We start from the raw sequence: 72,089 nt of genomic DNA, 5'->3' as shown, positions 1-72,089 counted from the left end.
AAGTAATAGAGGTATGTACAATTGGCCACACTCATCTAAATTATGCCCTATGGGAGCTAACAAATATAGTTTAGGAGAAGGATGTGATATCAGGATCCAGCTAGGGTTAGAGTAACCCAAAATGGTGAATGGATTGTTAGTATTAGTTGACATTTCTGAAAGATATTGCAAACGCTCGTAATAGTTCTCCTTCTGAGACACCCAGATGGTGTACTATAGAATAGTACAATTAGATATGAATACTAGCATGTTCATAAAATTTAGAAAATAGGTACTGGAATCCTAGAAGGGATAAATATTTATCTTAGTATGGCTCACATCACTAGTAAAGAGAGAATGTTAGGCGACCCGAAGAGCCAGTGGAGCCAAAAGTAAAAGTATGTTTCGTTGAAGTTATTAGAATAAGGTAATAGACGAAAATATTAGCAGGAGAATAAGAAGAGAATAAATGAACTATTATGAGTAAGATGTAAGAAATGGGTGATGACGGTAAATAAAAATATGACAGGATGATAGAGTCTATAGTCAAGTGAAGGAAAAGACAAGAGGTGAATGGTCTTGAAACAATAAAGAGTATAAGCCATAAAGTCAGATCCGTATTTCGAGAAATGAGTTGGTATGTCCAACGTAATTACCGGAAGGAAAACTTAGAACCCCAAAGTAATAGAAATCAACATGGGCTAGTGAACAAGATACACTAAACATGAATTGGGATATGAAGATTTGATAATAGTCGACATCATGAGAATTTCAGAGATCGTGTTCCGATAATAATAGAATGGGACAACAGAAGAATTACCTTTAAAGGTAATTCAGGAAAATGCTTCCCTAAAGTAAGCATTGTAAGCAAAATTAAGCATAAGAGACTAAGTGTGCGTGTTACACTATGTCACGACCCCAAACCGGACCAGGTCGTGATGACGTCTCTCGTGAAGAGAAGGCCAACCGACACAATTCCCAAATTTTATTTTTAACAATTTTAATAATTCAATTTAAGTCATTGATAAGAAATAAATCCCAAAAATAAGCGAAATAGAACAAGTGCGGAAATGGATACAGCTCGACATCAGGGTGTCACAAGTCACGAGCATCTACTAAGGTCTAAATACAACGAAAAGTCTGAAAAATGTACTTAATACAGTCTAATGAAATCAAGAGGGAGAAAAGCACTGCTGCGAATGTCGGGCATCTACCTTGCTAGACTCCGATGACTCTGCCTCTGAGCAACCAACACCCGTTATCGGGTTCAGAAATACCTGAATCTGCACAGAAGGTGCAGGGAGTAATGTGAGTACTCCGACTCAGTGAGTAATAACAATAAATAAAGATTGAGCGATAAGAAATCATGTACAAGCACATCAACATGCTATAAAGAAGCAGTATAAAACTAGTAAAAGCAGTGAAATAGTGAAAACATATAAAAACACCTTAGTTCAGAATAAACTTCATTAAAACACCTTTTTAACAGTTAAATAATTAAATGAAAAGCAGCTAGAACAAATAAACACATAAAAATCCGCCCCTCGGGCACAATGTCAACAGAATCCGCCCCTCGGGCAACATCATAGAACAACACCAGCCCCTCAGCCTATATCACATATCACAATGGGTACCTACAGTCACTGGGGGTGTATAGACTCCGGGAGGAGCCCCTTCGGCCCAAGCGCAATATCAAGCCATTTCGTGGCATAATCAATAGGCTCTCAGCCTCATATCAACAAGCCACTTTGAGGCGTACAATCTTAGGCCCTCGGCCTCATAATCATAAATCAATGTATCACTGTTGCGGCATGTAGCCCGACCCAAAGTATCCTTACAACAAAGGCCCTCGGCCTTACTCAGTCAGAATCTCATAAGCCACTCGGACAACGGCAAAACATGATGCTCAGCTAAAATTATCATTTAGAATATCATTTAATGTGTTAAAAAAAAGTAAACATGGATGAGTTATGAAAATAATAGAATATAACATGACTGAGTACAAGTATGAAGTCAAAACACTGAGTAAATATCAGTAAAAATTCCCTAAGGGTCCAAATAGTTGGCACAAGGCCCAAATATGCCATTCAGCCCAAAACATGATGATAGAAATAGTTTTCAATCAAATACGCGGTAAACAGTCATTTGGGATGGACTAAGTCACAATCCCCAATGGTTCACGACCTCACTCTCGTCATCTAGCATGTGCATCACCTCAATATAGCACAATGATGTGAAATCCGGTGTTTCATACCCTCAAGACAACATTTACAATCATTACTCTCCGCGATCCAGTCCAAACTCTAGCCCGCAATGCCTTTTCCCTCTCGAATCGACCTCCGGATGCTCTAACTCTAACAAAAATCAGTACATAACCATTAAAATATGATAACGGAGCAAAGCCCACTCGAAAATGTCCAATTTACATCAAAAATCCCGAAATTGCTCAAACCCGGCCCTCGGGCCCACGTCTCGGAATCCGATAAAAATCACTTCAATAGAATCCTCATCCACCCACAAGTCTCTACATACCAAGAACATCAAAATCGAACCTCAAATTCCCAATTTACACTCTCCAAATTCAAGTCCTAATTCCCCAATTTTTGCTTTAATTTTCACATATTTCATGTTTGAACAAGTAAGAATCAACATAGGATCGAGTATTGAGTTCAAAAATCTTACCTCCAAGTGTTATCCCTTGAATCCCTCTTCAAATCCTCTCAAAAAGCTTCAAAACCATTCAAAAATGGTGAGAAATGGGCTAAAATAAGATGGATTTTTATACATTCTTCCCTGACATCCTCTTTCGCGAACGCGGGATAACCATCGCGTTCACGATGAACAAAAACAAAAGCCATCAAGAATTTCTCTATGCGTTCGCGGAACCAGCCTCGTGAACGCGATACACACTGGAAATAGAACTACGTGAACGCGATGAAGAAAGGTCCTCTAGCCCAGCTCCTAGCTCGACTCTATGCGAACGTGATATCCCATACGCGAATGATAAGAAGTCCTCCCCTAACACTATGCGAACGCGGGACATACTTCGCAATCACAAAGAGAAAGTTGCCACTACCATAAGAATACACTAAGCGTTCACGACACTTGCCTCGCGAACGCGATGAAGAACTGAGACACCAGATACCAGCAGAATACAACAGTGAAACATGAAGGAAAAATAGCCCCGAATCAATCTGAAAACGTGTCCGAGCCCCTCGGGACCACAACCAAACATGCCAACATATCCCATAACCTCATTCAAAGTTGTTCCAACCTTCGGAAAACTCAAAACAACATCAAAACACCAAAATTCCATCGGATTCAAGCCTAATAATTTCAAGAACTTCCAAATTCCGCTTTTGATCAAAAAGTCTACCAAACCTTGTTCGAATGACCTTAAACTTTGCACACATGTCAAAAATGACACAACAGATGTAATCCAACTTCCGGAATTCCACTCCGTCCCCTATATCAAAATCTCACCAAACCGGAATACGAAAAAATTCCAATTTTGCCAATTCAAGCCTAATCCTTCCACAGACATCCAAAACAAATTCTGACCATGCTCCTAAGTCCCAAATCACCTAACGGAGCTAATCAAATCATAAAAATTCCAATACGAGTTCATCTACTAACAAGTCAAATCTTGGTCAAACCCTTCGAATTTTTAAGCTTCAAACTGAGAACCGCTCTTCCAAATTCATTCTGATTACCTTGAAAACCAAAACCGACGATTTACATAAGTAATAATACATCACATGGGGCTAGTCATGCCCGAGAACTGGTGAGCAAAGTGCAAAAGCTCAAAACGACCGGTCGGATCGTGACACACTAGGTGTTACCCTCATGCGTAAAAAGACACTAAAGATGATGCGGTAACTATTGAATAGTAAATGAAGAATACGGTGAAAAGGATAAAGGAATGAGATTGCATTATTTAGATCCCACAAATATGTTACAACTCCATAACATTGTGCAAGCATGACTCTAGGGAGAGAATGTAAGGGTTCCCGTCCGGGATGTTATTGATAAATAAATGTGAATAAGCATTTGATACATAAGGAGCCAATGCGAGAGGTAAGTTAAGACAAAGGAAATAAACCATGAGAGATTACACGAAATATTTGATATGAGAATGGACCAACGAATAGTTAGTTTTTAATTTAGGAAGAGTCTAGTTATGGCTAGACAAGAGGACACCGATAAATCAATAGATCATTCAAGATAAACGCAGTGAACCCCAACATAGGGATATCAATCTCGCAGATACGAGATCGCAATCCTTGAAAAGATTTTAGATAGGATTTGGGTAGTTAAAGGTACCGTTTAAGTTTTACAAAAAATAAGAGAGAGTGACACTAATGAGACAATCAAAATTTCAGTTAAGAAGCAACCCTACAACATAAGGTTGTGGAGGTAAGTAACTAAGCATAATTATAGGCGAGTAATAAGATCAAAAATTCGTTCGGGTATATAATGTAATAAGCTCGCAGCTTTACAGGAGTCAGAGGATCTCCATTATGTACTACCCCAAAAGACTAGCTGAGGAAATAAGGAAGAAGGCTTTAACCAAAGCATAGTAACCTAAAGAAGAAATGGTCTTGTAACAACAGTCTCACGATAACATTGTATGCACTCCATAAGAAAGCGACATCTATCGTAGCTAATGAACCAGAAGAAAAGAGAATTCAAAGTGATATTTGAGATCATATGGGTTCAATGGAAAACTGAGAATCTTATATAGAACCCTAGTGTGAGAACTCTGGCAATCAGGCAACTACGACGACCTTCGAAGCTTTTGCGAGACATTCATGGCCTCTCTGGCCACTGGCTAGTCTCCTCTTGAGGCTGGTCAGACGTCTTCACCACTCTCATTGCCCAAAACAACCTTTAGCAACCCTAATCCAATTCAACACTATGCTAAATTACTACAACCTACTTCATTAAATGCGCCCATAATCAAGTGTAAGAAATAAGAAGTGAAACAATCAATCGTGCAACAAGGCCTTCAACTGGCAGTTCTTGCAAAATTCTCTTATGGGAAGCCTGTTATTAGTGAATTACATAAGGTTATTCCCTTTTAGTGTGCGATTAAAGGAGCATGCTTAATAGTTTTAATTGAAGATAATCATGTGCTGATAAGGTTGTCTTTTAATGGAGGATTATGTTCATCTTCTTTCTACGCCTCCTTTATATTTGAAAGCTCAAGGTGAGATGTGGCAGATGAGGTGTACGAAGTGGAATCCATGGTGGAAGCCTGATGAAGAAACACCAATTGCTATAGCATGGAATAGTTTTCCTGAACTACCACCTAATATCTTTGGTAAGGAATTTGTTTTTTCATTAGCTAGTGCAGTAGGTAATCCTTGGCATGTTGATCTTGCAAATCAAAATAGTACGAGACCTAGTTGTGCAAAGGTCAATGTTGAGGTTAAATTGTTGTTAAGGTTCCCCCCCAAAGAATTAAAATTGTAGAGGCAGAAGGTGAGGCTGGGCCTGAGGAATTCAAGTGGATCAAGATTAAGTATGACTACATGCCAAAGTATTGTAAGACTTTTAAGAAGCAAGGTCACAATGAGCTTGATTGTTGAGTAATTCATCCTGAGATACATAAAAGATATGATGAAGTTGTAGAGGATCAAGGTACTGAGAAGGAGATAGTTGGCCCAACAGCTGCCTCATCTAAGGTTCTCTCGAGTGGTAAGGTACTAGGAAAGCCAATTTCAAATCCTGCCAAACAGGAGTGGCTGCAAAGAAGAAAGAACAAGTACCAACGAGATAATAGAGGCCATATTATTGAAACAACAAAGAAGTAGGAAGTTGACAATGTGAAGGGAAAAAACAAGGTTGAGGCATTATCTATAAAAAACAAAATTGATGCACTTGAAGTGGAGGAAATTGATCCACCAATTCCACAAATTACGAGTGGCAAAGAAGATGGTTCAATTAAGGAGAAGGAGAATCAGAAAAAATTAAATGCATCCAATAAGGAGAAGGAGAAGAGGCAACTGGAGAATTCACAAAAATCTCAGTTCAAATCTTAAATGACGAATGTTCCAATGGGGGGAATAATGTTACATCCCATATTTTCGTACGTGAGAGTACGTCTTAAGATTATTAATGTAAGCTCAGAAATGAGATTATATTTTAAAGTACATAAAGTAATTTAATCATGTTACCTTGTAGGTTACAAATATTTAATATCATGAATAACAAGTAGCAAGAGAGTTGGAAAGCTTAGAAGATAAATGAATTGAAGAAAATAAGTTTCGTCGAAAGTCGATAAGTTTGGAATGTTATAACATGTACTTTTGGGGTAAGACTAGTGTGATTAACATGATAAGAAGGTTATATTATTAATTATTTTATTCATATTGTAGTCGTGTATTACGTTTTGAAGTCAAGGGAGTTGTAGAACAAACGTTGGCAAAGGTCATCACAAGTTACATTCATAATGTGCTGAAAATTAGGTCAAATGTAGATGATCATGGATCCCAATATACTTGGAATTATGGGATGATACACATACCAAAATTTATGTTCTACAAGTCTAGTTTCCAACGCATTAAACTTTTCATCGATATGACGTCAGAGTAGAGAGATATTCATAGTTTCGTGAGACTACCCAAGCAGCTCTCATGGGACCCACTTAGGCGGTGGGTGATTCTCCAACCTCTAAAGATCGGGGAAAGGCTCATTATGGGTCACTTTTCGACAAAAATAGACCCTATACTCTCTCAAAACATTCTCAAATCAGTCTCCATGATTCTAGAGAGAAAATCAAAGATAAAAACATGAATCCAATGCTAGAAATGTCGTGGTGCTTCCTAGATCATAGTTTTTCTTCTTGTGACTATTTTGGAGGATCATTCAAAGTGATGTAACCTAAGATTTCATGTTGTTCTTGTTGATTAAGGTAAGAATCAGTCCCTACCTCATATATATTGGATTTTCAAGGAGAAATATAAGTGTCTGTACACCAACTTGAACAGAAAAGTTGATTCAAGAAGAGAATACAACTCCTATAGTGTTGTGGTGTGATTGAGGATTGTTGTGAGCTGCACCAGTTGGGATTTCAAGTTGTATCTATTTCCTAAGATATTTAAATCATGTTCTTGGTTGTGCTTAATGTTAATCATGTCACGACCCAAACTGATGGGCCATGACGGTTGCCCGAGTCCTACCCGTTGAACACCCTTAAGCATGCGTGTAAGATATAAACATAAATAACATATGTCAATAACCTGCTGAACTAAGAGAATAATATACGTGAAGGAAACCTGTCCAAAAGACATATATACATATACACAAATGACTCTATTTATAGAAGTACTAGGGGTGTCTATGTTCTTGATTCCCCATATGACATATTATTATATCTTCTATTCACGAGTCTTAGAAAAATATGTAGTTGATAAAGTTTATCCTAAAGGTACATTAATCTTATTAACATATTTTTTATGCATTTCATCCATTTATACATGCACATTGACCCATGACCAGATGATATTATATACGAGTATATTATATGTATATGGGATATTGGAAAAGGTTACGATGTTATATACGCACCACCACCTGATCAGCTGGTATATGTTGATGATTTTGCCCACAGTGACCGACATCATATGATGGGATGCCCTTAGAGGCTTGATGATGTTATGTAAACCTATAGCTATGCATGATACGACATTAATACACACGTGCATGGCATTATAAATGTACATGATTTACAAATTTATTTAGACTTACAGGAATGATTCTTTATTCCATGTTTCATCTATATCTGTTATGTACTAATTTTCATGCCTTACATACTCAGTACATTATTCATACTGATGCACTATTTCCCGGGGTCTGTGTTTCATGCCCATAGGTGCAGGTAGACAAGTTGATGGTCCCCCTTCTTAGGATCCTTGATCAGCGAGAGTTGGTGTGCTCCATTTGATCCGGAGCTGCTTTGAGTTTTGGTATGATGTGTTTGTATACATATATGGGTATGACGGGGCCCAGTCCCATCCTTGTACACTTGTATATTCTATTAGAGGTCTGTAGAGAGTTATATATAGTTGGATAGTATGTGGCCTTGTCGGCTTTCATTTTTGGATATATAGTTATCTATAGCAGCCTTGTCGGCTCGCCCTACCGTATTCCATATCTATATGTATATATTCCTTTTGGATAGGTTTCCCTCACATATGTTATTCTCATAGTTTAGTAGGTTATTGACATATGTTTTTCATGTTTATATCTTAGACGCATGCTTACGGTTGTTCGATAGGTAGGACTCGGGCACCCGTCCCGGCCCATCGATTTGTGTCGTGATAAAAGGAAAGAAGGGAAAGCCTTAACATACCTGAGTCGATTCTGTTGAAAATCCCTCTAACACATGTTAATTGCGACAAAACATGTGAGGGTAAGATCGGAGTAGGGAAAAATTCTTATGATATTCTTGAGAAAGATTGTGATGTGCATCATTATAATTGCAAAATCTCATGTTGCTTAAGATGCTATGAAATCTTATTTGAATTGTTGAAGATGCTATGAAATATAACGTTACTTAACATTTGATATATGCACCTCTCTTTAAATTAGAGAGGTCTTATATTTTGGATGGGTGTGGGCCCCACTTCATGTGGTGGCTTAATCACATAACCCTTTAAATTTCCACCTTACCCTATTGAATTAAGAGTCATTCATTTTGTGGTGATTTGCTGCCACGTTGGGGGGAGGGGTTAGTCTTATCCAAAGTCTTTAATTAATCACCCAACAATTCCTTAACTAGTTAATCTCCCATTAACCAATAATTAATCAATTACCCACACAATTAAGAATCATCTCAAATTACTTAAAATACTACTCACGTTTAACATACCATATACATCTTACTATCGTGACCGTATGGTGCCTTGCATGACACTAGTATATAAATAAAGGGTATTATAGCTCGGACCATATTTTATTCCAAATCGACAACCTTCAACGAAACTCATTTTCTTTGATTCGTTTACCCTTTAACCTTCACGGCACTTACTTATCACCTATTATAAATAGCATAAATGCTTATAACCTCAAAAATAATCTCAACCCGAGTCTACGTCGATTAACTTACGGTGAAAACTTTACGTACGAAATGCGGGATATAACAAATCATGTGTTTGTTGAGTTGTTTGAGTGAAAATATACAAGATAGTAATTGACATGTTATAAGGAATCGTTATCTTTTTTTTGTGGGTTGTGTTGATGCTATATAAATAGTTTGTTATGGCTGGAAGTTGTTATAAATAATTTTATTATGTTGTGGTTGTTGTTGTTAAGTTTATCCATGTGCTAATTCAGTTGATTGAACAAGATAACATGAAAAACAAGAGGTTAACGATAACAGTTATGGTGCTAGGCGTGTGGACTATTTTTGAAGATTATTCTTATGATGTTTTGGGATGAAAATGACATGTTAAGAATAAGTATGATGTTATAGATTTTGTAGGCAGATTCATGAAAAATAATTTGGATTAAATTATATTTTTTTAATTATAAATCGAGCTTGCCGCTCAAAATGGTTGTTAAATTAATCAGAGGGCTTATTGTGAATTATATTATTATTTTTTGGCTGTTTTGTGACTTTTAGTAACTTATGGGATGTTGTAAAAACATGAGAGTTGCTGTCCATTTTATTGTAGAATATTGGTTTTTAAAGTAGTTATAACACTTATATGATGACGACGAAGTCGGTTTACTTATTGTAGATGTAAGAAGATCATATTGACCTTGGTTGACGATTAGAGAGAAGATTGCAAAGGCATGTTAAGACACTCCCTTCTTTATTTTGGTATGATCTAAAGTGAAATGTACATAAACGATACGCTATTTAATAACGTATATACTCCTAGAAACTAAGGCTATCCATGTTGTTCTTTCCTTATAAAGTTATTCTAAGCATGTATATATGATGCTTGAATTCTATTGAGGATCATATTGATGGTATGATGTCCATAATATTAATCGAAAGTGTAACGACCCTATGTCACTCTAAAAGGTTTAGAACGTGATTCCATGAGTCCAACATGCATTATATATATATCTATTTTACTCTACCGAGCAACGCTATAGTTGGCCGGGTATGGCACCTAACCACTGATCAGTTGGGTTTTACTAAGCTCCATGTGGTCGGATACAATTCTACTGAGCCTTATGATGGCGGGTACGTTTTTACTGAGCCTATTACGACCAGGTACGATTTGATGGTGATGATTCCCACAGAGGCGTATGTTTTACAAAGTTTATATATATATATATATATATGTGTGTGTGTGTGTGTGTGTGTGTGTATGTGTGTGTGTGTGTGTGTATCATGCATTTCATATTAGAAGCCATCAGAGGCACTCATATGTTATAGGTTGTATCTTCTCTATATCTCTCGTTGCATTACTATTCTTATTTATGCTTTCCTTCCTTACTTACTCGACACTTTATTCATACTGACATCCCTTTTTCTTGGGAATGCTGCATTTCATGCCTGCAAGTCCGGATTGGCAGGTTGACAGTCCTCCTAGTAGGCTATCAACTCAGCAGAAGGTGTTGGTGCACTCCACTTGCTCCGGATTTGCCTATTTGGTCAATATGATTTGGACATGTATTTATTGGTATGGCGGGGCCCTGTCCCAACCTTTATGATATTTATGGACTCTTAGGAGTTTGTAGATAGATGTCATGTGCATGGATACTTTTTATGGCTTTGTCGTCCTATGGTTTGAGTGTACAAATAATCATGTCGACCTTCTAGGCCGCATGTCACATGTATAAGCTTGTCTATCATGTTGAGTCATCCTATTTCGAGTATTCCCTCATGTTTTATTCCGATAATCTCATGACGACCCTTTTGGCCCATTTACCTATGATGGTGTGATAAGAAAAATATGTTACATTGGTATTCTATTGAGTAAAGCGCCGAGTGCTCATCGCGTCCCTTCAGTTTGGGTCATGACATAATAGAAAGCGATGAAATGAATGACAATAAAGCAGTTCAATAATGTAAGCTAACAATGGAATTTAAAGCAATACGGGCAACACCGAGTGAAGACATGATAAGAACAACAAGAAATCAATAAGGACAAATACAAGTAAGGCAAATGAAGAGATAACAAATTTGTTCAACCAACCAGCCTCTTTACGTAGAATGTATAACAAGTATCACAACTGAGGTACCATACCTCGTACTCACATTTCACAATCTCAGTCACAATCTTTCCTTATATCGTCGAGTGAGCCTTACATCTAGATATTTTGAAAAATAGTTTTCCCGAAATAGCCACACTCGTTTTAGCCCCCTTATATTGCCGCGTGGCTTCAAGTAATTCCCTTACTATCAACAGGCACATAAATCCCACCTTATATCGTTGCATGCACATCAACCCCTACCTTTATATTTCCACATGTGCATCAACATCACAACACAAACATAACTCGCACCACATGTGTCGATATGCCATAATTTACAAAAAATCAACAATATCAATTTTGCCATAACATATAGCCCACAACTCAACCACAATGTAGGCAAAAATCTCAATAATAACAAATGAATTGAGAAATACTCAACAAGGAAAGATACCTCAATAATAAACATCTTTAACCTCAGTGTGATGATCGCTTTCACACCTTCAACATCAATAACTGAACAAGAAGATATTCCCAAAAATAACTACTTCAAGCAAGAGTAATTCTACAATAATAGAGGTAACAAGACAATAAGAGAGGCAACAACTATAGCTATGGCATGTAGGAGCAAACATAACAACAAAATATAGAACAAGGGATAAAAATGTCAAATAGAGCATGTGAGACTAAATTTAACAAAGAAAGATATAACATGTTATGATAATTTCAATCAAATGCATAGAAGAAGTTTAAAAGTCTAAACCGATAAAAATACCACATATAGCCCATGTACACACTCCTCACCTAGAGTACACGTCTTCAACATAGTACTAATAACACAAACAACCCACATCTTAAGGGGTAGTTTCCCCCACATAAAATTAGATAAGATACTTACTTCAACTAGGCCAAATCAACCCTCGAAAATAGTTTCCCCCCTAAAATTTGCCTTTACATGGCTCAAATCTAACCAAAATGACTTAATATCATCAAACAATGCAAGGGGAAACCAATTAAGATAGATAAAGCTATGATCTTTACACAATTCCCCAAAAGTCAACAAAAGCCAACCCCGGGCCTGCCCGATAGAAACCTAGTCCAAGGGTAGATTCTGGCAACTCATAACCCCACGAGTCCATATATGTATTTTTTTTTAAATCCAAGTCCAAATCAACCCTCAAAATCAAAATTTTATTTTTCAAAACTTTGACAAAAAATCCATAATTTCCTTTTTGATTCTCATAAATTTGATGTTAAATCTATGATATAATCATGAAATATTATTGGAAATTGAATAGAATCACTTACCCAATGATTGTAAAAAAAAATACCCTTTCCAAATCGCCTCCTACCGAGTCTAGGGTTTTAAAATGAGAGAAAATAAGATGCAATCCTGACTCCCAGCCTTTTCGTTCAGTTTCAGATGTCGTAATTGCGACGCTGTGTTCGCAATTGCAAACCCGCATAATTGTGAAGAAAATCTCTCAAATACGTCTACTGACAGCCTAAGGGATAAGTCATAAATGCGACAATTTTTGCAATTGCAAACCCTTCTCCCATCGCAAATGCGACAAAATATGTCGCAAATGCAATCCTACCCGGCCTAGCTTATATTCGCAATTGCTAGTGAGGCATCACAATTGTGATACCTGGCCCTCACGTGTTCACTTTGCAATTGCGAGTCTTGTGCTTGCAATTGTGACAGTAGAGACACCATCACACCAACAACCTGTATCAGTCCAAAAGTATTCTGAAACATATCCGAGCCCTCGGAGCTCCAAAGGAAACATCCACACAAGTCTAACAACATCATACAAACGCGTTCGTGCAATTGAAACACGAAAATAACATATAGAAATATGAATCAGACATCAAAATACATAAATTTCAAAAATAGGTTCAAGAACCTCTAAAATTGCAACCAAGCGTCTGAATCCTATCAAATCAACTACAAATAACACAAATTTTTTCAGACACATTCCAAATAGAAAAATGGACCTATTCCAAGTACCAAAACAAAATTCCGAACCCGGTAGCTAAAAATTTAACCTAATGTCAAACTTGGGAAAAAACATCTAAACCTCATATTTGCAACATTCGGCAAAACAACACAAATCAACATACGGACCTGCGAATTCAATTCCGGGCATACACCTAAGTCCCAAATCATGATATGATCAACATTTCTAACTTAGGCTTCTAAGACAAGAACCAATGGGTCCAAATCAACCCAAAACCTTCGTGAAACGAAACTAACAAACCGAGCAAGTCGTAAAGCTGCAAATACACATGTATAAAGCATCAAAAGGGAAAACGAGGTACAAATACACAAAATGACTTGGTCGAGTGGACTGCCAATAGGGTGGGTGGCAATGCAAGTTGGTAGGCAACCTCACCAATGGTGTCAAGGATTTCAAAAGGTCCAATATACCTAGGGCTCAACTTGCCTTTCTTTCCGAACCTCATCACGCCCTTCATGGGTGAAACTCGCAGCAAAATGCTCTCTCTTACCATAAATGCTATATCACACGCCCTTCGATCAGCTTAACTCTTCTATGTAGACTATGATGTGCGAAGCCAATTCTGAATTAACTTAACTTTCTTCAAGGCATCCAGAACCAAATTAGGGCCTAACAACATAGCCTCTCCCGACTCAATCCAACCAACAGAAGAACGACACCTCCTCCCATATAGGGCATCATAAGGAGCCATCTAAATACTCGATTGGTAGCTGTTGTTGTAGGCGGACTCAGAAAGCGGTAAGAAATGATCCCATGAACCACCGAAACCCATAACACATGCCTTCAAGATGAATGGTGCACTCAGACTACCTATCCCTCCAGGGGTGAAATATTGTACTCAACTCAGCCCATGTTCCTAACTTACACAACATGCCTCTCTAGAAAAGCGATGTGAACTGCGTGCCTTGGTCAGAGATGATGGACATCGGCATACCATAGAAACAAACAATCTCATAGATATATAGATATGAGCCAACTTCTCTAAATAATAGGTAGTCACCACGGAATGAAATGTGCCGACTTGTTTAGCCTATCCATAATAACCCAAACTATGTCGAATTTCTTCAAAATCCGTGGGAGCCCAACAATGAAATCCATGGTAATACGCTCCCACTTCCACTCAGGAATCTCATGTATCTGAAGAAAATCGCCCGACCTCTGATGCTCGTACTTCACCTGCTGACAGTTCAAGCACCAAGCTAAAAACTCCACTATATCTTTCTTCATTCTTCCTACCAATAAAGCTCCCTCAAATCCTAATACATCTTAGTGGCACCCGAATGAATAGAATACCGTGAGTTGTGGGCCTCCTCATGAATCAAATTATTCAACCCATCCACATTAGGCACACATATCCGGCCCGGCATCTGCAACACCAAATCATCTCCAATAGAACCTCCTTGGCATCGTTGTGCTGCACCATGTCATTAAGTATAAGTAAATGGGGGACGTCATACTGACACTCTCTATTGTGCTTATACAAAGAAGACAGAGAAACCACACAAGCAAGAACCCGACTGGGCTCTAAAATATCCAATCTCACGAATTGATTTGCCAAGGCCTGAACATCCATGGCTAGTGGCGTCTCTGCTACCAATAGGTATGCAAAACTACCCATACTCTCTGCCTTCCTACTTAAGGTATTGGCCACCACATTGGCCTTCCCAGGATGATACAAAATAGTGATACATAGTCTTTCAGCAACTCTAACCATCTCCACTGCTGCAAGTTAAGTTCCTTCTGCTTGAACAGATGCTGGAGACTCCGGTGGTTGGTGTAGACCTCACATAGAACACCATACAGATAGTACCTCCAAATTTTCAATGCATGAGTAATAGCTGTCAACTCTAAGTCGTGAACCTAGTAGTTCTTCTCATGAACCTTCAATTTCCGAGATGCGTAGTCATTAGGTAATCACCCTACCTTCTTGCATCAACACTACGCCAAGCCCAATATGCAACGCATCACAGTACGCAGTATAAAATCCTAAGACTGTACGTAAAACCAGCACTGGGGCTGTAGTCAATGCAATCTTGAGCTTTTGAAAGCTCGCCAAACACTCATGATACCATCTTAAAGGAGTACCTTTCTGGGTCATTCTAGTCAAAGGTGCAATAATAGGTGAGATACCCTCCACGAAACAGCGATAATACCTAGCCAACCCAAGAAAACTCCGGATTTCAGTAGCCGAAGACAGTCTGATCCAACTCTGAACTACCTCAATCTTCTTCGGATCTACCTTGATACCTTTAATAGACACCATATGACTCAAAAATGTCACCGAATCAAGCCAGAACTCATACATGGAGAATGTTTCATATAACTTCTTTTCCCTCAAGGTTTGGAGCATGATCCTCCCGGCTGCGAGAATATACCAAGATGTCGTCAATAAACACGATGATGAATATGTCAAGATATGACTTGAATACACTGTTCATTATGTGTATAAATGCTACTAGGGCATTGGTCCGCCTAAATGACATCACAAAAAAACTCGTAGTGACCATACCGAGTCCTGAAAGCAGCCTTAAGAACATTTGAATGCCAAATCTTCACCTAATAATACCCTTACCTCAAATCAATCTTCAAGAAGACTCTGACACCTTGAAGCTGGTCAAATAAGTCATCAATGCGCGGTAATATGTACTTATTCTTCACTGTTACCTTGTTCGACTATCTATAATAAATACATATCCACATAGTACCATCCTTCTTCTTCACAAACAGAATCGGAGCACCCAAAGGTGAAACACTCGGCCAGATGAAACCCGAAACCCCTGAAGTTGTTCCTTTAACTTCTTCAACTCCACTGGTGCCATACGATATGGTGGAATGAAAATGGGCTGAGTGACCGACACTTGGTCATCACCAAAATCAATATCTCTATCGGGTGGCATGCTTGGAAGGTCTGCTGGGAATAGTTATGGGAAATTTCTAACTACCGGAACTAACTCGACGGTAAGAGTATAAGCACTGACATCTCTCACAAAGGCTAGATATGATTCACACCCCGTCTCAACCATCTGTTGTGCCTTAAGGAAGGACACAACTTTTCTAGGAATATAATCCAATGTACCCCTCTACTCCAACCACAACAAATCTGGCATAACTAGTGTCACAGTCTTGGCATGACAATCCAGAATAGTGTGATGGGGTGACAAACAATCCATGCCCAAGATCACGTTAAAGTATACCATACTAAACAACAATAGATCAACTCTGGCCTCATAACCACCAATAACGACCAAACACGACTGATACACATGGTCCACGATTGTAGAATCTCCCACAGGCATGAACACATATATAGGAGCATTCAAAGAATCATGAGATATATCAAAATATAGAGTAAAGTAAGATGACAAATATGAATAAGTGGAACATGGATCAAATAAGACTGAAGCATCCATATGAAAAATCAGAACAATACCTATGATGATAATAACAAATAAAATTACCACCGTCCTCCCAATAAAAGCATAGAAACAAGCCTAGACTCCCCCACTAGGGCAAACTATACCCGCCTGACCTCCACCCCTACCTAACAGTGCAGGTGGAGCAGAAACTAGAGCAGCAAGTAAAGTTTATGGACCCTATTTAATCTGTAGAGCTTGTGCAGTCTGTGGAGCTGCGTCCCTCCTGAGTCCAAGGCAGTCTATCACCATACGTCTAGTATCACCACACTCAAAACAAGATATCGATGGGCGTGGCTACTAAAATTGACTCTGGCTTGGTCGGCTAGATTGATGGCTGAAGGCACCCCGTGCAGGAGGTGCACTACAAAGTGGGTGAACAAAATGGAAACTTGAGACCTTGGAGTAGTCAGAGCATTGCTAGAAGCTAGAAGTGCTGAATGAGCTAGTTGGCTCATATATCCCCTTCCATGACAACCTAAAATTGTAGGGTGGCCACAACTAAATCCTGTACCTCGAGGCCTCTTGGCCTCCCTGTCTTCACTCTCTCGGCCCCATATACCTTCCTGTCCCTGATCGATCTTTACTATCTTCTCAAATGGAGTTTTTGCTTCCAACTCTCGAGCCATATTGAATATAAGACCATAATTGAGCCCCTTGATGAATTGTCGTACTCGCTCTTTGACTGTAGAAAGCATGTTGAGACAATTCACTAAATTTGATAGAATACTCTGACACCGACATAGTCCCCTAATGCAGCTGCTCAAACTCAATGCGCGATGCATCATAAAGGGTCTGGGGAACAAACTCTCTCAAGAACATCTCTGAAAATTGATCTCAAGTGAGTGGGGCTGCATTAGCTAGCCTACCCTCCTTATAAGCCTTCCATCACCGATACACTGCTCTTGACAACTAAAATGAAGTAAAACCAACTCTGCTCAACTCCACAATATCGATGGCGCAAAGAATATGATGGCACTTCTTTAGAAAATCCTGTGTATCCTCGGTAGTTGTGCCGCTAAAAGTAGGAGGATCATACTTCTTGAATCTCTCAAGTATCCTCTACTCCTCCTCAGATGCCTCTAAACTGACCTCAAGCTGAACTGAAATAATGGGGTGTGCTGGCATAACACCCGGATCTTGATCAATGTGAATCCCCTGCTCGGGTGTATGGGCCGCGGGAGTTTGAACTCCTCCCCCAGCCTGAGATGTAGCTGGTGTAAGGGGAATCAATCCTGCTTGAGCTAGAGTGTGCTTAAGAACAGAGCTAGGGTCTCCCAAAGTACAGGGGCAATAACAGGCGGCTCTGGTGCCTATCCCCCAATTGGAGCTACGGTGGCTCCTCAATCGCTGCTCGGGCAGGTGTACTAGCTATATGACATGACCTTCCTCTCCCTCTATCCCGGTTTCGGCCTCGTGCAACTCTAGCAGGGGGCGCGAGTGTGAGATCATAGGATCTAGTAGTGCGTGTCCTCACCATCCGTGAGAGAATAGAAAGGCAAGGACTCAAATTTCAAAATCAACAATTCGCACCATAAGCAATTAAGGAAGTGGAATTTTCTAACCGTTTTGTGGTATTTCGAATATAAGTATAGACGTCTCCGAACCAATCTGCAAGACTCTTAAACTTGTTTATGAATCGTAACACCTATGAACCTACAGCTTTCGTACCAACCTGTCACGAACCCAATTTCCTACCTTAGGATGTTGTGATGACGTCTAAAAGCCTAAATTTCAGTGATAGCTTAACATATATAACAAAAATAAGATAATAAAATAAACCGATAACACTCATAATAACTCCAAAATGAAACACCAACAACATTATCCCCAAAATTGATGGAACTGAGTCATAGGCTCTACAAAAAGGTACAAAAATCTCTAAGACAACACTGTCTAATAACATGAATAACAATAATAAGAAAATAGTAGAATGTGACTCCGAGGCCTACAAACATCGAGCGGGTATACTTTGAAGTCTTTGAAAATATCTAAACGATCACTGGTTTCTGACACGAGCAGATGTACTCGGATTTGCACATAAACATATAGAAATGTAGCATGAGTATACCATAACAGTATCTAGTAAGTATCGAGCCTATCCTTCATAGAGTAATGACAAGGCTAGTTCAAGACACCTACTAGGACTAGTAAATTGAACAAAACATGTTATAGTCAAATAATATTGTAACGACCTAGCTGGTGGTTTCATGTATTGTAACCATGTTCCCCTGTTTATTGATCCTTATATGTTCAATTGTGGTTATGTCACTTGACAGGGTAGTTGGCATGGTTCTGAGAATGATTCGGAGTGAACTGGAACACTTAGTTATAAAGCTGGAAGCTTAAGTTGAAAGAGTTGATCAGAGTTTTACTTTTGTGTAGACGACTACAAAATAGAGTTTTGATGGTTCCAATAGCTTCATATGGTTATTTTTTGACTTAGAAATATTTCTGGATATTTATTTAGAGGTTTGTAGGTTGTTTTGGCTTAAATTTGTAAAAGTTGAAGATTTGGAACGTTGAGAGGATTGACTCTGTTGACAATGGGCTCGAATTTTTGTTCCAAGAGTTGGAATAGGTCCGTTGTGTTATTTGTGACTTGTTTGCAAAATTTGAGATCAATCGAAGTTAGTTTGATATTATTCGACATTAGTTTTAGAAGTTGGAAGTTCATTAGTTTCATTAGGCTTGAATTGGGGTGTGATTCATGATTTTGATAATGTTTGATGTGAATTTAGGTTTTGACTAAGTTATCGTGTTTTAGGATGTGTTGTTATGTTTGGATGGGGCCGCGGGGGCTCGGGTGTGATTCAAATTGAAATCGTATTGAGGTTATACTAAGAGAAATGATGTTGGCTTCAATTCTAGTATAACCGCACTTGTGAGGTTTTGGATGTAGGTACGGAGCCACAGAAGTGGCCATGTATGCCCAAATATGTGATTTTGAGAGAGAGGGGAAGATAAACATATGCGAGGACTTATCGCACATGTGAGGCCGCAGATGCTTACATGTGACCGTAGGTGCGGAGGATGAGTTGGGCATGGTAGTCCGAAGAAGTGGACGTAGGTGCACAGAAGCGCATCTGTAGATACGAGGAATGGTCCATAGAATCAAAGGGCAACTAGGTGAGCAGGAGCCACATATGCAGAGAATTTTTGCAGGTGCAATCCCGTAGGTGCATGTGTTGGACCGTAGATGTGGTGGCACAGAGTTTAAGTGGAAAGGGTAGATGTGCAATTTTGACCACAAAAGTGGGAAAAAGGAGCGCAGGTGTGAATGAATGGCAGTGTCATGTAATTGAAGGGTTTTGCATTATTCTCATTTGGACTTGTGGAGCTTGGCTAGGGATGATTTTTGAGAGGGTTTTGGATATAATTGAAGATCTAAGTGAACATTCATCACTTTTATTGATAAATATTGTGTACCCATTGATTTTTACATCTAGAGTATGTGTGTTTGAGGTAAAGTTTTGGAATTTTTGGACTTTGTATTGGAGAGTGAGATTAGGGGATCTAAGGGTCGGTTTGTGGTTGGAATTGGATAATTTGGGTTGACTTTTTTTATTTTGGGTAAAGACCTTAGCTTTATCTTTGGAATTTTTTCCTATAGCTATTACTGATCGAATTAAGTTTCTTTGGCTAGATTCGAGTCGCTCGGAGGCTGATTTGCATGGAAAGGGTTTGTTGGAGCATTGAGTTGCGCTCTTTGAGGTACGTAACATTTCTAAACTTTGAATTGAGGGCATATATTCCTGCAAAGTGTGTTATTTGTGTCGTGTTGGGGGTGAGACATATGCTAGGTGACGGGCGTGTGGGCGTGCACCTTAGTAATCATGGTGCGTGTTCATTTTGAACTATATTGCTATTAAGTCTTGTTTTATCCATATAATCCCTACTTGTTAGAGTAGTTGAGCTGTAATTCATGTTAGAAAATCATATTTAGGCTATGTGCTTATTAGGTTGAGACCTAATGAGGTTATTTCTGTTGCTTTGCATTATCTGCTTTAACTGTAGTTATATACTCATTAATGATTCTCAATTTGCATTTCATATCTCAGTCTCTATTATCATTCACTGTTACACCACTTGTTATTATTTTTCAGGCTGAGTGGTATGAGATTGTAAGCCCTTGAGACTTGAGAGATTAATGACTGAGGTGGGCCTGGGAGCCGAGTTGTGAGTGTTATTATGGATCGGGCTGCACGCCGCAGCAGAACATATTGGCTTTATGATTTTTATGTGGATCGAGCTGCACACCGCATTAGACCTTATAGGCTTTATATTAGCTCTTGTGTAGGATCCGCACCTCTGGAATATGACATACTAGCAATGAGTGCAAGCACAGTGATATATATATATATATATATATACACACACATACATACATGTTCATTGGATGAGGGGCATTGATGCCAGGCACCCGTATAATGCTAAGTGATTATGTATAGTTTGGGTGGGCATTTGGTAGACAGATTGAGTATTTCTGAGAAGGTGAGTAATTGGGGATATTACCGTAAAATCATTCATTTGACATACGTATCCGACATGTAGGAATAAAGATGTACCATTCTTCATGCTAGGTGTAATTGACATGTTCCTATTAGTATTGGGCTTTAATTGTTAAACTTGAAATCATGTCTAAATTTTCATAACATGAACGAGTATGATTGCCTTCTTCTAAGCTTGTCACTACTTTCAGCCCAAGGTTAGTTCTATTACTTATTAAGTATATGGGGTCGGTTGTACTCATACTACTTCTGCATTTCGTGTACAGATCCAGGTACATCTGGATATGGTGATTGCTAGATCTATTCCGTACCTGCTCGGAGACTTCGAGGTAGCTGCTACGACGTCCACATACCTTGATTATTTTCCCTTTTATTTTCTTCAGTACTGTTCTATTACTCAGACACATGTACTAGAGACTTGTATTATGTTGATACGTAGTAGTGCTCATTTACTCATTGACACTAGATATTGGGGTGGTCGTAGTAGTATTTCAGTTATTTCTATCAAATATTTATGAGATTTCTGTTGTTGAGTTTTATTATAACATGTTTATTCAAATGTTTAGTTGTTATGTGATTGTTTGCATGCCTAGCAAGTGTTTTAGGCACCCATATGATAGGTTGGTATCAGAGCACTAGGTTTCTATGGACTCACGAGTCATGAGCAGCAGGTTTAGTATAGTCTTGAAAATTGGTACAAAGATGTTTGTAGTTTTTTTCAGGAGGCTACCGAACCGTTAGCAAACTTCACTTTCTTGCATTCTTGCCGTGTGGATTTGTAATTCTAGGATATGAACTTATACTCTTCTATTTTCTCACAGATAGTAAGGAGATGTACAAAAAAATCTGGAAGACAACCACTAGTACCACAAGCTAGGGCCACGAGAGGCCAAGGCCATGGTAGAGGCTGAGGTGCATCTTGTACTACAGTGAGAGCATCACTTGTGAAGCCACCAGTTGCTCCAATTGAGGATTAGATACCTGATGTTGTTGAGATGGTGGGACTAGCTCAGGCACCAACAGTGCCCATTATGATCCCACATCTTTAGGAGGCATTGGCCCAAATTTTAAATGCATGCATGAGCCTTGGTCAGGCAGTTTCAGTTCTAATTACACTAACCACTTCGTAGGTTGGGAGAGGTGACTAGACTCCCACTGCCCGTACTCCAGTGCAGATAGCTCTAGGACTCCAGATACCGGGCGTACTACTAGCCTAGTCGGTTACGACGGGTTGGGCCGAGGTTGGCCCACCTATGAGTGATGAGGATCAAAAGAGACTAGAGCGATATAAGAGGCTTAAGCCTCAAGAGTTCAATGGGGAAGAGTTAGAGGATGCTCATGACTTTATGAACAAGTGTCAGTGGATCCTTCGCACCGCGAGTATCTTGGAGACCAATTGGGTGTCATTCACTACATTTCAGCTGACAGGGCAACCTACATATAGTGGTAGGCTTATGAGTTGAGCAGGATAGTCGACGCAACACCACTTACGTGGCATGAGTTCTCAGTTCTCTTCTTCGAGAAGTTTGTTCCATCAACTTGCAGAGAGGAGTTACATTGGCAGTTTGAGCAGCTACGCCATGATGGTATGACAATGACTTAGTATGAGATGAGATTCACAGATCTGACCCGTCAAGTAGTGTGGTTGGTTCCTACACACACACACATAGAGAGAGAGAGAGAGAAAGGATCAGGAGGTTCATTGATGGCCTCAACTATGGCTTAAGCTTCGGTTTGGCCCGAGAGGCCGAGATAGATGTTAGGTTTGAAAATTTGGTCAAGATTGTTATGTGCTTAGAGTTGGTTCATAGGCTTGAGCGTGAGTAGCAGGAGGGCAAGAGTCCCCATATTTCAGGTAGTTTTAGTGCTACCTCATTTGGAGGTTAGTCACATCATAGTAGGGGTCGTCCTTATAGGCCCACTCAGATGGCTCGTCCAATTCATTATGGTGCATCAACTAGTCATGGTTCATATAGTGCTTGTCTGAGTCACTCATCTTTTAGTGCCCTCCTAGCTTAGAGTTCATCCCATGCTCTATCAGTTCAAGGTTCATTTGTACTAGGTTCTTCTAGTGGCTATTCTAGTTCTTGGGGTCCGGTTCAGTCCCCTCTACCAACTTTGGATCGAGGTTGCTTCATGTGTGGAGAGTTGATACATGTGAGGAGGTATTCCCCCCTCTTATTGGAGGTCCAGTTCAGTAGAGAGGTCAGGCTATGACTTCTGCACCAGTTACTTCACCACCCGCTCAACTAGCTCGATTTGGAAGGTAGGCTATTTGAGGTTGCCTTGAGGGGTAGGTCAATCTGGTGGTGGTCATGCTCGATGTTATGCTTTTCCCTCCATGCGAGAGGTAGTTTCTTCATACGCAATGATCAGTGGTATTATTTCTGTATGACACATGTATGCTTTAGTATTATTTGACCCTGGTTCCACTTATTCATATGTATCATCGTACTTTTCTTGTTATTTGAATATGCCTCATGATTCCTTAGTTATGCCTATTCATGTATCTGCGCTCGTGGGTGAGTCTATTATCGTGCTCCGTATGTATCGGTCGTTTGTGGTGACTATTGGGGGATTGGAGACAAGAGTTTATCTTTTACTCCTTAGCATGATTGATTTTGACATGATCATAGGCATGGATTAGTTGTCACCGTATCATGTTATTCTAGATTTTCACGCTAAGACCGTGACATTGGTGATGCCGAGATTGCAATGGTTCGAGTGAAGAGGTTCCCTAGATTATGCTCCCAATAGAGTGATTTCATACTTGAAGGCTCAATTGATATTTGGGAAGGGATGTTTGACATATTTGTCCTTTGTGAGGGATGTTGGTGCTGATACTCCTATCATGGATTCCATTTCGTTAGTGTGAGACTTTTCAGATGTGTTTCCTGCAGACTTGTTAGGCATACCCCCCAACAAGGACATTGATTTTGTTATTGACCTGGTGCCAGGAACTCAGCCCATCTTTATTCCTCCATATCACATGGCACCAATAGAGTTGAAGGAATTGAAACAATAACTTTAGGAGCTACTGGATAAGGGATTCATTAGGCCCAGTGTGTCACTTTGGGGTGCACTCATTCTGTTTGTGATGAAGAAGGAAAGTACTATGCGCATGTACATTGATTACAAGCAGTTGAACAAAGTTACAATTAATAACAAGTACTCACTATTGCACATTGATGACTTATTTGACCAGCTTTATAGAGCTAGAGTCTTTCAAAGATTGATTTGAGGTCTGGGTATCATCAGCTGAATATTCGGGATTCTGATATTCTGAAGATGGCATTCAGGAGCCGCTATGTGTTTCTTGTGATGTCTTTTGGGCTGACCAATACCCCAATGGAATTTATGCAACTGATGAAAAGTATATTTCAATCATATCTTGTCATCGTGTACATTGACAACATCTTTGTCACGACTGAAAACGATGGGCCGCGACGGGCACCCGGTACCTTACTCAATCGAGTACCAACATAACGTATCTTTTCATGTCATACTATCATAGATAACTAAGCCGAAGAGGCTGCCGTTAAATAGGTAGAATACAACAGGTAATGCTAACTCATACATAAGACATTTGAGCCTCTAAGACCAAAATAACCACTTGAACACTAAACATAGGCCGACAAGGTCATACAATCTTTTACGTACAAGATATCTGTCTACAAGTCTCTAGAATACATAATTTTCATAAAGGTCGAGATAGAGTCCCGCCATACCAAACAATACACATCTAACTCATACTAACCAAACAAGCAACTCCGAAGCAAATGGAGCGCACCAACATCTTCCACTGAGCTGATAGCCAAGTTGGAGGGATCTCGACCTGTCTATCGGGACCAACGGGCGTGAAACGCAACAACCCCAGGAAAAAAGGGACGTTAGTACGAATAATGTACTGAGTATGTACGGTACATAAATGAGTGCATAATAGACATGGAGGAAATATAGAGTAAATTACTCCACTTGTAAGTTTGAATAACTTTGTAAATCATGAAATAATTATAGTATCATGTATATTCATATGAATGTCATGTCGTGCATAGGTACATGTTTCATAACATCATCAGCCTCTGAGGGCATCCCATCATATCATCTTGGCCACGGTGGGCAAAATCATCAATGTATACCAGCTGATCAGGTGGTGGTGCGTATATAATGTCGTAACCTTTTCCCATATCCCATATATATACATATATATGCGTATATAACGTCGTCTGAGTCATGGATCAATGTACATGTATAAATACATGAAATGCATAAGAAATACGTTAATATGATTTTCTCAGAATGCCATAAAACTCAATATGCCTTTCAGATAAACTTTATCAAATACGTATTTTTCTAAGACCCATAAATAGACGATAGAATAATAATACACATGGAGAATCAAGAATATAAGCATCTCTAGCATTTCTATAAATTGAGTCATTTACAGAGTTGTGCATTTGCACGTTTCGTTTGCATCGTATGGATCATGCCAAAAGAAAGAAGGGATAGGCTTAACATACCTGAGTCGATTCTCTTGACAATCCCTCTAATACCCGTTAATTGTGACAAAACATGTAACACTGAGATTGAAATAGGGAACAATCCCTATGAAATGCTCAAAGAAATAACATTGCTATTGCAAAATCCTCTCTGTTGAAACTCTTTCTCAAGTGATTTAGTATTAACGTTGCTATTCAATGGAAAGCTTGGCTAAAATGTTTCTTAAGAGGTTAGAACTCACGTTACTATGTATTTGAAGCTTGGTTGAACTCTCTTAATACTTTCTAAAGTGTGTTTGTAATGGGAAGGATATTATAAAGTTAACCACTTGAACACCTAAGACCAAATGAAGCAAAGATGAAAATCTTCTAAATTGCTTTACACTAATAAAGAATGTAGTCACCTTGTGTTTATCACTTAGTTGCCACCTTTCAATTTGATGTATAAGTCACTAGTTTGAATAGTGGGCTGCCACGTAGTCAAATTTTAAACCTTATCCAATAATTCCTTAATTAATTAGGTAATATCCCACTATCCAATAATTAATCAATATTGCCCACATAATTAAGAATTATCTCAAATTACTTAAAATTCTACTTATTTTTAATACAAATTATATATCCCACTATCATGGTCATATGGTACTAGTCCGTAAATAATGGGTACTAACGCTAGGCTCGTATTTTATTCCAACATGCCAAACTTGGACAAAAACTCATCTTCTTTGACTGGCTTCTCCTCTCACCTTCACGAATATACTCATCACTTGTTTAAAATAGCATAATCCTTATAATCTTCAAATAATCTTTTCCTTGAACTGATGCAATTACCTTACGAAAAATTCAATGTACAATACTACAGGGTGCAACATCGTCATAATTTAATACTGCGAAGCGTAACATCATCGTAATATAATACTGCAGGATGTAATATCGACGTAATATTGCAGGGCATAACATCAGTCCCCCCTTTGGAACATTCGTCCTCAAATGTTGGTTGATGCACTTATCATTCTCATAACCCACAGCTCTTGCGAATACTTTACTCTTCTCCTTTCTATTTAGGCAACTGTTCTTTGAATAAATCCAACGGCCAGGGCATTCCCCCTTTAGGCCTCTTTCCCACGCGATGACTCGTGATCAAATTCCTTCCAATCTCGCAACTGTTTCTACCTCCTAACATGCAACTTGTACAACTTTAACCTTGTAAGTACGCCTATGTGATCTTCTCTCTTTTTTTCACCAGCTTTTAGCCATCCTCTAGGTCTCACTTTGTGAATATATACAGATCTTGGTAAGATGTCCCTCTGGGCATCTATAAGTATACTGAAGTTCTTCGCTCGGTACTTTGTCGGTTATCCATTCATACGACTTTAATGCACCTAGGTAGGTCATACTATTCCATAACTCGGTTATCCATTCGTATGACTTTAATGCACATAGGTAGGTCATACTATACCATAACTCTTACTTTGATTTATTGTCACTAAGGTCTGCTATCAAACTCCAGGTTACTCTTGTTGCTTATTCTATATGTATAAATCTAAGTCCTTTAATCATTAATTGTTCATCTTAAGAATGGCAACCTAATCTCACCTCATACTTTGTAACTTGTGTCCATCCATTGTTGATTCGCCTCAATATTGATTTATCATCTGCCACTGCTAACTTAATCTCTTATGTAACGCTGCCACTAGGGCTTGTGTCTCATTAGAGACATATGGAGGAATTAGATTGATCCAACTAGGGGCGATACTATGCTTCCATAACCGTACTTCATAGTATCCCAATTGGATTCACCTTACGTGGGTATTTTATTCCCGTACAATTCATGAAATCCTCTTCAAGACATTACTCAATCGAAGGCCCAACCGTCATCCTTTATCCATCACAATTACACCCTCATTCTACTACCAGGGCAGCATTTCATTTGTTCTAAATGCCATTAGTCTTTGTCTCGACCCAAATCCCGGTCGTGATGGCGCACATCACACTACTAGGCAAGCCCGACCATTATTCAACACTTAACCCAATTTATCAAAAATAGCGGAAAGAAATATCAATTAAACAAGATTAAAGTACTGAAGATTTTAACAAAATACACAATATAATCTCACTAGGACCCGGTGTCATGAATCTGAGCCTCTAGAATACAGAATATCATCCTAATACACGGTATATCCAAAGTCCGATAATGCGGAAATAAAGAGATAGGATAGGAGGGAGAAGATCAGTGGCTGCGAATGCTGTGCAGCAACCTCGATACTCCCAGAGGCTGGATCTGCTGATCAACTAGATCTACTGAGCCTGAGACTGCCCTGGATCTGCACACAAGGTGCAGGGAGTAAAGTGAGTACTCCGACCCAGTGAGTAATAAAAGTAACTACAGTCCGAAGATAAGAAAATCCAGTAAATACACAAAGTAAGCTACAATCCGAATATACAGCAACATATGGAACTGACCAGCTAAACACCAATATAAATACAAATACATGAATGCAATGCAATGCGTATGATGGTACATTCCAGTACCCACTGCGGCGTGCAGCCCGAGCCATCCATATTTATTTATCGTCGACGGCGCTCACTGGGGGTGTGTACAGACTCCGGAGGGGCTCCTACAGCCCAAGCGCAATATCTTGGTCAGTCATTGTTACCTGACCGGTCAGCCATTGTTACCTGACCAATTTATATCATACAGTGCCATTGTTACCACTGTTCAAGTATATCATCCAGTGTCATTGTTACCACTATTTCAAGTATATCACACAGTGTCATTGTTACCACTGTTTCAAGTATATCACACAGTGTCATTGTTACCACTGTTTCAAGTATATCACACAGTGTCATTGTTACCACTGTTTCAAGTCACTTTATAATCAGTCCAAAAAATAATATAATAAGCCCCTTGGGCATTTACAAAACAGAAGTTCCCAGCCCGGAATACATTTAAAAAGATCATTTAAGTTTTCAACACTTAGAATTATGGTTGAGTTTGTAAAACAACATTTAAAAGTTTGGACTGAAATTAAATGATATGTAAATCATGCTAAGCACTAATATCAATCCTCGAAGGATTTTACAAATCGGCACAAGGCCCCAAACATGGCATCAAGCCTAGTAATATCAATGAAGTATGTGTATCAATCACCAGTATAGTATAAACATCACACCGGATGGACCAAGTCACAATCTCCAATAGTATCCGACCCCGCACTCCCCATGGAGTGCGTGTCATGCCTCAATATAGCGTTACGATGTGAAAGTCCGGGGTTTCAAACCCTCAGAACAACATTTACATCTATTACTCACCTCAAGATGGCCAAAATTCTACTATGCGATGCCCTTTCCTTTCGAATCGACCTCCTCGCGCGTCGAATCTTGCCAAAACCACAAGGAATATATTACAATAGGATAAGGGAATATAACCCAATCGAAAAGACTCGAAAAATATCGAAAATCACGAAATTTCTAAAACCCGAGCCCCGAGCCCACTTCTCGAAAAATTACGAAAGTCACATCACCGGATTTCTCGTCTCGCCACGAGTCCGTACATATAAAATTTACCAAAATCGGAGTTTATTTGACCCCTCAAATCATCAAATCTTATTTTCAAATCCCTAGGTCTAAATCCTCAATTTTTCTACAATTTTCATGCTCAAATCCATACATAATTGATGTACTTAACTCAAAATAGGTGGGGATAACTTACCTTCACATTGATGATGAAAATCCCCTCTTGAAGCTCCCCAAAAATCGTCCATACTTTGAAGAAATGAAGAAAAGTGAGCTAAATCCGTGTATAAAAGAATCTGCCTGTGCTTCGTCGAGTTATACCTTGCACTTGTGCTATACAAGTTGTACATCATATTAAAATTGTTCCTTGTCGGACACCTTCTGTTTAAACAGCCATAACGTCTTGTATAAATATCTAAATGACAAACGGTTTGAAGATTCAGAAACTAGACTCAAAGATCTTTAATTTGATAGGTTGTACACCATATAACTCTTTTTATATCCCGAGATATGAGCTTCTAAAGTGCATTGTAAATTCTGCCGAAATTGCTCCAGCAGCCCTTTTTGATCCATCGTAACGTTCTGAGATGATATCCAAATCGCGAATAGTTTAACTTTACGAAAACTACAATGTATGGGCTACAATTTTCGTGTTTTGTACTTTTTCTGATTTCTTATAGATTACAAGATATGAGCTTCCAAACTGGACTACTCGCATCTAAATTTTTCTGGGCACAACAGAATTTTCTGCATTTTTTCCTAAGTCCGAAATCACTATGAGACACCTCCGAAACACTCCTGAGCCCTCGGGGCTCCAAACCAAATATGAACACTGACTCTAAAACATCACACGAACTTGATCGAGCGATTAAATTGCGAAAATAACATCAAAATCAATGATTTGAGCGTTAAATCCAAGAATTCTTTCAAATTTCATAAACTTTCAAATTTTCCAATTTAAGGCCGAAACCCATCAAACAACGTCCGTTTGTAACCAAACTTTACAGGAAGCACTTAACCAACATATATGACCTGTACCGGGCGTCGGAACTAAAATACGAGCCCGATACCATTAATTTCTTATCAAATTTCTTTTTCATTTTCCTTAAACATTTTCAGAAAACAATTTCACGAAAAAATTCATTTCTCGGGCCTGGGACCTCGGAATTCGATTCCGGAAACACGTTCAACTCCCATATTTTTCTATGGACCTTTCGAGACCAAAAAATCACGGGTCCAGGTCCGTTTACCAAAAATGTTGACCAAAGTCAACTTTAACAATATTAAATATCAAAACTTTTCAAAATTTTCCCATAATTCATATATTTCAACACAAAGATATTCCGGACACACTCCTAAGTCCCAAATAACCTAACGAAGCTATCCAAACCATAAAATTTGCATTTCGAATCCGATATCAAAATTTCCACTTCCGGCCAAATTTTCTCAAAAACCTTCAATTTTCCATCTTTAGCCGAACGGCTCCAAAATGACCTACGGACCTCCGAATTCACTTCCGATCGCGCTCCCAAATCCAGAATCACCATACAGAGCTACTCCCAGTCTCGGAATCCCAAACGGACATCAATAACACTGAAATGCTTTTTAAACCAAACTGATGCTATTTCTTCTAAAATGCTATCTTCCACAATAGGCGCCAAAACGCTCCCGGGTTATCCAAAATCAGATCCGGGCATACGCCCAAGTCCGAAATCATCATATGAACCTGCTGGAACCTTCGAACCCCAATTCCGAGGTGGTTTACTCAAAATTCCAATCCTAGTTCATTTCTTCAATTTTAAGCTTTCAAAATGAGAATTTCCATTTAGATTTGACTCCAAACTTCCTGAATTTTAATTCTGACCATACACACAAGTCAATATACCTGAGATGAAGCCGCTCATGGCCTCAAACTGCTGAATGACGCGCCGGAGCTCAAAACGACCGGTCGGGTCGTTACAATCTCCCCCACTTAAACATACGTTCGTCCTCGAACGTGCTGAGAACTACACTGAAGTAGTCTGAAATCACTTGTTTAACACATCATGCACCTTCCCATGCTACCACTACTCCGTTGAGCACATTAGCTCGATAATTCTGTAGATATACTTATTTATTCAAGCAAATAAGCCATTAGGCCCAATTCCAACATCCTGAATTTCCCTGCCAAGCCTGTTTCCATCATACGACCACCATATCAATCTCCACACGTTGTACCCAAACATGACTGCATAACTTTGCTGAATTAACACTTTGCATCACTTTACTCATAGAACCACAATAACATTTTTTAAACATAATAGTTGAAATTCCACGAATCTGATGCTCCCATTGCATCTCATGATCTACACAGGACTTGCTCTATTTTTTTTTTCCAACACCGATACGACTGAAGAGATGTGCCGAAATTCACAACCAACTGCTGAATCAACAATTCATTGGATCTACACTCCTGACAAGTTCCATTACCTTGTCCCAAACCAAAGAATGATCTTTGCTCTATAATATACTTCATATAATCAGTTTGCACTGACCCCAAATCTAGTAACCTCGTCTCACCCAGTACGAACTGCTCAGGCAATAAGCCACCTCAGACATAATCAAAAATCCCACAAGACGCCACAATGTGCCAGTATGCTATCAATTCGAACGCGATACAAAAGGAAGGCGAACTCTAGAAGGAACTACTCAACTCGCACACTAACATAGACTTCCTCAGAAAACAGGGAAACAGAACACACAAAAGCAAATATGGGCACTGAACTGAACATCACACTGTTGCGGCGTGCAACCCGATCCAAACAACATACCCATGGCGGTGTGCCACCCGATCCACATATAGAACTCACATAAGGAGATATACGTCGAGCTGAATAGCTCATCACATCAAAATACCGAATATCGGTCATAAACACACTAAGGTGCATAATATCATTCCCAAGGAAACATATAGCGCTATAGGCTACAAACTCAAGCACAACTGAGGTGTGATACATGATCTAAGTCTCATCCTGCTCATATAACATCACCGCTGAGCGGAACCTCAACACATAAGGAATTTACCAAGCCGTCTCACAAATCATACGGTGCAATATATCTTTACATGAATTAACTGACCACAAAATAAGACCACGACTATCCTTCCATAAAGAGCGCATTGCTGAAATAAACACAACTGGCCTGACGTAAGGCTCACTTCCACATTTAAATCTATCCACCGACCTCAAGTCGATCCTGATCGTGCCAAGCTAGGCCAATAATCTTTCACAGGTCCATAACCCAATAAACAGAGTGTCCTCCAAGCATAAATTCTCAAATGGATGATATTACCAAAATCCTCATACTTGGTTTAAATTTCTAATTAATCAAGTGACTACATGTCACACTTATACAATATTCCTGTGGGACAAGCTCCCACCATCTTTCGAAATAACTAATGGGACTGCACATCCAAACCACCGGATGCACTAATGCTGAAAAGCGATCAAGAATCCCTAACCAGGATGCAAAGCCTTTCTCACAGAACACCGACCTCAGGTGATACTGACGTCAATACCCATCTTACTCAAAACACTGAAACTCATATAATGCTCATCCGAGATCGTGACATCACAGTCATTGACCAAACTGCAACCTTGGTCCTTACTTCAAATTCCATACCACTCACTGCACCTCACGTGCCAATATACGATAGACGCAATTTCCATCACAACTCTGGAACCGCCGATAGGCTAATACTTCATCACATAAGACTTTCCATTTAACTCACTTCAGGAGAACTATAGCAGCATACAGGCGAATCCTCATAATCGTCGAATATGCCAATCTCTAAGTAGTTGTCCAAGCCACCATAACACTTTCTGGGATCCGCCTACTCATAATAGGCCCTAACAAAAGAATGCTTCAGAATAACATCAATCACTGCGGCCGACAAGCCTCACATGCATAACTCGATCACGCTGAACGAACCGATCACTGACACCAGTATACCAACTCAACTATGGCTAATCAATCTACTTCCTTCCAATTTATCCTTGATTGCCTTAGAAATAATAATATCTCCCTTTAACACCTAACTTATTTCAACCAAACTCACCCCGAGTGACCTTAAATCACGAGACCATGCTGTCTCAAATACCATGACCATTTCATGTCTCTCAAATGCTACACCGCAAGTCAAAACATCATAGAACATTCTGTGCCTTTCTTCATAAGCTGCTTCAAAAGCTTGACTCTTAACCGTACTTATAGACTCAAAATCATTAGGCACCACACTTTACCTCTTGAATTAACTAGGACCGCTATTGAGAGCCACCCAGCTCTGACTTGGCCCCGAATGCAACCAACTCTACTGAATTTTATAACATATGAATACCCTCTCGATAAAGCACCTAGAGGGATCACTTCCCTCGAAGCCTGCACCTATACGAGGCATAAATCATGAATCTTCCCTCAAGTCTGAACATGAGCCAATAAGGCTAACCATAGCATGCATCCAACAATTCATTTACTCAAATTACCACTCATGGTCCTTTTCCGTAGCTGCAATAACCCACCAATACGCCAATAACCAGAATTCACGCAGGTAATAAACCGTGCAATCAGCTAATCAACAGCAAGCTCCCCAACTTGGCTCGAAGCCATAGATCATAACACATATACTCTATTGCTGTCGTAATATCATGGTGAGATTAAACTCACTCCATCATAAGCTTGTGGAAACACGAATCATCTGGAATTTTAACTCTTCTGCAATTCTTGCATTTACTCACACAACAGTTAAGCCCACTCTCTAGGCGACCAAATTTTTTTTTTTTAAGTCCTAAATTTTTCAAAAATTTCGGCAGAGCCTCCTTTGTAATTGGTCCTATCCACCTGCCAGAGAATCACCAAAATCATCCTAACAACACATCCACAACTTGACAAAGCATCACAATGCATATCAATTACATAAATCTAAATTGATACATGGACATGCGTTGCACCTATTTGAATCATAACACATAGAAAATACCCTTCAACCCTCCATTATTGGGCTATTCAACCAAGTAGGAACATATTCTTCCTTTAATATTTTCGACCTTCAAGGTGGTCTCCTTGACTCAACGATTTCGTCATAATACATTTACGGAAGCGATCTCAGCTCCCAGACTTATCTAACTAGGAGACACGAAAAATATTCTTCACGCGCCCATAACTCGGGCTACTCAACAAATCACAATAAGAAACGAATCACTTAACAGTTTATCTACTATCTAGCAGGCTTCTTCGCCACTACCAAGTCATACAAATACACCTCGCAACACTAACATACTCATCACGTGGATATCCAACCGCCATTCCGGCTAACAAGGACAATAATGAACATATGAGTTCAAAACACTTGCTCACAAAATCAGCACCTCGGTGCTCAAGCCATTGGCAAAGATTTGGCCTCAAGTCCTCCAGACTGGTCTAACTTCAAACTCACAGAGATTACACCTCGCCCCTCGATCTAGGAATTAAAAGCCATCGAGACACATCTGATACTGAGCGCCCGTTGGTGTATACGATCACGCGGAAGGAATTTCAAAAGTTTTTTTTCAAGCTGAATCAAGGACGCACAATAAGAATTCAAGAATGTGAAGTTTTCTTAAAGGTTCGGCATCCTCTCGAGGATAAGTACAGACGTCTCCGTACCGATCCGCGAGACTCTACTAAACTGGCTCATAACTCGCGAGACCAAGTAACCTAGGCTCTGATACTAACTTTTCGCGACCCAAATCCCGGTCGTGATAGCGCCCAGCACACTACAAGGCAAGCCCGACCATTATTCAACACTTAACCCAATTTATCAAAAATAGCGGAAAGAAATATCAATTAAGCCAGATTAAAGTACTGAAGATTTTAACAAAATACACAATATAATCTCACTAGGACCTGGTGTCACGAATCTGAGCCTCTAGAATACAGAATATCATCGTAATACACGGTATATCCAAAGTCCGATAATGCGGAAATAAAGAGATAGGATAGGAGGGAGAAGATCAATGGCTGCGAACGCCGTGCAGCTACCTCGATACTCCTAGAGGCTGGATCTACTGATCAACTAGATCTATTGAGCCTGAGACTGCCCTGGATCTGCACACAAGGTGCAGGGAATAAAGTGAGTACTCCGACCCAGTGAGTAATAAAAGTAACTACAGTCCGAAGATAAGAAAATCCAGTAAATACACAAAGTAAGCTACAATCTGAATATACAACAACATATGGAACTGAGCAACTAAACACCAGTATAAATACAAATACATGAATGCAATGCAATGCATATGATGGTACATTCCATTACCCACTGCGGCGTGCAGCCCGAGCCATCCATATTTATTTATGGTCGACGATGCTCACTAGGGGTGTGTACAGACTCCGGAGGGGCTCCTACAGCCCAAGCGCAATATCTTGGTCAGTCATTGTTACCTGACCGGTCAGCCATTGTTACCTGACCAATTTATATCATACAATGCCATTGTTACTACTGTTTAAGTATATTATCCAGTGTTATTGTTACCACTATTTTAAGTATATCACACAGTGTCATTGTTACCACTGTTTCAAGTATATCACACAGTGTCATTGTTACCACTGTTTCAAGTATATCACACAGTGTCATTGTTACCACTGTTTCAAGTCACTTTATAATCAGTCCAGAAAATAATATAATAAGCCCCTTGGGCATTTACAAAACAGAAGTTCCCAGCCCGGAATACATTTAAAAATATCATTTAAGTTTTCAACACTTAGAATTATGGTTGAGTTTGCAAAACAACATTTAAAACCTTGGACTGAAATTAAATGATATGCAAATCATGCTAAGCAGTAATATCAATCCTCGAAGGATTTTACAAATCGGCACAAGGCCCCAAACATGGCATCAAGCCTAGTAATATCAATGAAGTATGTGTATCAATCACCAGTATAGTATAAACATCACATGGGATGGACCAATTCACAATCCCCAATAGTATCCGACCCCGCACTCGCCATGGAGTGCGTGTCACGCATCAATATAGAGTTACAATGTGAAAGTCCGGGGTTTCAAACCCTCAGAACAACATTTACATCTATTACTCACCTCAAGATGGCCAAAAGTCTACTCCGCGATGCCCTTTCCTTTCGAATCGACCTCCTCGCGCGTCGAATCTTGCCAAAACCACAAGGAATATATTACAATAGGCTAAGGGAATATAACCCAATCGAAAAGACTCGAAAAATATCGAAAATCACGAAATTTGCAAAACCCGAGCCCCGGGCCCACTTCTCGAAAAATTATGAAAGTCACGTCACCGGATTCCTCGTCTCGCCATGAGTCCGTACATATAAAATTTACCAAAATCGGAGTTCATTTGACCCCTCAAATCACCAAATCTTATTTTCAAATCCCTAGGCCTAAATCCTCAATTTTTCTACAATTTTCATGCTCAAATCCATACATAATTGATGTACTTAACTCAAAATAGGTGGGGATAACTTACCTTCACATTGATGATGAAAATCCCCTCTTGAAGCTCCCCAAAAATCGTCCATACTTTGAAGAAATGAAGAAAAGTGAGCTAAATCCGTGTATAAAAGAATCTATCTGTGCTTCGTCGAGTTGTACCTTTCACTTGTGCTATACAAGTTGTACATCCTATTAAAATTGTTCCTTGTCGGACACCTTCTGTTTAAACACCCATAACATCTTGTATAAAGATCCAAATGACAAACGGTTTAAAGATTTAGAAACTAGACTCAAAGATATTTAATTTGATAGGTTGTACACCATATAACTCTTTATATATCCCGAGATATGAGCTTCTAAATTGCATAGTAAATTCTGCCGAAATTGCTCCAGCAGCCCTTTTCGATCCATCGTAACTTTCTGAGATGATATCCAAATCGCGAATGGTTTAACTTTCCGAATACTAGAATGTATGGGCTACAACTTTTGTGTTTTCTACTTTTTCTGATTTCTTATATATTACAAGATATGAGATTCCAAACTGGACTACTCGCACCTAAAATTTTCTGGGCACAGCAGAATTTTCTGCAATTTTCTGCAATTTGTCCCATGTCCGAAATCACTCCGCGACACCTCCGAAACACTCCCGAGCCCACGGGGCTCCAAACCAAATATGAACACTGACTCTAAAACATCACACGAACTTGCTCGAGCGATCAAATCGCCAAAATAACATCAAAATCAATGATTTGTGCCTTAAATCCAAGAATTCTTTCAAATTTCATAAACTTTCAAATTTTCCAATTTAAGGCCGAAACCCGTCAAACAACGTCCATTTGTAACCAAACTTTACAGGAAGCGCTTAATCAACATATATGACCTGTACCGGGCGTCAAAACCAAAATACGAGCCCGATACCATTACTTTCTGATCAAATTTCATTTTCATTTTCCTTAAACATTTTTAGAAAACAATTTCACGAAAAAATTCATTTCTCGGGCCTGGGACCTCGGAATTCGATTCCGGAAACACGTTCAACTCCCATATTTTTTATAGACCTTTCGAGATCGAAAAATCACGGGTCCGGGTCCCTTTACCAAAAATGTTGACCAAAGTCAACTTTAACAATATTAAATATCAAAAATTTTCAAATTTTTCCCATAATTCATATATTTCAACACAAAGATATTCCGGACACACTCCTAAGTCCCAAATAACCTAACGAAGCTATCCAAACCATAAAATTTGCATTTCGAATCCGATATCAAAATTTCCACTTCCGGCCAAATTTTCTCAAAAACCTTCAATTTTCCATCTTTAGCCGAACGACTCCAAAATGACCTACGGACCTCCGAATTCACTTCCGATCGCGCTCCCAAATCTAGAATCATCATACGGAGCTACTCCCAGTCTCGGAATCCCAAACAGACGTCAATAACACTGAAATGCATTTTAAACCAAACTGATGCAATTTCTTCTAAAATGCTATCTTCCACAATAGGCGCCAAAACGCTCCCGGGTTATCCAAAACCCGATCCGGGCATACTCCCAAGTCCGAAATCATCATACGAACCTGCTGGAACCTTCGGATCCCAATTCCGAGGTCGTTTACTCAAAATTCCAATCCTAGTTCATTTCTTCAATTTTAAGCTTTCAAAATGAGAATTTCCATTTAGATTTGACTCCAAACTTCCTGAATTTTAATTCTGACCATACACACAAGTTAATATACCTGAGATGAAGCTTCTCATGGCCTCAAACTGCTGAATGACGCGCCGGAGCTCAAAACGACCGGTCGGGTCGTTACAGTCTTAGACTCATTTGAGTTCATTCAAGCTATACTAAGCTTTATATAACTTATAGAAACCATCAGCTCTTCTTGTTTTCATGGGCTTAATCCCGAGGACTTATCCATTCTCGACACCTTCTCACTCGTCTTTTCTTATCCGTACTCATGTCTTCCTAAAACCTTGTCGCTCTACCATACTTTAGCTTGCAACCTATATGTACCTGTTTTTACTATTCGCAACCTTCCTTCAACTTGCTTGCACCACAGATTTTCTTATGTTATTCTGGAACATCAAGTGAGACATCACACTGTCTCTAACTCCTCTTTACTTCCTTGGCTAAATATCTCGGTACTTAGAAACCGTAGGCTGGAAGGTACGCAACTGATGCTACCATTACTATTCATGGATACTGAATCCCAACAGTTCTAACCTTTTATTCAAAGTATGGACTATTCACGATCTTCTGCATTTGAGTATCACGTACGTTGTTCACATTTTCCTTACGTACCTTAAAACCTCGCATCATATGTTTTATCTCTTTTGTAACCTCCCTTTCACATAGGTATAATTCACGTAACTTGAAGCTATATTATAATACTTTCACCCCTACGCATACACAATCCGGTTAGAGCTTCGTACTGACTTCTTATGAGGCTGGTACATTTTTAACCGGCTTTATCATATGGACGTTATAGAATATAGTTGTTGTACTATCTCTCTTGTACCTCCGATAGTAAGAGTAATACTACAATGTTCTCAATCACAATGTCTATAATTTTGTGTGTCCAATAATCAAACTCCTGATTTACTTGGGTGATGTAATTCTTTAGTTTCCTCTTTCCTCTGATCAACCTTTATATAGGCTTAAACTATCTTCTGATCCTGCGACTCATGGTGTTAGTTATTACTTTAGCCCTCCAAGGACGCTATGGAATATCCATGATTCAATCTTCTAACAATTTGATCCATTGTCTATGACCCGGGCTCAATTCTTTCATTTAACTTAAACTAGAATCTTCTACGGCTATATGATTGTCAACATGTATACTGCATAGATAATACCCCAAACTCTTAAGTGTGTCCATAATGTAACCAACTCTGGATCATTAATCGAATAATTCTTTTTGTTCCTTCTTAGCTTTCTTTAAACGTAGGTAATTACTTTTCCTGGTCATTCTGCCCCCTATTTGGGCGCATACTTAGCTTATCTTAGCGCCCATGCATATTGGAATTCCATACAACTCATGTGATCTTGAATATTACCTCTGATTTTACTTCCCTGTTCATTAGCCACGGTAGGTGCCATTTTCTTATAGAGTGCATATAATGTTGTTGTAAGACTGTTGTTACATGACCATTTCCTATTTAAGTCATTGTGCTTAAGTTGAAGCCTTCTTCCCTATTTCCCCAGCTAGTCTTTCGTTTTAGTACTTAGGGAGAACCCTTGACCCTCGTAAAGCTGTGAACTTATTACAGACCTTTTGATGTCCTTCCTTGCCTATAATTATATGTAGTTGCTTACATTTGTGCCCTTGTGCTTGTACCGTTGCTTCTGAACTGATATTTTGATTGCCTTCCCAGTGGCACTTTCTTTTATCCCCGTAACACAAATACGATACCTTTAACTACCCCCACTCCTATTTGAATATATCTCAAGTATTATAATGAAATTACTGGGAGGCTGAATTCTTCATGTTGGGGTTTACTATATTTATCTTGCATGATCTGCTGATTTGTCTGTAACTTCTTGTCTAGTCATGACTAAGCTTTTCCTGAATCAACTACTAATTACTCGTCAGCCCATTCTCATATCCATATTCTGCGTAATCTTTCTTGCATTATTTCCTTGTCTTAACTTACCTTAGGTACTGGCTCCTTATCTATCAATAACATCCCGTGTAGGAACCCTTACTTCCTTTTTTTTTTGACGTCGTGCTTACATAATGTTCTGGAATCATAGCATATCTGTAACATTTGGATAAGTGCAACCTCATCCCTTTCTCATTTTTATCGCATTCTTCCTTTATTATTCCATATTCGTCGAACCACTTAATTCTAACTTAATTCCACCTCAATCCACATTTCCCCCTTTAGAGAAGTACTAATATTTAGTGCTACAACGATTTACCTATAGATGGTTTACCTCTTCATCATTAGCGTCTTCTCACATTACCGATGACCTTTACTTGCCTTGCAGTAATTCTTTTGTATCAAGGATAACGAAATTCCTTATTCGCGAGGGTGGCACTTAGTGTAACTGGCACACATAGTCCTTTAACCTTAACTTTTCTCACATTGCTTACTTTAGAGAAGTGTCTTCCTGAATGACCATTCTCTGAATTTCTCATGAATCTTCTTCTGTTGTCTATTATATTATCGCCGAAACAAAATCTGAAACTCTCATGATGCTGAGTATTATCCAATCACTCTGTCCCTGATTCACATTTAGTTTATCTTGTTCACCAGCCCATACTGATTCCCATTATTCTAGGGTCTAACTTTTCCTTTCGGCAGTTGCATTAGAGTCACGAACTCTTTTCTCAAAGTGAGGATATGACATTATGGACTATACTCTTTTGTTGTCTCAAGGACTGTTACCTCTCATCTTTTCCTTTACTTGACTCTAGACTCTGTAATACCATCATCTTTTTGACCTACCGTTGCCAATCATGTATCACATCTTACTCTTAATGCTTCATTAGCTCTTTTCTTATTTCCTGCTAACCTTTCTGTCTATCACTTTATTCTGAAAACTTTAACAAGAAATTCTTTTGCTTTTAGCTCCCCTTTGCTCCATCTGCTGGCTCTTCGGGTTGCCTAGCATTATCTCTCTACTAGGGACGGGAGTCATACTAAGATAATATTTATCCTTTTCGGTCTTCCATCGCCTATCTTTGTAGCACTCATATCTAGTTGTACTATTTTAAAATGCACCATCTAGGTGTTTCACAAGGAGATCTATTAGCACTTTTTGCAATGTCCTTCGAAATTGTCAACTAGCGCAACCATCCATTTATCATTTTGGGTTATTCTAACCCCAGCCGGATCCTGATATCTTGTCCTTCTCTTAAACCATATACGTTAGCTCCCATAGGGCATGACTAAGATTGGTGTGACTGATTGAACGTACATCTGTTACTGTTGAAGGTGACTTAAAATGCTTATATCTCCCTTCTTAAATGGTAAATAATGATAATCTTTATTAAATAAGTACCTCGCACCCTTCTTCACCTTCTTTCTTTTACTTGCTGAAACTTGTGTCTAACTTCCGATTCTGTGATTCCTTTTTTTTTACCATAAGAGTGGATAAGTATTATTCCTTAAAGCTCCTTATCAAGAACCTTACACCTTTTAGTACATGCATGATCTGCTGAAGACCTCACATTTACCTATCATAAGCAAGATGCAAAATCGAGTTCCTCTAACTCAATACTTCCACATATATATCTCTCACCTACCATCTTTCTGAATGTAGGCATTGTTGAATTACGAATAAAATAGATGTTCGGAATTTGAATTCTTATATGTGAGCTCTACCACACGATCTAGAGTAAGAAGAAAGAGTGACACTCCTAAATGCCCTATATCCTCCTGCTTATAAGTGTGGTGCATGACATACCCATAAACAAGACTCTTCTAGACACGACTTGTAGACTCCCTAGGATAGAACTGCTCTGATACCACTTTTGTCACGACCCAAACCGATAGGCCGTGATGGGCACCCGGTACCTTACTCAACCGAGTACCAACATAACATATCTTTTCATGTCATACTATCATAGATAACTGAGCCGGAGTGGTTGCCGTGAAATAGGTAGAATACAACAGGTAATGCCAACTTATACATAAGATATATGGGCCTCTAAGACCAAAATAACCACTTGAACACTGCAAATAGGCCGACAAGTCCATATAATCTTTTATGTACATGACACTATCTACAAGCCTCTAAGAATACATAATTTTCATAAAGGTTGGGACAGAGTCCCGCCATACCAAACAATACACATCTAACTCATACTAACCAAACAAGCAACTCGGAAGCAAATGGAGCGCACCAACATCTTCCGATGAGATGATAGCCTACTTGGAGGGCTCTCAACCTGTCTATCAGGACCTGCGGGCATGAAATGCAGCATCCCCTGGCAAAAAGGGACATTAGTACCAATAATGTACTAAGTATGTAAGGCACATAAATAAGTGCATAACAGATATAGAGGAAATATAGAGTAGATGACTCCACATATAAGTCTGAATAACTTTGTAAATCATGAAATATTTATAGTATCATGCATATGCGTATAAATGTAATGTCATGCATAGGCACATGTTTCATAGCATCATCAGCCTCTGAGGGCATCCCATCATATCATCTTGGCCACTGTGGCAAAATTATCAACGTATACCAGCTGATCAGATGCTAGTGCATATATAACGCTATAATATTTTTCCATATCTCATATACATATATATACATATATTCGTGTATATAACGTTGTCTGAGTCATGGTTCAATGTACATGTATAAATGCATGAAATGCATAAGACACACGTTAATAAGATTTACTCAGAATGCCATAAAACTCAATATGGCTTTCGGATAAACTTTACCAAATACATATTTTTCTAAGACCCATGAATAGACAATAGAATAATAAGAGACATGGAGAATCAAGAACATAAGCATCTCTAACATTTCTATGAATAGAGTCATTTATGGAGGTTATGCATTTGCACATTTTGTTTGCATCGTATGGATCATGCCAAAAGAAAGAAGCGATAGCCTTAACATACCTGAGTCGATTCTCTTAACAATCCCTCTAACACCCGTTAATTGCGACAAAACACGTAACACTGAAATCAAAATAGGGAACAATCCGTATGAAATGATCAAAGAAATAACATTGCTATTGCAAAATCATCTCTGTTGAAACTCTTTCTCAAGAGATTTAGTATTAACATTGCTATTCAATGGAAAGCTTGGCTAAAATGTTTCTTAAGAGGTTAGCACTCACGTTACTATATATTTGAAAAGCTTGGATGAACTCTCTTAATACTTTCTAAAGTGTGTTCGTAATGGAAATGATATTATAAAGTTAACCACTTGAACACCTAAGACCAAATGAAGCAAAGATGAAAATCTTCTAAATGGCTTTACACATAATAAAGAATGTAGTCACTTTGTGTTTATCACTTAGTTGGCACCTTTCAATTTGATGTGTGAGTCAATAGTTTGAATAGTGGGTTGCCACATAGTCAAATTTTAAACTTATCCAATAATTTCCTAATTAATTAGGTTATATCACACTACCCAATAATTAACCAATTGTTCACATAATTAAGAATTATCTCAAATTACTTAAAATTCTACTTATTTTTAATACACATTATATTTCCCACTATCATGGTCATATGGTACTTTGTATGGTACTAGTCTGTAAATATCAGGTATTAATGCTCAGCCCGTATTTTATCCCAACATGCCAGACTTGGACAAAAATTCATCTTCTTTGACTTGCTTCCCCTCTCACCTTCACGAATTTACTCATCACTTGTTTAAAAGAGTATAATCCTTATAATTTTCAAATAATCTTTTCCTTGGACTGATGTAAATTACCTTACGACAAATTCAATGTACAATACTATAGGATAGAACATCGTCGTAATTTAATACTCCAAAACATAACATCATCGTAATATAATACTGTAGGATGTAATATTAACGTAATATTGCAGGGCATAACAATCTTGGTGTACACACACAGCTGGGAGGAACATGAGTTGCTTATGAGGATTGTAATCCAAACGTTGAGGAAGAATAAGTTATATGCTAAATTCTCCCAGTGTAAGTCTTGGCTTGATTCTATGGTGTTCTTGGGGCACGTGATGTCCATCAAGGGGATCAAGCAAGATTCGAAGAAGATTAAGGTAGTTCAGAGTTGGCCTAGACTGTCTTCAGCTAGTGAGATTCGGAGCTTCTTGGGTTTTACAGGTGATTATCATCGTTTTGTGGAGGGTTTCTCATCCATTACTAAAGTTTTAACTAGATTGACCCAGAAGGGTTCCCTACTTAGGTGGTCTGACGAGTGTGATAAGTGCTACCAGAATCTCAAGACTGACTTGACCACAACTCCAGTTCTAGTTTTCCCATCAGCATCGAGTTCATATATGTTTTATTGTGATGCTTTGCGGATTGACATTTGATGTGTCTTAATGCATTAGGGTAGGGTAATTGCTTATGCTTCGCATCAGTTGAAGCCTCATGAGAAGAACTACTTCATTCATGATTTAGTGTTGGTAGCCATTGTTAATGCATTAAAGATATGGCGTCACGATCTTTGCAGAATGTCTTGCAAGGTATTCATAGATCATCAGAGTCTACAACATTTGTTTAAGTAGAAGGTTCTAACTTGAGGCATCGAAGGTGGTTAGAGCTTTTAAATGACTATAATATCTCCATTTTATATCATAATAGGAAGTCCAATGTGTTGGTCGAGGACCTCAGTAGAAAGGCTATGAGTATGGGTAGCCTTGCATATATTCCGGTTTGTGAAAGACTTCTAGCATCAGATGTTAAGGCTTTAGCCAATAAGCTCATGAGGTTAGATGTTTCAGAGTCTAACCGGGTTCATGCTTGTGTGGTTTCTCAGTCTTCTTTGTTTGAGCGTATCAAAGAGCGTTAGTATGATGAACCTCATTTGCTTGTCATTAAGGACACGGTGTAGCAAGGTGATGCTAAGGAGGTTTTCTATTGGAGATGATAAGGTGTTGTGGATGTAGGGTCGGATTTGTGTACCTAATGTGGATGGGTTGCGTGAGTTGATTCTTGAGATGGTTCATAGTTTATAGTATTCCATTGTCACACCCCGAACATGGTCCTGGACGTAACACGGCACTCGGTGCCTGTCTACATGTGACTGAACGAACTAACTAGCTGGCTGAATCAACATGTGATATCATAACATACTAAATGCGGAAGATAAACTAACACATGCTGATATATTGTAAGTCTGGATTATATAAATCAAAGTGTGGAAATACTAAAACAATTCTGAAACATATTCGTAGCTAACATAGCTTAACATAAAAAGCCTGAGACTCTTTCTAACTGTTACTCTAGTCTATGAAGCCTCTAATGAAGTACTAAAAACACCGACTGTCTAAAAATACTGAAGACTGTAAGGTAATGATAATGGCCCAAAAGAATTGGGGATCACAAAATAGATGGTACGAGAATCCTAGCGCTCTGAATCATCAACCTGTAAATCATTACCTGCATCGTGAGATGCAGGCCTCGAGAAATAGGGACTTTAGTTCATTTGAATTGCATTGGTATATAAAGCAATTGAAAGAAAGAACTATAAATGCTAAAACTAATACTTAGTTGATAACTGAGAATTGATAATTGATAACTAAAATGATAACTGTTGAAACTGAAACTGAAATGATAACTAATAACTGAACTGATAATTGATAACTGGTAACTGAACTGATAACTGATAACTGAAATGATTAAGGAAGTAAGGATATGAATACTCCCTCTTCTGAATTATGAACAACCTGTTTATCTAAATAAATAAACTGCGGCCTCAGGCCCAATATATGTATATATATGCACAAATTGTGGCCTCGAGCCCAAGTATACGTATACATAACTACGACCTCAGGGCCAAAGATGCATAAATCATAAACTGCGGCCTTAGGCCCAAAGATGCATAAAGCATTAACTGCGGCCTCAGGCCTAAATACAGGTGTTCAACATTCAGGGATTTAAAATCATGAACTAAGAATCATACTGCAATACATGATAGTGAAATATTGAATCACACTGAGTTACATGATACTGAAATACTGAATAGGACTAGGCTGAGACATGTATTCTTGAGCTGATTATGAATACTGAAACTTCAACTGTTTATGGCATACTGAGTAATCTATACTAACTCGGGGGCATCAAACCCAAGTCTATATTGAATACACAGTGAGATCACAACATTCATAATGAAAGTCATGAACGAGTTACGAAGCTAGAGAATAGAAGTTCTACAACTATTCAAGGAAACTAGGCTTAACTATATTTCTGAGGCAATTGGTAACGTGGCAAAAGAAGCATAGTATAGGGAGAATCATTAACATTCCCAAACATAGAAAGTTAGCCTCACGTACCTTAACTTCCTACTCTTGAGCGTAATACAACATTTGCCAACCCTTTCAACTTTAATCTATATCAATACAAGTCAAAGGGATTCCATATTAGCAATAATACTCATGTTTTGGTTATTTAGGCATTTTCTCAAACACTTGGTAACATAAAGCTTCAAATTCCTTATTAATGATGTTTCTACGCCCAACAAGCCATTCTCTTGATCCTAGATAAATTCTAAAATCTCAAATTTCTTATGATCAAGGTCATTTTTCTTCAACCATAAGATAAACAACACCCTTAACCAATAATCAACAATCAACAAGCAAAACCTATAATTGTTCATGCTTTTCTATCAAACCCATCAACTCATATCTCACGAACTTTTAGTCTACAATCATTAATCCAACACTATAATCAATTAGAGGGTGAAGATATTACCTTCTTGACGTTCAATCTTCTTGAATTCGAGTTCTAGGGTTCTTTCTCCCCACAATGATGTCCCAACTGAATATCTAATGATATGTAGGGTTTACCCATGTTAATAAGATGTTGGGAAATTGAAATTAATTTAGAATCACCATAAGAACATATCTTGGATTGTGGAGGGACCCTTAAGGAGTTAGTTTTTTTAGAGTTCCCCTTTCTAGAGCAAGTTTTTATGTTTTGGGGCCGTGGGAGACCAAGTAGTGCTTTAAAACGACCCCCCATGAGCGCGCCCATGTACCTGTACGCCTGGCCGCTAAAATGGCAGTAACACTGCCTCAAAAGAAGCGCGGCCACGCTTGGGGCGCGCTCAGGGCGTGCATATCGCATACTATTTTATAAAACACACATAACTGTTTGCACAGAGCTCTGTTTGGGCACCACAATATATTTTTGGAAAGATATTTTAAAGGACGACAACTTTCATGCTTTGAGTTTTCCCGAATTCCTTACACAGTTTCACTAAACCCTGCTGGAAGACAGACCTTCTTCAAACTTAGTCGATTTTGTCAAATCTTATGCACCTCTCTCTCCATCTTGATTCTGAAATAACTATTTTCACCAATAATCATCCCTCTAGGAATTCGTATGCTTAAAATATAAAATTAATACCCATTTAACATTTCCACACCTAGTCTGAATGTACGTGGTGTTGCATCCATCATCCTGATTCTACCAAGATATATTAGGACTTGAGGAAACATTATTGGTAGAGAAGAATGAAGAAAGATATAGTCGAATATGTGGCTCGGTGTTTGAACTATCAGTTGGTGAAGTATAAGCATCAGAGGTCAGGAGTTTTGCTTCACAGACTTAAGATCCCTAAGTGGAAATGGGAGCGTGTTCTCATGGACTTTGTTGTTGGGCTCCTACACACATTAAAGAAATTTGATGCAGTTTGGGTGAATGTGGACCTGTTGACTAAATCTGCACATTTTATCCCGGTTGTGATTACCTATTCTTCAGAGCGGCTGGCTAAGATCTGTACCTGTGGGATTGTTCGTCTTTATGGTTAGTTAGTGTCCATTATTTCTAATCGAGGCACACAATTCACCTTACAGTTTTGGAGAGTTGTGCAATGAGAGTTGGGAACACAGGTTGAATTGAGTACATCATTCCACCCCCAAACGGACGAACAGTCTGAGCGCACCATTCAGATCTTGAAGGATATGTTACGTTCCTTTTTTATGCATTTTAGGGGTTCTTGGGATCATTTTATACGGCTTGCAGAGTTTGCCTACAACAATAGCTACTAATCAGGTATTTAGATGGTTTTTTATGAGGCCTTATTTGGGAGGCGATGTTGTTCTCCAGTTAGTTGGCCTAAGCCGGGAGAGGCTTGGTTGTTGGGTACTGATCTGGTTCGGGGTGACTTGGAGAATGTATTGGCAATTCACAATATGATATGGCATTGTGCTAGTTGTTTTGGGTACACGAACTAGGTTGAGTTGGTTCTTAGTTGCTACTTGGCAGATAGCTTGAGTAGGGTATACAAATTCTTAGAGACTTATTAATAAGGAATAGCTCTTTTCAACATATTTGAACAATTACTAGTATGTCACATAACTATTTCGTTTGAGGTTCCAAATATAATTTGGTATGATTTGTGGGTCGAGCAGCATGTATAGGATGAGATGAAGTAAACAACTTTGAAATTAGTGAAATCTAATTTGGATAAGGTCTATTTGGAATAGGCAATGGTTCTTATCAAAGAAGAGAAATCCATGACTTATTGTTATAGTGGGTGTTTATGAATTTCTACATGTTTCCTTCATCATTAGCAGTATTATGAAAGCAAGGAATAAGGATCTATGAGTTGGTGTCACTATCCAAAACTCGAACAAGTCATGATTGAATCTAACCCAACCAATTAGGGAAGCTAAACAACATAAGTTACTACTACAATGAGAAATTATCAATATATTAATAAACTACAATTAAACTCAATACAACTATCCCAAGGACTGGCAATACAAGTCATGAGCTACTATAATTTAGATTTACAAAGCTATACCTCTATTTGAAAGTTACATAAATAAAAATGAAATCTTAAATGAACAAAAAGGTAACATGAATTCGGCACACAAGTACGCCTCCAATGCAAAGCTCCATCTTTACATCTACTCAGCTTCAGAATCCAGACGCAAGGTGTAGATGTGTAACATGAGTACAACCGATCCCATTATGCTCAGTAAGTATCTTGACTAACCTCAGAGAAGTAATGATGATATGGATGAGCAAAAAACAAACACAGGGATTGTGTTTAAATAATATTTTTGTAGTTTCTAGTGTAATTTCTATCAAAGATGATCACTAGTTGAGATTTATGTGATTAAAACTACAATTAACTAAGGATCTAGAGTTATTGACTAGTGTGATTGACGCAACTAATAAGCAAGGAAAGATATCAATTGGAGAAAATAGGGTTTTGATAGGATAGGTGCAAGACAATTATTTGGGATCTAACTCTAGTTAATTCACTCCTAATGTTCAAGTGATTCTCTCTAATTCATACAATTATTAGTTCAATCGTTTAATAGAAATTCCTCTCTCGATTACGTCTCAACCACACAAGATAAACCAATTCAAGCTTGGTGAAGATATGCAAGAATTCGTAGTGGATTGGTATTTAGGAGAACCTCTATCGATTATCCTCCAAACTAGGTTTAATCAACAATTCAACTGGCCTTTTCCTATTACTAAGAAGAATTAATGAATTCAACCAATAAAATAGAATTCAAAAATATCACAAGTTATGCCTTTCTCGATTACATGAACAAGCGAATATAGATGCAACGATTAAAACATTCAAAATAATTCAATACATAAAACTACAGTTAATACCCACAAACAAAGATCAATACACCAAATCCATCAAACCCTCAAGAGAACTACTCCATAAATAAGGAGCAATTCATATCAAATATGTTTAAGTTAAGGGAAAACATAAAATGATCAAAACTCTTGTCTTGATTGAGGATTGAATGATAAAATCCTAGTGCTTTTGCTTCTCCACCACCTACTTAGCTTCCTTAGGTCTAAGATGTGCCAATGTCCCAAAAATAACGTTTATACATGTTTTTTTATACTAAGTAGGGTCGAGCCCAAAATAAACCACCTTCTCTTTGCCGAAATTTGGATTGTTACCCTGTAAAAAATGCATAAGCACGCCGCATGGGGAGATGCGCCACACATGAAAACAATGGAGTTTATCAGGAAGCATGTAGTTCCAAGGCAGTAGGCAAAATGCATAGTCGTGGCTCCCCACGCTCCACGACTATGGAGATTTCTCAGAGCTTGGACTTTTCTTGAGTTTTTGCTATCCAAACATGGTCCTCGACCCTCAAACTCGATCCCAACTTAATCCTTTGGGCTTTTACTTAGAATTTAAAGCTCCAAATCACTCGAATTAATTGCATAACATCTACATCTCTCGGAATCACTCCTACATGGCATAAAACACACAATTTGTGAAAAACACAACAATTAAAGCTCAAACTCAATAATTGTGTATTAAATTAGAGTGCAACAAACGACTAAAACACAACATTACAGCCAACCATTAACACCCCACACTTAAACCATCGCTCGTCCTTGAGCAATCAAACTGCACTTTATATTGGCACAACCTTTTTAAGCAATTCTCCTAACTCATTGCACCAAGAATATTTATAATAGATTAAGCACAATAGTGAAACATCCTTCCCTCAAGATTTGACTCACAAGTACCACACATTATTCACAACTCACTCAGTTACTCTAACTTAGAGGTCCATGACATTACCTTTCCTTCACGAATCAAGTTGAAGCAAGGGTTGCTCCAAACCGTTCAGAACTGTTGTGTCTTCAGAGAAAAGCCAAACAAAGATCCAAACAACCATCTAATGGACTTCAAGGATATTATGAACACATTTCAACACGATGGTGTGTTACAAAATGTATTTTATTTAAGGACATTCCCCCTTCACACTCAAAGATGATGCAAAGCAGCGGCTTCGAAACTTGCCCCAAAGATCAATTAGAACATTGGAGGAGATCACTAGAAAATTTCTTAATAAGTATTTCTCCTCAGCTAATACGGGCAAGTTTAGAAGAGAAATCCATAACTTCTGCCAGAAAGATATTGAAACTGTGTTTGAAGCATGTGAGAGGTTTAATGAATTAGTTCAAAGGTGTCAACATAGCGGAATTGAACTCATGATGCAACTCCAGGATTTTTGGGATGGATTGACATCAGCCTCACCAAGAACATTGAGAGATGTAGCAAGAGGCCCATTGATAAAGACTCACAATTCAAGATAAGTTGTCTGAGGACGCAAATCAGTGGCCCTCTGAGATTGCTGAAAGAAGAAGATCAGCTAGTGTTCACCAAGTTGATGCTAACACATATGTGCAGGTACAACTTGATATCGTGGCCAAAGAAATAGGGAGTCTAAACTTAGCCTCGATACATAATAAGCCTCACGCAGCATGTTGTCGTGCCCCCTTTTTCCCTCTTAACATCGGAAAATCGGGTTTATGATATTTGGGTATGGGACAAGTCATTCCTTTTGGGAATTGGGTTTGAATTTGAAGAGTCGTCACCTAATGATTTAAGGTACATTAGGACACCTATAGGGTTTATTTCTAAGTTTGTTTGATAACCAGAAATAGGGTAAGGGCTTGAGATTATCCTAAGGGGAAGGTGTTAGGCACCCCTCAAGATCCACTAGTGTGGTTCCCGGCCAGACAGTTTTGTGAATTTTGTACAATTAGAAAATAGAAAAGTATAGGCTCAAATAGTAGGATATTTAGGTTTCAACACATAAGGGTTTGAAAACAACTATTAAAAGATGAATTTTGAAAAGGAGTTATAGTTTACACATATTTGAGAATGTAAAAAGCAGGGTAGGGGGTCCTAGGTTTGTTTATAATCTCGTCAGGTATGTCATCTTCTTCCGAATCCATGTCCATTTGTTGCATTGTCTCATTGCATGTCACAGTCATTGGTTCATCAAGACAAGTAATAGTAATGCTGTATATGTAAAGTAATAAGAGAAAACGATAATGAGTGTTGATTCATAAGAAAAGTCAAAATGCTTTGATAAATTGCATAACTGTTTTGAACATTGAAGATCTTGTTGCGGGAATTGAAAAATGCAAAAAGAAAATCATTTATTAAAAACAATGGACAATGCTTGTTTTAGCCTTGTTACCCCGAGGCTCATCAGACTCTAGTTGTCCTGATTGACCAGTTATTGAGGCATGCCCATCTGCTTACAGCCTGTATGGAAGGGCCTTCCTTCCCCTCCTCCTTGAGAACAACACAACAGTCCATGACGTTGTCCTCTTGGATCAAGTTCTTCACCGCTACCAGTGCTTCTTCTTCATCTAACCCATAAACAATGTCGCCATGTTGGAAAGTTTGCTCCAGACGTGGTATTGGCTTCTCTAGTGGATAGTAAGGACCGCGCCATGGCGGCGACCAATTGTTGACCCAGGTATATTCATATCCCAGACTGAAAGTAATGCCATGTTTCTTGAGTTTTACGGGCTTAACGATTCCTTGGAGGTTCTTGCCGATCCCCTTGCCAAGTTCGTACCCACTCCAATTCATTATACTCTTGATGTTGTTATCGCACCATTTGTCTTTGTCAATAGCATTGACCCGTTTGATGTGTTGGTAAGTCTCTCCACCCAGCTTCCTTCTCCCCTCGATCACCGAAATGGTCTGGCAACTTTATATAGGGTTGCTACCGTCGCCATGAATGATCACTTATTAGTGATTCCATTCGAACTTTACGGCCTGATGCAGTGTTGATGCTACTGCCCCAGCAACATGAATCCATGGCCTTCCTAATAGTAAGTTGTAAGATGCTGGCACATCTATCACCTGGAAGTCGACATCAAACATTCATGGCTATTCTGGCAAAGGACTGCACGAGACAAAAGATGGAGCAATCAGTGTGAAAGCCTTCGACGGACTATTATCCCTTTACTCAGTTCTTGAGCGTTACCAATGGACAAATGTCGAGAATGGAACCTCCATCAATTAGGATTTTGGTGATGAAATAGTCTTTGCATTGTACGGTGATGTGTAGTGCTTTATTGTGCCCCAACCCTTCAGGTAGCAGCTTGTCCTTATGAAAGGTGATCTTATGGCTCTCCACCACTTCTCCTACCATGTTAGCCATTTCCCCGCCTATGATATTGCTTGGTATGTATGCTTCACTCAACACCTTTAACAGAGCATTCTTGTGTGCCTCAGAATTCTGCAGCAAAGAGAGAATGGATATTTGTGTCGGCGTCTTATTTAATTGGTCGATGGCCGAATACCCTTGGCCTGTATTTTCCTCCAGAGGTCATATGGACCCGTCTCAATGATGGGTGGCCGATTTGAGGCCTGCTTGCTCGATTCAGCTAGATATTCAGGGGTATAGACTCTACCAGTTCTTGTCATACCCTGTGCTGCAACAGTCTCTTCGAACCTGACTTGCCTTTCCTCCTTGCCTCGGCTGTATAGTCTCAGGGTACAGCCTTTGTATGGAATAGTGTCATGGTCGACATTACCACTAGGATTGGCATTACTATCCTCACTACAAACGGAGCATGTGCCTTGGGTGGAAAAACTGCAATCTCAAATGGTGCGGGTGCATTTGCTAGAGACACGTATTCGACCTCAATTGGCGCCGGTGCCTTTGCAGATGAATTTGCTTCAAACTCAAGTGGCACAGACATATTCACCTTAGCGTCCTCAAATGGTTGAATCTGGACTATGATTGGATTGAGAGTAACTATTGGCTTCTTTGGATCATCGCCTTCTGCGATTAACCCGATTGATCCCTCGGGCTCCAAATCATCTTCTATTTCAATCATGTGGATACCCACACCCTTATGGTTCTGTAGAGGGTTGTTTCGGACATTTTGAGTGGGTTCCTTTGCCACAATAATATTGTTATCAATCAAGGACTGGATCTTGTCTTGCAAAGAACGACATTCATCGATGGTGTGCACTTTCATGCTAGAGTGGTATGCACAGGATTTGTTTGGTTTAACCCACTGAGAAGGATTCTCTAGGGTTGCAGCAGGGATGGGGGTGACATAACCAGCAACTTTGAGTCTATCATACAATTGGTCAATGGGTTCAGTAATGGCTGTATATTGTTTTGGAGGTCTGCGATCAAAATTTGGCCGATACCTAGGGAATTTTTGGCATGCAGGAGGTGATTGATAGTGGGATGATTGAGAATTATAGGTTTGGTAGACATGAGCGGGTTGGAAGTATCTGAGTGAAGTAGGTTGATATGTAGGAGGTAGAGGTGACTGATAAGTTGGTGGTGGAGCTTGGTATGAGGGTGAGGGTGCTTGGTAGTTCGGAGTTGGCTGATATTTGAGTAGAGGTGTTAGGTAAGTTTGGTATTTGATGGGAGATTTGGTCCTTTGTGCAACCATCACGACCCTTACGTCCCTTTTCTTGGACACAGCACCAGATTGTAAGGCCTTATTTGTAGCTTGCAAGGCCTAGAAGTTTGTAACCATGCCGCTTTTGATACCTTATTTAATTCTCTCACCCATTTTGATAATGTCGGATAATTTGTGGTTCTCGATCATCATTAGGCGTTCATAATACTACGGGTCCTGATCCCGGACAAAGAACTTGTTCATATGTTCTTCTTGTAAAGCAGGTCTGACCTTGGCAGCTTTGGACCTCCAGCGAGTGGCATACTCGCGAAACGTCTATGCGGGCTTCTTCTTTAGATTTTGAATATTGAATACATCTAGCGCATTCTCTGTATTAAACCTGAACCTGTCTATGAAGTCGGACGCCATGCCTACCCAACTTGACCACTTCTTTGGATCTTGGCTGATGTACCAAGATAATGCATCTTCTTTCAAATTCCTCATGAATATCTTCATGCGGATTCTCTCATCTTTCCGTACTCCAACCATCTTTTCGCAGTATGTCCTCAGATGGACCCTTGGATCACCCGTACCATCAAACATTTCGAACTTGGGAGGTTTGTACCCCTCGGGCAGTTCGACATCAGGTTGTATGCAAAGATACTCATAGTTCAGCCCATCGATTCCTTTAGTTCCTTCAACGCCCTGAATTCGGCTAGTCAATTTCTTAAGTTTCTCAGTCGGGCTTCTGATAAGCGGATCCTTTTCATCAGACTCAGGTGTGCCTGGGATAGGTTGGGTAGAGTGTGTCATGGTCTCCATATAGATGAGGGTGTTATGGTTGCCTAGTGTGTGGGTGTGAAAATGGTCATTTGTGGAGTTTTGAGGCTTTCGGATGAGTAGTGGATTGTTGTTTGGGATATGGCAGGTGTTGCATTGAGTTTTTGGTGGAATGGTGTAATGGTGAGGAGAATGATGATTCTGTTGCATTGGGATATTTTGAGGAAGTGTAGGGTTCTGAGTTTTGGGGAAGTTGATATCTGTGGTGTTGAGGGAAAATGACTGGTTTGCCAGATTCCGAACCTGATCGAGCTCTTCTTGGAATTTCAGCAGCTTCGGTTCAAGTTGGGATACACTCTTCTAAGGAACCTGAGTACCATGGCCATTAGTAGCCTCTACCCATTCAGTTGGATTCTCCTTCATAATGTTGTTCAGATCTTCCATTTTGCTTGTGTTCTTGTTTCTGATAGGACTAAGAGGAGGAGTGGGTGGAGGGCCCCTGGATCTCGTAGAATAAGATGATGATGCCAGAGTGCACGAACTAACCTTTGGGGAGGGGAATAATAAAATAGAAAATAAAACAAAAGGGAATCAAATTAGTGCGGATTATAAAATCATTGCGGTATTTAAACACATAGTGCAGAATGTAAAACGTGTCCTAATCTGGGAACCTCTTTGTGCTCGAGGTAGGCCTAGCGAAAAATTATTTTGGAGAACTTAGAATGCTAAATGCCTCATTTTATTGGTAAAAAATAAGACGAATCCCAAATTGACACTAAATAAACAGGAAAATAAAAGTCACTAATGGCCATTGGCCTTATTACATTTATAAAGCGAAAAGGTAAACTCCTATCTATTTGGTCCAAGAAGGACCTTCCTCAGGTTGAATGTTCTCGTTTATCAAATCCTCCAGTTCACGTAGGTTCACCAGTAAAAATGCCTTTGCCAAATGTTCTCCTTCATTTCCCTCAGCGTCTTGGCAATCGGCGACTCTCTTCCTCACCTTTCCTTCCAATTCCAACAGGCTGTATTCCAAATATTTCAGCTTTTTGCTGGATTTGGCGGCCCTCTCTTTTCATTCATTGATTTGGTCATTTGACGAAAGATTCCTCCACAAGTCTAGCAATAGTGAGGGTGTGCTAACCATACCGAAGCTGGGGACCTCGTTCTTCATATTTCTGCAAGGTAAACAAGATTAGGCCCTTACCCCCACCAGACTCGACTATTTAATATCAACAATTAGCATGAAGCATTTAGTTCTCCACATAAATGTACAGAACGTGACGACGTTCATTTCGCTTTAGGGAAACGCGGTGGACTTCTGGACAAGGCTATCTTAAAGGATCATTATGCGGACAACATAACTCACCCGGCTAGGTTTGACCATGATGCATGCACAACTTAAACAGAGTAAGTTTCTATGGGGTTTTGACTGGTACCCTTGAGCGGACAACTCAAGGGGGGATGGCACGGAACTATCGACTGCTCCACTGATCGACTAATTTTACTGCAAATATGCCTTTCCGAATTTAGGGGGTAATGATATAGAAAGAGCGCAACCACTCATTAAAAGCGTTGCTATAGTATTTGTTTGGCACGAGTGGAGTATGATGTTGAGCATGATTATGCAATAACTAAAAGCATGTTAGAATGTATTTGCACGTTAGGAAAGCGATAAATACAACAATTTCATAATTTAAAGCGGCAATAAAGGAAAGAAACAAAGAAGACATGTCAGTTTCGTAATTGAAGAAGGAATTAAATGCTTAAGGAAATTTAAACAAGTGATTGCAGATAAGGGGGTACAAATTCACAAAATAATCTGAAATGTTAAAAGCCTAAAATCCCCAGTAGAGTTGCCATGTTATCGTGTCCCCTTTTCCCTCTTCACATCGGAAAATCGGGTTTATGCCATTTGGGTATGGGACAACTCATTCCTTTTGGGAATTGGGTTCATATTTGAAGAGTTGCCACCTAATGATTTAAGCTGCATTAGGACACCTACAGGGTTCATTTCTAAGTTTGTTGGATAACCAGAGATAGGGTAAGGGCTTGAGATTATCCTAAAGGGAAGGTGTTAGGCACCCCTCAGGATCCACTAGTGTGGTTCCCGGCCAGATAGTTTTGTGAATTTTGTACAATTAACAAATAGACAAGTATAGGCTCAAATACTAGGAGATTTAGGTTTGAACACATACGGGTTTGAAAATGACTATTAAACGATGAATTTTGAAAAGGAGTTATAGTTTAAACATACTTGAGAATGTAAAAAGGAGGGATGGGGGTCCTAGGTTTGTTTATAATATGGATCACATCAATGCAATACCCGGTATGACACTCCTCAGAAGAGGGGATACACGCGATATTAGCGCACCGGTCATCATATCCATATCTACCCTTCCCACCCCATTAAGGTATTAAAGCGCGGACTGGTCTCGACCTCTATTGCATGCTATCACCCGTCCCATTCCTATCAGTCCCGGAAGGATTTAGGACTACTATTCCTATAAGAGGGAGGATTTTAAGTTGAATCTTAAGTTTAAAGGTAAAAGTCTAGAGCGGCACACAAAACATGTAGGACTGCATTTTTAGGGGAAACATATAAACAATTTAAAGGCTTATGTACACCTCCGCAAATAGAGCATATAAATAGCATGACTTCAACACAGTTAGGGTCAGAATTTAAAGTACAAAGTCAGGGTGTTTAAAGTGTTGAAGCAGACCAAATTTATTACATAACTCGGATAAGAAGTCTGAACCAGGCCTGCCTACTGGTTGTAGCAATTTCTAATTAAAAAGGCAGATTTAGTTTTATCATTATTATCTAAAGCTTGCCTAGGCGTGTAATGGTGATGCCTTATAAGCATGATATCTATCGCTGATTAAGAGTAAAGTAAGACAGTGATTAATTTTTAAATGAGCGATTTGGATCCTATAGGCATTCTTTCTAATCGTACTAATTAAGAGGAGTAGGTTATTAATATGATTCAGACGGACATGAGTCAAACTGATTTTTAACTAAGCTGGTTTTAGATGTTATAGGCATGATCTCTATTATAGCTGATTTTAATTCCTATAGACATTGTATCTAAGTATTAAAGGCTGATTTGGTCTTATAGGCATGATATCTAATTGAACACGAAGTGAAGTAGGCAGGATTTATTTGATCAAAGCGAAATTCCTATAGGCATAATTTCTATAAAAATTGACTTTTAATCCTATAGGTATGATTTCTATTTGTGTGAAAGGAAAGCATGCAGAATTTCATTAAACCAAAGCAGATCCTATATGCATGTTCTCTAACAGATCATATCGAGATACACCCCATAGACATGTTATCTACCCTTCTAATCGCTAAAGCATGCATAATCACCCTATCCCTTTCCACTAGCCAACCCAATATTTGTTACAAATTATTACAGACCAAATGATTGAATTACATCAGAAAAGGTGCAAAATAAGAAGTTACTACCATAGGAAGCCTGATTCTGACTTCCTCTCTGAGTTATGGAATAAACCACCTCAATGCCAATGATGTTTCAAAGCCTTTCTCATGCATAGGTGTGTCAAAGTTCCCTAAGGACCTCATGGGATCCCAGCAGTGCTCACACCAAGGTTTGCATAACCAGACAGAAACGAGAGTGTGGAAGGGCCAGCCCTTGTGTGTCCAAGCTCAGAGGGAGCTCAAGTGTCCAAGTTCAGAGGGGCAGAACCTGAATTCTAGGAATATAGTGAAAGTGCAAAACATAGTTAAAAAAGAGTTTGTTTAAAACCGGACTGACAAGTCCATTTTGAAAGTAATTAGTAGCAGAAGTGTTTAAAATTAGTTGGGTTAATGAACAAAACTCAAACACACAGAATCAATAGTCACACAAAGGGGTCAAGGGGTTTTGGGAATAAATTATATGAAGCATATGACCCCGGTAGGGGTCAGGTTTGGTCATGCACAGGAATAGCTGATGCTGGCATACCCACAAACTAGCCTGAAAACACAAACACATAGAGGGGATATGGGGGTTTGGGATTCCTAAGTAAGCAAACACATAACAAATGACTGACAGAGTACGCACATAAGGAAGAATTAATTTAAAGGGGAAGAGAATATATTACAACATGCTAGTAATATAACTTAACTGCAGAAACATAAGAAGGAGTAGAGAAGAATGAAAGAAATTGGAACAATCAAAGAAAAATGTTGTTGTTGTGGCGTTAAAAAATTAACTAGGACATACCAGTAGAGAAGCAAAGTGTAGAAAGGAAAAGTAAGCAAGATTCCACAGTCTAGCCTTGGCTTTCAGCCGGCTAGACAAAGTAGTAGCACAAGTAGTAGTAAAGAAAGAGAGTTTTTTTGAGTGTAAGTGTATGTTCGGGACTCAAAATTGTTCATCTCTTTGAAAGAAGAGAGTGAGGGTATTTATAGTTTTGAAACCGAGTGAAAAATAATATAATAAGTAAAGTCTTAACACAGACATGGAAATAATTACAATCAGAATCAATTAACATAAGTGATTCCATTTAATTAAGGAATCACTGCTTAAACGGATACTAACGGGTTTAATTAAGGAAAGAAATTAGTTTGGGACAAATTGATTATTTCCATATAAGTGGGTAGTAAAAGCATGAAGTAAATATTAAAGTCTAAGTACAAAATATGCTAAGTTTTGGGAGAGGATTCAGTAAGATCAAACATCACAGTAAAGGAAAGGGATCAATTAATTTTAAACCAATGAGTAAAAAATTAGGGTTTATAAGGGAACCCTTTGCAATCAGTCGTAAGATTGAGGGAGTAAGAATCAATCAAGAAAGTGTCATGATTATGCACCTCAACATCTAAATAGCAATGAATGAACAGGCATGCAAGGTCAAATATGTTGACAAAAAAAGGCAACACAAACATACAGTAGCAGTAGAGGTAAGTTGGGATTCAGTAGTAATAAAAATATTCAAAGCACAGTAGTCAAGTAGTCACATAGAATCAACAGTGAAGAAGAACACAATAACAGGTAAGAGGGTTAGAAGCAAGTAAAGGTCTCACAGTAACAAGTGAGGAAAACACTTTTAATAAATTAGGGCTTTGATAGTAGTCGAGTTTAAGAGATGATAAGAAATCAAATCAGGTAAGTCAAACAAGTAAAAGAAAGTCAAAAACAAAGAACTTAATTTAAACAAACAATTTCAGAACTCGGATGAGACCAAAGAGGAATCAGGGTTTTCAACATGCTGAATCAAGTAGAAGGAAAGCATAACAAGTTGTTTGAAAATAGTAAAATCGTAAAACAACACCAAAAATAAGAGAAGATATCTTTTAAAGAAGTTAAGAGAAACCTTAATCAATGAAAAATGAAAAGTCCTTTTAAAAGAAAATCGAAGAACCTTCAAGAAAACACTTAAGAGGTTCGTAATAAGTATAGATCTAAGATAGATCTTATGTATAAGTTGGCATTACGTGTTGTATTCTACCTACTTCATGACAGCCTCTACGACTCAACTTTCTATGATATAATGATAAGAAAAGATATGTTATGTTGGTACTCGATTGAGTAAGGTACCAGGTGCCCGTCGCGGCCCATCAATTTGGGTCATGACAAAAGTGGTGTCAGAATAGTTCTCTTCTAGGGAGTCTACAAGCCATGTCTGGTAGAGTCTTATATATGGGTGTGTCGTGCACCACACTTATAAGTAGGAGGCTACAGGGCTTTTAGGACTGTCACTCTTTCTTCTTACTCTAGATCGTGTGGTAGAGCTCAGTTGTAAGAAATCAATTTCCTAACCTCTATCTTATTCATAATATGATGATGCCAACATCCACAAATACGGTTGGTAAAAGACATGGCTATGGAAGATTGAGTCAGAGGAACTCGACTTTGCATCATGCTTATGATAAGTAAATGTGAGGTCCTCAGCAGATCATATGCATACTAAAAAGTGTAAGCCTTTTGATGAGGAACCTTGAGGCAAGAATAGCTATCCAACTTAATGATGAAAAACAATGAGAGATTCAGAAGATAAATACAAGTTCAACAAGCAAAAGATTCAAGCTAAAGAAGAGTACAAGGCGCCCTGTTAATAAAGATTATCCTTATTTACCATTCAAGAAGAGAGATATAAGCATTTTGAGTTACCTTCAATAGTAACAGAGGTATGTATAGTTGACCACACCGATCGGATTTATGCTCTATGGGAGCTAACCAGTACGGTTTAAGAGAAGGCCATAATACCACGATCCGGTCGGTGTCTGAGTGAGCCAAAATGGTGGATGAATTGTTTGTGTTAGTTGAAATTTCCGAAGGATAGCACAAACATGGTAGTGGATCTCCTTGTGAGACACCGGGATGGTGCACTCTATAATAGTACATCGAGATATGAGTGCTACAAAGATAGGCACTAGAAGCCTTGAAGGGATAAATATTACCTTTGTATGGCTTCCATCGCTAGTAGAGCAAAAATACTTGGCAAACCGAAGAACCAAGGAATGGAGCAAGAGGAGCTAAAAAGAAAAGAATGTCCTATTGAAGTTTTCAAAAGAAAGTGATAGGCAGAAATATTAGTAGGGAAATAAGGAGAGAGATAAGGAAGCATTATGAATATGGTGTGATACATGGATGACAATGGTAGAAACAATAACAGTATTACAAAGTCTATAGTCTGGTGAAGGAAGAAACAAGAGGTGATAGGCCTTGAGACAACAAAAGAGTATAGGCCATAAAATCATATCCTCATTTCGAGAAATAATTTCGTGATTCTAACGTGATTACCCGGAGGAAAAGTTAGACCCTAGAACAATAGAAATCGGTATAGGCTGGCTAACAAGATAAACTAAATATGAATTAGGGACTAAGAGATTTGACAATGGTCAGCATCATGAGAATTTCATATTGCATTTCGGCGATATTACAATGGACAACAGAAGAAGACTTATGAGAAATTCAGAGAATGGTCATTCAGGAAGACACTTCCCTAAAGCAAGCAATGTGAGCAAAGTTAAGCTTAAGGGAATATATTTGCCAGATACACTAAGTGTCACCTTCACGAGTAAGGAATTTGTTATCATTGGCACATAAGAATTACCGCCAGGCAAGTAAGGGTCATCTCTAATGTGAGAAGACACCAAAGATGAAAAGGTAAAACATCTATAGGCCGATCATCGTAGCGCTAAATATTAATACTCCCCTAACGAGGGAAATATGTAGTATATGACATTAAGTCAGAATTTAGTGGTTCTAGTAATTATAGAAAGGTAAAGGAAGAATGTGATAAAATGAAAAAGGGACGAGATTGCACTTATTCAAAGCCTACATATATGCTACGATTCCAGAGCATATGCAAACACGACGTCAAGTAAAGGAAGTAAGGGTTCATGCTCGGGATTTTATGGATAAATAAGTAGCCAGTGCGAAAGGTAAGTTAAGACATAGGAAATAACCCAAGAAAGATTACACAGAGTATTCATATGAGAATGGACCAACGAGTAGTTAGTAGTTGATTCAGGAAAATTCTAGTTATAGCTAGACGAGAGGATAAAGACAAATCAGCAGATCAGTGCAAGATAAACACAGGGAACCCCAACATGGGGAATTCATCCTCCCAGTAATAACATTGTAATACTTGATATATATTTGTATAATAGTTAGGGAAGTTAAAAAGGTACCGTATGAGTAACAAGAAATTATTTCCCCCCTCGCCTTCAACTCGGGGACTTCCAGTTGTTCCCGAAGTTGGGGAAACCGAGTCGGCCCTAGTTTCTTCCACCTTGAACCTCTTGGATTCTGAAGGATCATTCGACGACTCCCCCTGCCATTTCTTCCCTTTATCGGATCCCAAAGTACTCTCTTCACCGAGTGATGTTCCCTTCATCAAGGGAATCTCCCCCAGACATGCACGAATAAAAGAGGTAAGCACAAGGAGTGGGATCATTATTAGTAAGAATGCAGGTTAAAAAGTACGACTACAACATGGGTGAAAGTTCACCATGATCCTTAGCTTCCCATCGAGTTCGAGATAGGTCACGCCACACTCGCTAGGCATATGAGAAATCGAGTCCATTCGGTCGACCCAACCAAAGAGGTTCGTGACCGCGCCAGGATAATTTGCCAGGGCTGCACCAGCCGAAAAAATTAAGCGCATGGAAAGGTGTACCTAAAAAGATGCAAGGAAATGCTAGATAATGTATCTACTTATGTTCTATATTCCACCTTTCGGGGAATGACATCATTTATGTCAGGATCAGGTCCGAAGTCCTTACTCGGACAAAGCGGCTCATCTAACCTCTATTCCCAACTTCTTCGATACAAGCAAATAGGGCCCTCGGAGCTCGGCAGTGGAGCTTAATCAGACCCCCGCGGAAGAGACAGGGGTTGTACATCCTGATCAGGTGATCGAGGGTTAAAGGCATCTCCTCAATCGTGCTCACATAGTACTTGATCATGTAGATAGTTTGCTAGAATAAAGGTTGAATTTCGCCGAGGGTCACTTGGTACCGTTGGAAAAAGTCGAGAATAATGGGGTCAATCGGAGGCAAGGATTACACCACCAGCCCAAGGGTAAATGGGTAAGTATACACACTAAGAAAACCGGCTTTATATGTTGTTACATCCTCCTCCTAAGAAGGGACCTCCCCAAGCACCGCATCCCCCCAATGGCAATCAGTCCTCACCATTTCGACGTCTGATACCAATCTAATATATTAAGATACGAGCTCGTGACGCCCAGGTTTTGAAGAAGGTCTCTCGTCCTTGAAATCGGAAGCCGTTGCAAAACATTTCGGAACACATTCCTCAGCAAAAAGAGGAATTGACATTTTGCCTTTAGATATAAGTGAAGAGGAGGAGGTCACACTCTCATGAGAAGTAGAGGCGGACGTTTTTGCCATTCCTAAAAGATTCTGGAAGAGAAAAGGGAGTTGAGTTTCTAATAAAGAACAAAAGTAAAGGATGAAAGAACCTTTTTGGGAGGATTGGTGGTGCAGTGAGTTGTAAGGAACTAGAAGAGAAGTATTTATAGAGGCCTGGCATGCACATTGAAGGATGCCAAGGGACAGCCAACCGCCGTAATTAATGTGAAGGCTTCAGGGGCTGTGTGTACGTCGTCTCTTGGTACCTTATGATTGCCGTCATTACGGGAATACCGAAAGTGCAGGAGCTCAAGGTCATTTTTTATCACTTTCACTCTAAGAAACGCGGGGACTATCTGTGTACGGTAAAATCGGAGGATCCAGTTTTCCGTCATTATGATGGCTCGTAAGCATATTTCACAAGGTTTGAGACTAGGGTCGAGGCTCACCCTCGAGGGCTACCGACGCTTGACCTCGGGGCAACACAGACCAATGGCTATTATGGAAAGGTGGGGAGTTCCCAAGGCGCACAACTAGGGCTGATGAGGTCTAGTAAGCTAAGTTTAGACGCGAATCATGGTGTCAACTAGCTGTCCCACCCCCATATCTTTGTAATTAATGAACTTGCACTATGTTGGGATTCCCCCTCCTATATAAAGGAGATCCTTGTTATTTGGGAGGGTTATTTTGCTCCATAATAAATATTTTAGAACATTCTCTCTGCTCTCTAACACATTCCCTTGGTTTCGTTATCTTATTTATTGCTCATATCTATTGTGTTCTATTTATTGGTCATCATTTATTGCTTATTATTGGCCATAAAGAGCCGTCTTTGATTTTTTTATAACTGTTATTCCCCATCGACCATCTTTGATAGCTCCCAGCCGAGCTTTAGACTCGACCTCGAGGCCCTCGAATAGGCAAGCTCGAGACCCCGGTTGACAGCGATTCGGTTTGATTAACCCCTCATCCTTAAGCTCTTATTTTGTTTCTTAGTCTTTTACATAGCATCAACTGCCTTACAACTAGCATAAAAATAGATCATGTATTTTTAGAACCACTAAATAAAATTTAATTGTTATTACCATTTTCACAGTAAACATATGTATGTGGGATATGGTGAAAGGTTACAGTGTTATATATGCACCACCACCTGATCTGCTGGTATGACGTTGATGATTTTGCCCAAAGTGGCCGAGATGATATGATGAGATGCCCTCAGAGGCTTGATAATGTTATGAACACATGTACCTATGCGCGACATGACATTCATACGCATATGCATGCCATTATAAGTATTTCATGATTTACAAAGTTATCTAGACTTACAGATTGAGTCGTTTAGTCTATATTTCTTACATGTATTTTATGTACTTATTTATGTGCCATACATACTTGGTACATTATTCATACTGACGTCCCTTTTGCTCGGGGATTCTGCATTTCATGCCCGCAGGTCTCGATAGACAGGTCGAGAGTCCTCTAAGTAGGCGATCAGCTTAACAGAAGGTGTTGGTGCACTCCATTTGCTCCGGAGTTGCTTGTTTAGTCAGTATGATTTAGATGTATATTGTTTGATATGGTGGGGCTCTCTCCTGGCCTTTATGACAATTATGTATCCTTAGAGGTTTGTAGACAGATGTCATGTACGTAAATGATTGTATGGCCTTATCGGCCTATGTTCAGTGTACGAATGGTTATTTTGGTGAGACCCATATGTCTTATGTATAAGTTGGCATTACATGTTGTATTCTACCTACTTCACAACAGCTTCTACGACTCAGTTATCTATGATAGTATGATAAGAAAAGATATGTTATGTTGGTACTCGGTTGAGTAAGGTACCGGGTGCCCGTCGCAGCCCATCTGTTTGGGTCGTGACAAGAAAGAGGTTGTACCTGAAAAAGAAAGTAAGGAGCAGCTGAAAATTGAAGTTGATAAGAAGAAGAAAGCCAATGAGGTAGCTGAGGAAAAAAAGGAGGACATTTCAAGAAGGGAGGAACATGATGTGAGCGAGCACATGCCTGATCTACCTTTCCCCCAAAAGCTTTATACAGAAAAGTTGTACAAGCAGTTTGAGAGACAGGTTAATGTAAATTTATCATTCACAGAAGTTCTCTCACAAATGCCAGCTTATGCCAAATTCTTGAAGGAAATCCTTAAAAAGAAAAGGAAGAAAGAAGATACCTTAGTGGTCAAACTCCTAGAGCATTGCAGTGCAATTTTGCAAAACAAACTCCCACAAAAGTATGGAGATCCAGGGAGTTTTACAATACCATCCTCTTTAGGCACTATTAAATTTTATAAATCTTTTTGTGATTCAGGTGCCTCAATTAATTTAACACATTTTCTATTTACAAGGAACTGAAAAATAAGCTTGGAGAGATAAGGTCAGCACCAATATCTTTGTAGCTAGCAGACAAAACGATTTTGATACCCGAGGAGTATTTCCTATAAATTTTGTACAAGGAACTGAAGAATAAGCTGATAGATGAGTTCGTATTTCCTATAAATTTTACAGTGGTTAATATGGAGGTGAATAAGGAGATACCCCTAATCCTAGGAAGACCATTCTTAGCAGCGGGTAGAGCAACATTAGATATACACGAGAGAAAGCTCATGCTGAGAGTGGGTGAGAAGACAGTGACTTTCAAGATGGATGAAGAAATGGGGGTGAAAATGGAGAAGTTAGATGCAAGTGTTGAGTGTAAGGTGAAGGGCGTGAAAGAGAAGGCTCCATTGAGTGAAAAAGATAAGTGTGGAGTGTACCCCAAGAAGGCTGAGAAGAAGTTGTCTTCATGGATGTGTGCACTAGTTCGGGCGCAAAGAATGGATCCCGACTTTGATTTAGACCCCGACTTTATGTTCAGGGAAGTTTCGTCTAACTTAGGCTTTTTAATTATGTGTCATGGGAAAATACCACAACTTAAAGTGTGGGGTGGGGGATATATTTGTATGTTGTATGTATAATAGTTTTAGTTGTGTTTTTTAGTGATAGAGAAAAAAAATTTAAAAAAACATTAAAATTTTAAAAATTTTATTTTTTGCCGACGATGAATATCATATCGACAAGTTTCTTGAGGGATTAAAATCGAATGAAAAGAAGAAAAAGATTTTCTTTTGTATGTAATGTAACAATTCCCCCTTGGTTTTCCTTTGTGTCGCAGTTCTGTTCCAAGGTTTTGTTTGAATACGGTGTTGTTAGTTTATATTTTGTTAGAAGTAGGAAACCTTGTGCTATGAATTGAATTGGAAGCAATATCTCGTGATTTCGTTATGCCTTAAGAATAGTGAGTGCTTTAGTTATGACTTTTAGGCTTAGTTTTTGACTCGTGATTTCGTTATGCCTTAGAATTGAATCATAACTTTGCTTAGCTACATTGACTAGAGTGTCGTGATGAGTCCGATGCTGAGTGAGTTATGTGCCATGTGTGTGTGAGGTTTTGTGTTATTCTGTGCATTAAATTTGATGTCTAGAACTTGCCCCGTGTGTTTTTAAAGTGAAATAGTAGTTTTATTCAATCTTGGAAGTGATATATGCATTTCTTTGTTGAACCAATTATATGCTTGAACCCGCCTGTTATGCCCTGCAGTATTACGTCGATGTTATGCTCTGCAGTAATATATATTGCGGTGATGTTACGCTTCGCGGTATTAAGTTACGACGATATTGCACCATATAGTATTGTACGTTGAATTTGTTGTAAGGTAGTTGACATCAATCCAAGCAAAATATTATTTGGAGGTTATAAGGTTTATGCTATTTCAAACAAGTGATGGGTAAACTCATGAAGGTAAAAGGGTATGTAAAATCGAAGAAAACGAATTTTTGTTGATGTTTGGCAATTTGGGATAAAATACGGATCAAGTAATAATAGCCGATAATTATAAACTAGTACCATGCAAGATACCATATGTACATGATAGTATAATATATAAAGTATATATGAAGTAATTTGAAAATAAATAGAATTTTAAGTAATTTGTGATAATTTTTACATTATGCGGGTAATAGATTAATTATCGGGTAACGAAACATTACCCGGTTAACTAATAAGTGGATAAAAATTTATGAAGTCACACCGCAAGAACCGTGGCAGCCCCTCCCTTTATGTTTAAGGTGACTCATTAGTCACCTTTACATGTGTCATACAAGGATTAAAGGACTAATTCACAAGTCTTATCTAAATAAAGACTCTTGTAAGACATTTTTAAAATGGGTAAGCACTTATTTCAAGATCAAAAAGCCAGTGCATTCAGCCATGAACCAACAAAAATGTGAAAAGGTAGACTTTTACATTTTGTAATAAACCGAAAACATGAAAGAGCTACAAAGTGTTAGCCAATTCTGATTTCAACCAAAAAGCAGAATCATTTTTTCGTTCACCAATTCAATGCTAGCCAATGTTTCAATTTCAAGAGCTACTACCAAGTTCGTTTCTGAAATTTGAGAGTTTCAAAGCAGAGTTTCGTCCATATTTTGCCGAAGCAGATTCGTTCAAATGATTCCAAAAACAGGTATGTTAAGGCTAAGCTCTTCCTTTATTTTGGCATGATCTCATCATTACAGAAGTTTTATAATGAGTCATAAAGAAAAATTCATATCCCGGAATTTACGTATATTTTGCTAGTCTTGCAAGTTACGTATATTTTTCTAGCCTTGTAAGTTACAATATTCTCATTATTGGGATTTCATATTCAATTGAGTATTTCTTTCTTCCAGTGAAGAGAGCAGAGAGTCTATATATACAGTATTATAGTATTTTCATTACCATCGAGCTATAATCGATGGGCAGGCCCCTATGAGGCAACCTCTGATCAGATGGTAAGTTATATATCGATCCTACTGTGGTCGGGCACTTATGAGCTAGCCCAGATGGTCGAGATACAAAGCCTAGTATGGTCGAGTGCCTATGAGCGAGCCTACTACTGCAGAGTAGTTATATATATACCGAGCCTACTGTGGTCGAGCGCTTATGAGCGAGCCCAGTTGGTCGAGATACAGAGCCTAGTATGGCCGAGAACTTATGAGCGAGCCTACTACGGCAGAGCAGATATATATGTATACCGAGCCTTATAGAGCCGGATAGTTATTTTACTTACTATATTGAGAGAGCTGAGTCAGTATCAACAGGTAAGCACATCTTCAGATTATCGTTGACTTCCAGCTTCTTGCAGTTATTATATTATCAGTTCAGTTTCAGCTTTCAGTATATTGCCTTACATACTCAATACATTATTTTGTACTGACGTCCCTTTTGCCTGGGGACGCTATGTTTCATGTCCGCGGATCCAGATAGACAGGTCGAGATCCCTCCAAGTAGGCTTTCAGCTTAGCGGAAGATGTTGTTGCACTCCATTTGCTTCGGAGTTGCGTGTTTGGTTAGTATGATTTAGACGTGTATTGTTTGGTATGGCGGGACTCTATCCCAACCTTTATGACATTTATGTACTGTTAGAGGCTTATAGACATGTACGTGAAAGATTGTATGGCCTTGTCGACCTATGTTTTGAATTTATAAATGATCATGTTGGCCTATTAGGCGTGTATGTCACGTGTATATGATGATGTAATAAGAAAGATACGTTATGTTGGTACTCGGTTGAGTAAGGTATTGGGTGCCCGTCGCGGCCCATCTGTTTGGGTCGTGACAAGAGTGGTATCAGAGCAGTTCTGTCCTAGGGAGTCTGCAAGGCGTATCTAGTAGAGTCTTGTTTATGGGTGTGTCGTGCACCACACTTATAAGCAAGAGGCTACAGGGCATTTAAGATTGTCACTCTTTCTTCTTACTCTAGATCGTGTGGTAGAGCTCACTTATAAGAATTCAAGTCCCGAACTTCATTTTTTTGTAATAAGACAATGCCTACATTCAGAAGGATGATCGATAAGATATATAGCCATCGAAGTGTTGAATTAGAGGAACTCAACTTTGTATCATACTTATGATAAGTAAATGTGAGATCTTCGGCAGATCATGTGCGTACTGAAAGGTTTAAGCCTCTTTATAAGAAGCCTTAAGGCAAGAATGCCTATCCACCTTTATGGTGAAAGAAAATGAGAGATTAAGGAGATAAATACAAGCTTCAACAAGCAAAAGAAGCAAGATAAAGAATGGTACGAGGCGCCCAATTAACAAAGGTTAATAGTGTTTATAATTCAGGAAGAGGCACATAAGCTTTTTGAGAGAGGTATATACAATTGGTTGCACCCATTCCAGATATGCCCTATGGGGGTTAAAAGAAGTAGTATAAGAAGATATGATGGATGAATTGTTTGCAACAATTGACATTTCCGAAGGATATTGCAAATGTGCTAATAGATCTCCTTGTGAGGCACCCAGATGGTACAATTTAAAATAGTGCAGTCAGATATGAGTACTAGAAAGACATGCACTATAAGCCTTGAAGGGATACATATTACCTTAGTGTGGCTCGCGTCCCTAGTAAAGCGAGAATGTTAAGCAACTCGAAGGGCCACGGAAAGGAGAAAAGGGAAGCTAAAAGCAAAAGAATGTCTTGTTTGAGTTTTCAGAATAAAGTGATAGGCATAAATATTAGCAGGAAATAAGAAAAGAGTTAACGAAGCATTATGAATAAGGTGTGATACATGGATAAAACGGTAGGTTGTGACAAAACATATAGTCAAATGAAGAAAGAGACAAAACGTTATGGGCCTTAAGATAACAAAGAGTATAGGCCATAAGGTTATATCCTCATTTCGAGAAATAAGTTCGTGACTCCAACGCGACTACTAGAAGAGAGAGTTAGTCCCCAACATAGAAAAAAATGTGGGCTGGTAAACAAGATAAACTAAATATGAATTAGGGACTGAATGATTGGAAAATACTCGGCATCATGAAAATTTCAAATTGCGCTCCAGCGATGATGAAATAGACAACAGAAGAAGATCCATGATGAATTCAGAGAATGGTCACTCAGGAAGACGCTTCCCTAAAGTAAGCAGTATGAGCAAAGTTAAGCTTAAGGGACCGTATGTACCAGCTACATTAAGTATCACCCTCGCGAGTAAGCGGATTTGTCATCCTTGGTATAGAAGGATTACCGCAAGGCGAGTAAGGATCATTGATGTTGGGAAACGACGCCAAAGATGAAGAGATAAGATATCTATAGGTAGATGCTCGTGGCTTCAACTCTTAGTACACCCCTAAAGGGGGGAATATGGAGTGATGTGGCATTAAGTCAGAATTAAGTGGTTCTAGTAACTATGGAATGGTAAAGGAAGAATGCGAAAAATGAAAGAGGAATGAGATGGCACTTATCCAAATCTTACAGATACGCTACGGTTTAAGAATATTGTGCAAGCACGACGTCAAGGAGAGAAAGTAAAGGTTCCTGCCCGAGCTGTTATTAATAAATAAGGAGCCTGTGCGAGACATAAGTTAAGACAAAAAGAAATAACCCAGGAAAGATTACGAGGAATATTGATATAAGAATAGGACAACGAGTAGTTACTAATTAGTCAGGAAGATTCCAGTTATGGCTAAACATGAGGTTATAGACGAGTTATCAGATAGTGTGAGATAAACATAGTAGAACCCAACATGGAGAGTTCAGCCTCGAAGAATATCATTATAATACTTGAGATATATTCAAATTAGAGTCAGGGTAGTTAAAGGTACCGTATGAGATTACGGAAATAAAGGAGAGTGCCACTAGGAAGGTAGTAAAAATATCAGTTCAGAAGCAACAGTACAAGCACAAGGGCATGGAAGTAAGCAACTACGGATGATTATAGGCAAGTAAGGACATCAAAAAGATCTGTAATAAGATCACTGCTTTACGAGAGTCAAGAGTTCTCCCTAAGTACTACAACGAAAGATTAGCTGAGAAGATAAAAAATAGGCTTCAACCTAAGCATAACGACCTAAAGAGGAAATGGTCGTGTGATAACAATCTCGCAACAACATTGTAAGCATTCCAAAGGAAAGTAGCACCTACCATGGCTAATGAATAGGAAATAAAAATTAAAAGTATTATTCGAAATTATATGAGTTGTATGAAAACTCTGATAAGATAAGCTAAATATGGACGCAACAAGGGGGCTGGAAGACCAGAAAAAGTAATAGCTTACATTGAAAGAAAGCTATGA

At 38.9% G+C, this 72,089-nt stretch overlaps 1 non-coding gene across 1 annotated transcript; it reads right to left on the bottom strand.

Moving 5' to 3' along the window:
• Positions 1–51,072: 51,072 nt before the first annotated feature.
• Positions 51,073–51,179, bottom strand: LOC138888842 (small nucleolar RNA R71). The gene has a single exon (XR_011406421.1). It is a non-coding gene; the product is annotated as a small nucleolar RNA R71 (small nucleolar RNA).
• Between the last annotated feature and the right edge of the window lie 20,910 nt (positions 51,180–72,089).

This window comes from Nicotiana sylvestris, chromosome 3 (assembly GCF_000393655.2).
Source record: "Nicotiana sylvestris chromosome 3, ASM39365v2, whole genome shotgun sequence".
In the NCBI taxonomy this organism is placed as follows: Eukaryota; Viridiplantae; Streptophyta; class Magnoliopsida; order Solanales; family Solanaceae; genus Nicotiana; species Nicotiana sylvestris.
This window is presented reverse-complemented; position numbering and strand designations above follow the sequence as displayed.